Source organism: Daktulosphaira vitifoliae, unplaced genomic scaffold (genome assembly GCF_025091365.1).
Source record: "Daktulosphaira vitifoliae isolate Bord-2020 unplaced genomic scaffold, ASM2509136v1 Scaffold_1, whole genome shotgun sequence".
Taxonomy (NCBI): domain Eukaryota; kingdom Metazoa; phylum Arthropoda; class Insecta; order Hemiptera; family Phylloxeridae; genus Daktulosphaira; species Daktulosphaira vitifoliae.
In genome coordinates this window covers 41084364-41156452 of record NW_026099572.1, presented here as the reverse complement: position 1 = coordinate 41156452, position 72089 = coordinate 41084364, and the positions used below count along the sequence as shown (strand labels likewise).

Here is a 72089-nt window from a genome sequence, read left to right as displayed (position 1 = left end):
CTTTTTGCATTTTTGAAACATCTGCAACATTCTCATTGGTAGCGTTACATTAAAACAAGACACAGAATTAAAACTCGGTCAACTCTTTTTTAAAAATATATATTTTTTTAAAGTTCAATCTATTACACATTCAAACAGCTCTGTTATTTATATATGTACCATATTACCTATATTTTTATTAGTTTAATTAAGAAAAATAACTGAAAATAAATGTTAAATAATTTTTTCACAGTTTTTTATTGAAATTTCTATTAATATTTGATTTTTATAATATAATTTGTTACTAATTCGATTCTATAAGTGCGTAATTGATTTTACGTTCTCAAATAATAATAATAATAATAATAAAGTTTTCTTAGAATATTAATTACAACACTGGTCTAATAATTTACATAATATTTACAACTGAAATGATAAAATAACTAAATCAATCAGAAAGTTGTAGAATATTGTATTGTCCATTTTAATTCGCTACAAAAAATGTCACGTTCCTATTTATACACACGCAACTATACTCCTCCGGTAATTTATTAATAGAACAGTAAAATGCAGTAGTTTTATTTTACACTTAACACGATTTCCTTTTCGGGTTATTAATATTTTTCGCACACTACGCGAGTAAATATTTTGAGTCATTTAGACATTTTGATCGTAAAATAATAATTTTTAAAACTTTTGATCTCTCATTATATTATTATTATAATTATTCTATTATAACTGGATTTCAAAACGAAAGATTCCATTTGATCGCTAATATGGCCTCGCCAAAACTATTTTTTTGAGCTATCTCTGTTTTACTTCTAATAATATTAAGTAATTATTAATACATAATTTATCATAAGTACAAACTTATTTATAAAAAATAAAATAAAACATTAATACGAATGTATGAATTTTCACTTTCAAGTTTTTTGTTCTATTTCGAATAAAATTTAAAAGCAGGGGCTTGTATGTAACATGGTTTGTCCTGTCAAATGTATTATATATTCTATTACAAAAAAAAAATTGTATATTTATAAATAATATAAAAATACATTATTTGTTTCCAACAAATGCTGGGAACAAATATTAACACCAGAACCATTACTGTTTAAAAAGTACAATCACTAAATTTTAAGTTTTAATTAATTCTTTCTGTTTCTCCTAGGACAAAATCATTGATTCACACTGATAATTTCATTTTGAATCTTCTTAGACATAATTATTGTCGTTCGTAACTAATTTTATATAAACGTAAATAACAACAAAAAGAAAAATTGATCGCATTAAAAGTAAATACAGTTTCGTTATTGAAACTGGTATGTAAATGTAGTATGAAGATATCTTATAGAGATTAAGTTGTATGCCGCCACTGTAAAATGACACATCAATTCGAATAAGATACTAGTTTTCAATTTTCAATAAAGTCAAATATGATAAGTATTACAAAACAAGTGTCAAAATGATTATACTTAGATACTAAAAATATGTCACTCTAAGGTGACATAAAAAGAAGAAACATCGCCAGGAATTATAATAATTTCAGACGATAGTGTCATCTAGACACCTAAAACTTATCTCTGTTGATCGTTTCGAAACATTAACATTTTATATTAATTAAAATCGAAATGATGAAGCCTCGCTTGAAAACACCAATGGAATTTTTTAAATGATATGACGTTGGGAATATTTATAAAATCGTCTTATTGAATTTGACGTAAATCGTTACATGTTATTTAGTGAACTGATTATATATTTTTAAACCGGAGGTTTAACATTAAACAAAACGCTTAAACTAAACTAGATTTCTCCACATAGCCACATCGATACCCCAGAGGTCTTATCCCTTGATCGGCATACCTTTTATTTCTCACAATTCCGTTAATCTGAGAAATCGAATGTTCATCGAAAAGATAGTAATAATACACACATCGGAGCTTCAAAATAACATCTTGAATACTATGATTGCAACGACAATACCTCATGTTTCATACACCCCCACGGGAGAAAAAACTCAAATTATGTGCACTACAGAAATAATACCCATACATTAAGAGGTACATTCAAAATGTATTGAGTATCTATTTGTTGTTGTTTTTTTTTTTATGGCAATCGGCGTCGCTTTGGGTACGAATTCGTGAAACAACTGGCGGCCGATCGAATTGCATGTAATTCCCTGAACACAAATAAATAATTTTATAAAAAGAAGAATTAATTCATAGCAACTAAAAGTAATAGGTGACGAACGACGGCGGTGTCAAAGGCACGCGCTTGGGGTTCGTGGCAGCGCACGGACCAAACCTGTTTTGTTTCAGAGATCGCTCATCGTCGTGTGTGGATAACAAAAAAAAAAAAAACAAGTAGAGGTAATATGCGTATAATTCTCGATGTATTAATCTCTTCCAATTTATTCAATTGGAATTTTACGCTTAACGGATACCATGTGAAGATTAAGAAGATATGGATGTTTCTTTTTTCTCCTTTACGGATACACTTAATACTATTAATTCCTGTTTTGCTGAATTCTCGCACTACGCCAAAGGACAATAATGTGATTGTGAGATAAAAAAAAAATCTCAAAACTGGATTGGGCGGCACACGTTCACACGCTGGCTGATGGTCATCGCCTAACGGCCGACTGTTTAATATATGGCTTCACTTATTCATATCATGATACACTGGCACGTATGTATTACACGGTCTGTGTATGGCGGAGGAGTGTATTATAAAGTAGTCGCGTCGTACGTGATGTGCGAGCTCCTTAAAATTCAGTGGCGACGACCATAAAACCACTTGAAGTGTCTACCCCCCCGCAGCAAGAGCATAGGTACACTAATCGTCGGTTAATTCTGACGCACGTGTCACGGACGGTTAAAAAAATTACACACCGTTTCTTGTCTGCTACCTTAAATACGCGCATTTCCACCGCCCACAAACTTTTAACGCCACTCAATTAGCCACGCCAGAATATTACTGAACAGTAAAAGCTGCTTTTGTTTATTAAAAGAAACAATCACAGTTCAGGTAAATCACTCAGACGTGCATTTTGTTCATAATTAAATTCCTTTTTAAGTTTCGAATAAAAATATTGTAAATTCATTCACAACAGTTTCAAGTTCATTTATATAAAAGAGACAAACATCGGTATACTGGAGTATAAAATGAATAAAACGAACGACCTTTTGTTGTCAAAAACGTTCAACAGAAGGCGCGAGTCGTATTTCATAAATCATCCCATCTAACAAAGTTTCTAATTTCTTGTGTAATTTTTTTCTAATCCGTGTACGGTTATAATATTATTATGCAAATATCACCAAGTCAGTTTTAGGTAAACTCAGAATTGAAAGCTTTGTCGGAACCCTAATTTATTTTTGAGTTTGAAGAAACAATAACTAACGATACAAATTTACATACAATTTTGTAAAGCGCAGAGCTCTTATCAGTTGCTTAGTTTGCATAACTACTTCATCGGAACAACCCATTTTTGTTCAGCGAGCTTATAAAATCTATTAATTATTTAATAAATGTCGAGAAAATTGAAATTATTTTATACATATATTTACATAAAATATGTATTCAAATTTAATTAAACATATTAATTTTTAGTCATTAAAATTCGTACAAAATATAACAATTTGAGTTCTATGTGTAGATAAATGTACGCATAATATGCACATAAAAATGTATTTCTTATATTTGACTTCAAGGATATAATTACACCTGTCGTGTTAATATGTCGCAACCCTAATTTTCATAAGCATGATATCCTATATTTTGTGCACATGTTTTTTGATAGAATTACTAATTTAATAATAATAGTAGCTATACATTTTAGACTCTTTCAATAATTATTGACCATATTAAAAAACAAACTATCCAGTAAACAAATTTACCACAGTAATGTGTTTGAATAAATTAATTAAAATGTATTGTTATTAAGTATAAATTTTTATTGCAATTGAAATTAGGACGAATTATATATATTAAGACTCTCCAATGTTCGCCCAAATTATTAAATTTTTCTCAAATATTTGAATTGATAAGCAAAAAGTAATTAACTCTTGGGACGGTAAACATAGTGATGCAGTCTGTAACTATTTTTCAAAAGCAATATATCAATTTTAGCAATTTTTCAGTAAAACAAAAACATGTTTGAAATTTTAATAGCATCTTATACAATGCAATACTTTTGAAGAACAAAAAAAATATATTCTCGATGATATTGAGTCATAGCATTTTTGACAGAAAACATCTTTTTCTACAAAAATGATTAAAAATCTCAAAAATAATTAAAATCTTTATGTTTAAATATTCTGGGGGTGAATTAAAAGTAATCATCACTGAAGAATCATGCTTCTATCTGGATGTAGTATAAAAAAATCTTGAAAATAAAGTTATCAGAGATCTTATCAAGTGGTTAATAAAATTGGTTAAATTGCCCAATAAATAATTTTTGTTAGTGCAACCAATAATAATTTAATTACTCTACCAGTCACATATATTTTTATTACATTGTAGCTCAAAGTGAGAGTTACACTATTTTTAATTAATTTGAATTCTACATCTTGTCAGAACTATTTTTCATTTTATTCATTAAAAGTCTCCTGCTATAAAATTACTTACTATCTTCAAATCTCAAGACTGCTTTAAAATCATTATACATTTTATCGTGTGTAGCTAAACTATTTTAGCTTGTAATCTAATCTATACTAGAATAATGATTATATTAAGACCTTCGGGAGTTCCATTTTAAAATTTGCATATATTTCAAGTCATTATGCTAGATGATTACACATGGATCAACTGAGTTATTCATTTTAAATTACATTTAAAGATACTTAAACATATTTTATGGTTAAAAAAAACCTCAATGCTTATATAAATATGTTTTAACTACATTGTATCTCCGCCGAGCAACTTGGTTGATTTGTTTATTTAGCATAATTTACTATTACATAGTAAAATAATGATCAATATATTATGCATACATATTTTTTAATTGAATTATCTACTGCTTAATTTGCTTTTACTATTAATAAAATTTATCAAATTCAAAATTTTTTGACATAACTCAATTTTTTTTGTACTCTTATAGCAAATAATTTTATATTAAATTAAATTAGCTTAGACTGATTAAATAAATAATAAAATATACTTTACTAAGAATTACTACAGTAATTTAGCCGCAAAATCATTATTTAAGGGGTAATCATTCAGACCAGACACAACATAAATGTCTCGATAAAATGTTACTATCTTATAAAATCGTATACGTTCAGTCAAAATTAAATTATGTAAACCAACGGATGACTACAAATGGATGATTAAAAAACCTGATTAAAATAATTTTTAAAAACGTTCTTAAAAAATTTATTGTTTTCCTTAACCTTTTGGTAAGTTTCAGTATAACTACTTATAATAATGATTATAATAAATAATAAGTAAAATTTGGTAAATTTTTCAAGATGATTCCAATTAGTTATAAACTATATGAATTATTATGTAAATTTCGTTAGAAAGCCTTATTAAATAATTTTTGAGTGAACATACATTCAAAACGTTTCACTTACCAAAATTTAAAAAAAGTTTTTTTTCTCATTATTTCTTCCTAATAAAATTGATAAAAAAAATTAACTCAATAAATTGTTTCTCTGAGATTCACAAATGAGAAGGGGTTGTTGTTACCTCTATTTTTGTCGTCAATTTATTATCCCATTACACAAAGGTTAGTAAACTATTGTACCATATCAATTATTGTATAAATATCAGGAAGCATAAAATATCAAATGCGGTTCTAGTTTCGCTACTTTCTTCAATTACTACGTGTATTAATTTCAATCATTAATTGCGACTGCGTGTCTTGTACATGTTTTAATAGCTTAAAACTGAATTAGGTTATTAGCACTTGCTAAATTAAATATACGCTCGATTTAACTAATAATATAATATCAACTTTTTACTTCTATATATGATACTTCTACTATTAATACTCCTAAAAAAATATCGCATAATTATTGTCATGGGCAGAGATGATCGTAATTATAATTTTTAATAGATTTTGAAGTAAATTATGCCTACTGTCTACTAAATATACTAAAAATTAAAAAAACTAATGAGACTTATTAAAATTTGAAGGATGTCGCACCCCCTAAATTACCATATTTATAAAAATAAACTGTAACTATAGATTCTCAAATAAAATTATCAAAATGGTTATTGTTTTAAAGCAATTCAAATTTTTTTAGTAAACTATGCTGTCTAATGACTCATAAATACAATTCCAAGTAACCATCAAGTTAAGAATTAATGCAATCCTATGCCTATTTAATTATAAAATAGTTATTTTAGTATTAAATTTTTACGATCCTTTTGTATATTAGACGTAGTAAAATTATCTCTTTGCCCGGTTTCTCTTTTAGGCGTTGTTTTATTTTACTAAACACAAGTGGTTGTCTTTGAGGACAGTTTAGCAAAATAAAAATCGCTAAGACGGCGTTTTAAGAAACCCAACGAGGGCGATCGAAAAAGACAATGACCTGCCGCCACATAGTGTAGTACTTATACTCACACACACACATCATTGGCGTTTCCCACCTGGCATCGGAGAATAAGAAAAACTTAGATACTGTCTTTATTTTTTACCTATACGTTTCACTATACCACCCGAAAAAACCGAACGATGTTGTCATTTCGAACTGGTTTTTTTACTACTCTTTACCATGTACCCGACAACGACAACCACGTTGTTATAAGTGTATTTGTTTTGTTGTTAAGGTCGTTAACTCTACTTTTATACCCTTTCCTCTTAGCCCTACATGTAGTGTTATCGATGGTCGAATTCTGGCACACGCCAATTAACGAAGACTTCAAGACACAAATGTAGAAGATGCCGCTGCCGCCCAATAATTTTTTTTTATAAGAGCACGTGTTGTCGTACATCTCGCAAATCCTATCTGCAAACCAGTCTTCTATAATATATTTAAATAATAGCTCGTAGATTTTAATTTTTACAACTAGACGTCTAAAATAATTAATACAATTTTGTCATTAAAAAGTAATATCATTGCTAAATTATGTGTAATAAATAATTATTTTTGAAGTTTCATTAAAATTGCTACAAGATTTTCTAGTACCCACAATCAATGACGTATGCGTTATGTGTGTTTGTTATAACTATAAATTAATTATACAATGCAAGCAGTAAATGAAAAATCACTTTCATTTATTTGATTTCTTATTATATTTTATCTTAAAGTTTTAAGTTAGAACTATTTATTTAAACTTATATTTTAATTTAGATGAAATTTAATGATTAAATCATGATTTTCATTTTCTATTGTATTTATCTTATGAAAAAATAAATGAGATATTTTAAAAAATATATATAAAATATAAAAATACATATTTTATCTTGTATTTGAATGTGAATGGATTTTTATTGACGTCAAGATAACATATGAAAGTAGATCAAATACACAATTCACTCAACTCCCCTCAATGGTAAAAAAACATGTTGATTTATGTAAATACCATCGGGTGTTTCAAAATAAAACAGGGTACTACTTTATATTTTAAATTCACCCTTTAACAACACACATTCATTACCTATTGTTCGTTTATCTATTAATTTAATATATTTTATTGTACATTACACAATTAATTCGTTTTATTATTAATAAAAGTACCCGTGTTCATATTACAAATTAAAATTTATAATTATGTAGAAAATTTAATTTTAATTACATAACACTCGTCAAGCAGAATTACAATAATTTACATCTTCAATCAATTTTCACGAAGATTTTTATTTTCCTAATAAAAAAAAACTGATATTCACTTTTTAGGACTGTTAGTTGTGATTAAATTTTAGGTCACAGTAGCATGCTCGAGAATTTCTCGTGAAGTGGGTATTATATAATACGATTTTTACCACCCTCACAAAACTGCATTATTACACGTTACCATTTTTTTCATGTGAAAGATTCGTTGGCTTTCCATTATACTCCTAGATATTCAATATTAATTTAAATATCTAAATATTTAATAAATTTAAATATGACGAAGACTCTGGAATCTAAATTGAACCCAATTTTCATTTTATTAAGTAATGTTTTTGTCACATGAGTTTAATATAAAAAATCAGGGTTGATAAAAACTAATTTTTTTAAAAAAAGTGTTTAAAACACAAGAATCTTGTTAAAAATTTAAGATTTAAAACGGAGTTTTATTTATTAGTTGCACTGATAACATTATTATGATTTCAAGCACGGGCAGAACTTTTTTTATAATTGAATAAATGAAGTCATAACTGGTTGAGTTTGTACTATGTAGGCACTATGCATGTGACCGATACAACAGGTAGTCATTCAATTTCATCTACACCAATTAAGTGTGCAAGATACAGACAATTAAACATTGTTTATCTCTTGTGAATGGATAAAACATTTTTAAACGATGGCTGGTTAATTACCTTACCCGCTTAGAAATCTAAACTAATTCTTTCCTCTGGGTGCACTCTAAAATATTAATAAAAATCCAACAACTTAAATTGCCAGCGAATTGTCAAATGAGCTATTGCTGTACACTTACAGTGGAGCACTTAATAAATATTTATAGACCATTTTTAAAAATTATTAAAATTACTGACACATAATTTTTTGCCATAAAATATTAATCTAATTTCTATTTGATTTTATTCTTCAATGGGTATTAGCTGGTATTTACAAAAAATAAAGAATAATCTCTCTCCTTTAAAAAAAATAAAATCACGAATTACTGTAATTTGTTGATATATAATTGTACATCGTCTAGAAAAAGGGATACACCAATTTTCAAACAAGGTTCGGGGCATTTAATTTCTGTGTTTGTAGTTACAAAGACACTGGATAATAAAAATGTGTATTTCATTAGGAATACGTAGAAACCGAGAATTGTGCAGGCGACGGTTCTATATAAGTATAGGTGGTAAAAACAATATAATAACGAAAATAGTATAGACTAGACGTGTGCCCGAGTTTGGCAAGTGCAAAAACACCACTCGTCTGTAACCTTAGAATCAGTTGTCTGGGCTTTAATAAAAAATTTAAGTAAATACTATTTGGTACTTTTTGGGAGTTTTTTACCAGACGACAATAAAAGTATCCGTATAATTAAATAGCATGTATTATTAGTGGCAGTTGTTACAACATATTCTTCTAAAAAATATTTCTTGTACTCATTGTAACATTGTATCCTTAAAAATGTTAGCTCATTTCTCTTTTTGATATTATGCAATACACGATCAATTTTATAAGGAGCATATTTTAGAAAAGGCATTAAAAGCAATCGATCCCTTGGATCAGTGCTATAAATATTTATGTAGCCAATATTTATTAAGTATGTCTCTAAAATTATTTTTTTTTTGGTCATTACTTTGTTTTTTATGAACTTTTAACAAAAAAAATTTTTCTAGCATACCAAAATATTAAAAAAACAAAACTAGAACAATGGTGACGTGGTACAATTGAGACAAGTAAAATGATATCTGACAGTATTTACCATCACTACCATAAAACACACTTCGGTGTAATTATGTTAAATTTGACAACTAGTATATTTGTAATTTTAAATTTAATTCAAATATTAAATGACTGTTAAATTATTTGCTTAATTAAAAACAATATAATTTTTTGTAAAAAATTGCGAATTTTTTGCTTTGATGACTCTTAGTAGAAAAATTATCGAGAATTTTTTTTTATTTAATACTGTAGTACGCTTCAAAAGATTCAATTTAGGATACATTAAAAGTTTTTAGACAATCTGGAACATTTTTAAAAACTGAGTTCAAAAAAAATTGTACATGCGTAGGTGGTCTTTTTCAAACACTTTTTGTACTTAAGTTTTTAATCGGATTTTCACAAAAAGCATACCCATAGAAAGCTTATTGTCTTTAGTATACACTAATAATATTTAATTTAGATAAGTATTTAAAAAAAAATATATATATCAACTTTAAAATTTCTTTGAAAATGCCATTTTTACGGCGTAATTAGCATAATTTTGAAATTAATTTTTTAATTAAAAAAATGGGAGTTTTTCAAATTTCTGACGCTTATATATTGTATTAATCATTATAATAGGTCCAGCGAGAGTTAACAATTTTCATGTACAGACATGAGTAACAACACACACCATCACAAAAACAATACCTTCTCAGCTTCACATCGAAGCTAAAAAATTATTTTTAAATATTCCCCTGACATTTTTATAATTTTAATATAGTTCTAATGTTAAATACTTAATTATTCCTTTGTTAATTATAGAGATAAAAATAAACAATTTGTAAAAGCATTAGTTCTTCTCATTTTAGTGGCGTATTAAGTGTTTCAGTGCCTCAGGGTAGTTTATATTTGATGTTCTCCTTGAAATTTTTTTTGAAAAAATATAATTTATTCAGCTTACTACCCCGAAAATAATTTCTGACTACTTTACTACCAACAATCCTTAGATCCTTCCATTTCCCAAATTTAATATGCTACAGAAGTTAGTGGCTCACTTTCACATGTTAGATAGTCAAAGATAGTTTTTAGCTAGGCCAATGATGGACGGGACGGGTATTATGACCAGCTTGCACCAGAGACCAAACACCACTAATAAAAAAAATACAAGATAAATCTCGTTGGTACCTAGGGAATCGAAACTGAGACTCCGTGTGCCGAAACATACGTTTCTACCCATTGGGCCAGGCCGACCCTCTAATCCTTAAATACTTCACTTATTAAAATACGGGCGCATACTGTTACATTCGGCAAACTACAAATTGCAAACGATTGTTATCGTAACTAAAAAGTCATTTTACAATCTTTATCCTACAGCCCTAGGCATATATACGTTCGAAAACTGATGATACTAGTTGCATTCCTTAAAAAGAAACAGGAATACTAAACCACAAATATTTTATTGATTTTTTTCTAATAAAACTATTATTAATAATATCTTTTGATATTATAAATCAGTATATTATTTTTTTATAAACTGTTATGTGCCGACAGCCCAGTTGACCAGGTCAGTCATTATATACATTTTGTATAGTAAAATTAAAAATTAAATATTTTTTTCAAGTTGTATGTAAAATTGTTTAAAAATTTTAAAAAGAATTTCAGTAACTTGATGTTCCATTTTGGTAACAACACGAATTTTTTAAACTTAGAAAAAATGTATTAAAGCACTCAGCGCGCGTTCGCTATCAACTTTCTATTTGACGACTGCAACGATAACAAAATTGATTTCATTTGTATAATAACATAAATACTTATCATCCTCGATTAGGAGGTTCGTTTGAAATATATTAGGTATCATAAAAAATTCAAAATATCTTATCATGTAAAATCATTTGTAATTACGAAGAATAAAAATGAGAAAAGATTTTCGTTAAAATAAAAAACTTTTTAAAAATTAAAAATTAAAATTATAAAAACTTTATACATGTGTGTGTGTATTTTTTTTATTATTTATGAAAAAACTAGTATTATCATATGATTTCCCAAATTTAACGTTCTAAAACTCCTTATAGACATTTATTTTCGTGAAAAATTTTTTAAAATTAAATCCTTAATAATTTGTAAGACTATTTTGTACAATATTGGGAACCACTGTTACTCAATAGAGGGATGTAAATAGTATATACCTTTTTTTGTTGCGATAAGATTTGGGTTACAATTTAAAGATTATAGGGATGTAATTTGTATATAAAGTTTGGTTCTACCTGATCCTTGGAATGCAACTAGTATACACCGTAAAAAACTTATAATATTCATGAGCGTAAGAACATAAGTTTCAAATAACATTTTAAACATTTTTGCCGAGTTTTATAGGTTTTATCGGCTAAAACGTTCTTAAAAAATGTAAAAGAAATTTAAAATGTTACATCCTGGGAAAGCTGTCCCAGGTATCCCTTATGTAAACACGCCACTAATCAGTTTGGACATTTTAATACTATTTTAATTAGAATCAATACCCAATATTTTGTTAATCATTATTTCGGGGGATATTATTATTGATTTAACATTTTATTAATATTATGCTCTTACTAATTATGCACAAGTAATATTAAATTTCTGCGAAACTACTTAATTTGTTTTATTGTACGATAGTTTTTTAACACATTAATCGTTAAAAACAAAAAATTTCACAACTGTTATTTTTCCTTGATTTTTTTGCTTGACGAGTCACAACAGCAATACGTAAAGAGCCATTTTAACAGTTTACCACACAAATCTTAAAATCATGCTATTGACAGTTTTTTTTTACTTTGATTTGAGAATAAACAAGATTAGAAACCACACCAATGAACATCGGTTGGAGTTTAAAGTCGTTCTTTGTAAGAATTCTCATATCGTGTCATCTCTAGATCTAAACAGTTGAGTTTCTATTCTTTTTATGAGGACAAATATATATTTGTAACAGCCGTCGAAGGACCAGGAGCATCTTACTGTCAATCGAGTATTTTTTCAACACACCATAAAAAACAATGAAAAGGGTTTCACAGGTATCGATTTTTAAACCAAGATTATGTATAGATTATAATGTGATTATGGACATTGGTATTTGATTGGTTGGCATGTTTGTGACGCGCTTACTGCAAGTCTGGGAACATTCGTCAATGCATTCACATTGATACACATCTATTTGTTGTTGAGAAAAATTTAAAACTGTTTAAAAAAATACGAAGATATCGTTTTTATTATGTTTTAACCGTATTTTACCACAAAAATTTGGTTAGAAAAATTAATTAAAATTTTATTAATAATAAACAATAATTCATTTTACTTCGTATAGTGTTGAGAGTAATAATTACTCTTCTATTATTTTGAGTAGTCCGGATTTAATAATATTTTATTTTAATTGAAAACAAAAAAAAGATCCATTTATTCTCAATATTTAGGTATAAAGTTTAATTTCAATACCACAAAGTACTTATCAAAATATTAAGTAGATAAATTAAATTTCTGTAAGTTTATATCAACATAATACCTACAAATTCAGAAAATTTAAATTTTATGTATTCAATCATTTGATATACATTTTTACATTGAAATTCAGAATTATCTGGAGATTTCATAAAGTTTTCTTATCTGCATGAGTTTTATCAAGATTATTAAATTTCTTTTAAACATAAATATTCTAAAATAAACATAGTTTTGGTCTAACGATCGTCTTGGCAAGCACAAATAAAAAAGAAAGAATTCTATTTTAAAATTATAAAAGGAATTACATTACACATACATTGAGTAGTTTTACACTGTCACGAACATACACTACATACCGTAAGTTGTTTTTTCGTTACTGTGAGTAACGAAAAAATAATTTAAATTAAAAAAAGGTTCTCTAGTATCACATAATAAATTATTTAGTAAATTATTGGTTTCTAAAAACATATAGGTACCCTTATATGTGTCGAACTACCTACACGGCGTATAATAGTTTTGAAAAAACCCTGTAGAAGTTAATAAAACAATGGAAATATCAATTTTAATCGTTTCTTATGAGTATACACTAATAAAATTAATTTAAAAGTAATAACCAATAGTATTAATAAACGGTGTTTCATTAATTTACAAATTAATTTTTCTTAATTTACTTCACAATGTAAATAAATCGATTTCATTTTTTCTCGGTTGAATGTTATTTAAATACTGGAATTTGTTATAAAACCACATGAAGTGTTCTTTTCCATTTTGGTGATCTATACATTATCGACTTGGAAGGCACATTTTATAAGCGTGCCTAGTAGCCAAATGAACGCGTTTTTTGTAGTGGCAGATGGTTTTGGCCGATAACAAATGTTTTTCTCCGACCTCAACACTGTAACAATAATAATATCTAGTCCCAGATGTATTGTAAGTATTGACGGAAAAATAAAAAGACTCAAATTATGAAAGGCCCATTGTCCGCCATACCGCTGCGGATCTAACATAAAAGGCACCAAAAACCCTTTCGTTCGGTAGCGTACTTATTTTCCTGTGAAAAATATAAGTATGTATGTGTGCCGTTTATATTATTCTTCTGGCGAGAATAATAACCCTACCGAGTCGTGTTACCGGGTCCCCGTAGTTTATCCCAGACGCCCCCGTGCGTAGCTCTCACATTTTTCGAAAAAGTATATTCACATCCTCAACACCTAACCCTTTCGCATTGTACGTGCGCCAGTTATGTTTCTACGCGAATATACGTTTGCAAGACCAAAAAAGGGATCCAAAGATTAATCTTTGCGTTTTGCTATGCGTATAATATTAGACATGTGTGTTTTCCGAAAATGGCGATTGTGTTTACCTGCCAATTAAGAAACGTCCAAAGAGAATAAATCTGTTTTCAATGATTACGCACTGAGATGTGCTAACCATACATACACGTACCAGAAATGTTCGGTCGAACCGCTTCTTTCATGAAATTGTACGCCAATACTAAAAAGCATCCGAGTAGTCTGTCGCACAAAAGATGAACCGCACGTTGTGTCCGTGTTAGTTGAAGTGTGTGCGGAAATCAAGAGGTGATTTTCGAACGGCAATTAGGCGGAAACCGAAATGTGCGACAGACCGAGAAATAACAATGAACTCTAGTGAAATATTGCAATAATTACCCCAGCGGGCGATGTTTGTCGTAAAATGTCACCGCTCAGAAATAAGACTATTGAAAATAAATGCCTCGGGATTTTATTATTGTCCACGTCTTTTACGCGCAATGATTTTCCACGTGTTGTGCAATTTTCAAAACGGTATTTGCACCGCATTATTTGCCGCCGTGCGGTACACTCGGCTGTCAACTGGTTTACAGCAGTCGGCGGTATGCGCACACATCGCAGGGGCGCCGCAGCGGACACGTGCGCCCGTCGCGCATTCAACGATAACAATTATTAAAAAAAATTACAATATTTTTAATGGGTTTCTGTATGGGAAAAGTGTCGCGATCGTATGCAAGTGCAACGTGCAAGGTCGGCTGGACGCCAACGACTTTACATATTTATCGTTGTGCGTTTTACTGCGACACAAACTCGGGTTTGCCGGCATCGCAGTTATGTGTGCACGGCAACGGGGTAACTGACGGCGCACGGCGAGTGTCCACAGTGGTCAGGCACGTTCTGCACATTAGCTGGTGTACGGGGCAGTTGCACTATTAAGGACTAAATTAAAAGTGCCGGTTGCACGGTGAACGCGAGACACACTTCGAAATGCAAAACGTGCTCTGGACTACATTTGAGCTCGTAAACCGAGAAGCAGTCGTATTGGTAATGTTATTATTCAAATAAAATGTGCCCCACACCAGTCTGTCGGTATTCCTGTAACGTGTTGGCTCAAAGTACTCACACGAGTTGAACAAATAACAGCGTAGTACGTAATTTAATGGCGTGCGCACAAAAGACGGACCTACACGTACAAAATACTTGTAGTTCGATATTAGCACTTCGTATTCGAAATTTAATTGATTCAATAGTATTAAAATGGTCATAATTCAAAATGGCGATTGCAAATACTAATAAACGGACTGAAATCTCAGTAGATGGATATATCATAGAACAGGTCAACCATTTCGGCTACTTAGGGCAAACGATCACGGATGGTGCAAGATGCAAAACGGAAATTAGGAGAACAATTGGCGAAGATTGCGTTTTACGAACAAAAAAACATATCCTACTGTCAAACAAGATAAACATAACACTCAGAAAAAGGATACTGAAGACATAGACACACAACAAAAATTGAAGAAGAATCGATAAAAGCATTTAAGACGTGGTGCTATCGACGTATGTAAAAGATTAACTGGGTAGACAGAATATCAAATGATCAAGTACTACAACAAGTAAATGAGCAAAGGACAATGAAAGATAATATAAAAACGAGAAAATTACAATGGCTAGGACATGCTCTAAGACATGATAGTCCTATACAAGTAGTACTTGAAGGAATAATACCAGGGGAAAACGAAGAGGAAGCCCTAGAGCAAATTTTATATCAAAGGCATGTGGAGAACTGGACCTAAAATATGTTGATATTAAAAGGAAAATAGAAGACAGGAAGGAATGGAGAAGAATTGTAGAAAAGCAACACCAGTCGTTGAAGACCTAAAGAAGAGAAGAATTTAAAATAATTTTTTTCTGAAATTTTATATTATTTAGTCTTCTCGTAAAAAAAAATCGGGTTTGTTTAGGAATATCCAAAATTACGTCATAATAGTATTACATAAATTATTTTCAAGCACAAGCCCCGAAAGTCAAAAACAAAAGCTATTTAGTTCGAGCTTTATTTTCCTCCTTAAAGTGTTTTCGGAATATCGATATCGTCAAAATTAAGAAAAATATTCTTATTATATAGTTGCTCATCACAAATGCACCTAATAGTTCTTACTTTATAAAGATACATTTTTAATTTAATGATTAAAGAAAAATTGAAAAGATAATTAAATTCACCAAAAGAATACAATTTTAAGTTTGAAGACATAAATTAAAAAAAAAGCAATCCGATGAAAAAATTCAACAACTTTATTTAAGAAAAATGTATAAAAAAAAAATATATTCTTAAAAATTTGATTTATTTTTAATTAAAAATATATTTAAATTATTAGTTTAAAACTAAAATGTATTTAACGTTAAACACAGTACGCGTTTAGCGTTAATGGTAATAATGGTAACATCCATCTTGAAATCATAAATGCGATTTTTTATTAATTTTTGTGGTTTTTTTGGCCACAAGTGATTAACTTCTTATTATATAAGGTTTTTTCTAAAAAAATACTTCCATAGAAATTATATCAGTGTTAAAAAAACGCATTTATTTGAAAAAATTGCTAACATTTTAATAATAAATATTATGGAAGAAAACCTAAACTAAACCGAATTACAGTATGTTAAAAACTATGAATAAAGTAAAGAATACACACTGATGGTGACTTTAATCACTCAATTACTTTCAATAATCATTATTAGATTTTCTTTTTAGTGGTTAACAAAATAATCAAACACTAGTGGCGTTCATGATTTTTGCACTGAATATCTACTCATAAGAAAAAAAAATTCAATTAAAGTAAAAGTATATCATTAATTATTTTTACTTTCAACCATTTTAATAATTTAATGTACACGGGTAATAACACCTATCTTCCGTCCGGAACATACCCTTAGAAGCAGTAGCGTAATTAGGGATTTATCTTTAGTGGATATACATAAGAAATATTTTCATTAGTCCCTGTATATAAAAAAATTGTATCTTCACTGTGTAACTATTTTTGTCGTATGGGAGATATGACTTCCATATTGTCCGTAATTACCCAAGTGCATGCTGGACATGACGATGATAGTGTTTGATTTAAATGTTTGTTTCACTTTTTTACCAATCATATGTCATATAAATATATAAAAAATTATAATTTTCTATAATAGCTCACCGGAATAAAAATAAATACTGTTTTTTTTGGAAGTGGGACGTCTACCCTATTAGTTGTTAATATATTACTAAAAAATAATATCACTTATATTTAAGATAATTATGCTATTATTTAATATAAATGCCTAAAGGTCCATAAAAATGAATATTGGGAGTAATGCTCCCCGTGGAAAGCCCTTTATCAGTTCTTGATTGTCGGTATACAACCAATAATTTAAATAATAATTACTAGAACTCATGAAAAATTAAAACAAAACAAGAGAGAAATGGATAAATAAAATTCAAGCGAATATATATAAGTGCTGCTCTCTATCTAAAAATTAAATAGCCGCTTTACCGAATTTATATTTTATCAATAGATGCTGCTTCCAATGAGTCTAACATTAATTGAAAAAAAGTAAATCACATTACTTAAATAATTTATACTCAATGATAATTAATAAATTTATTTTATTTTAAAAGTGTATTTAGTTTTTGGTTGGTCATCTTACCAACAATATTTCTTATAAAAACATTATATATCAAATAACAATAAACTCTCAACATTAAAGTAACGCCAAATCGAATACGATCTTACGAAAATAATTTTCATGTTTTTGAGACAAATTCTTTTATACAATTTTGAAATTAATTTAACGTCTTTAACTATTTTAAGTGGATATAATCGATTTGATTTTAATTGGATAATTTGATGGCGACTATTGAATTGTTACTAAGACAAGTAAGTTCTAGTTTTAAAGTGAACAGGATTAAAAGACTTGAATAATTTTTGTTTGCAGGCCCCTTTATATAAAATTTACGAATAAAATTTCAGCCAACACAATAGATTATTAAACAACTATTCACATTATTTCATTGACATTTAAAATGACCATAATTTTTATTTTTTTCCCATCATTTAATTTAAATTTTCGTTTTAAAGTGTTTACTAATGTTGCATACGAAACAAAAAACTTTAACCGAGTAACCTCTTATAACGATTCTATCTATATACAATTTTTGAATGTCAATTTCTGTGAACTCAAAAATAAAATATTATTGCGCATATGAAACTTTGTTTGTGTGACTGTTGGAACAAATTTGTTTAACAAAGATATTAACTTAAAGTTTACGATTATTATTTAAAAATACGAAATTAATTTTTTTATTATTAGGTTTTGTGTAAATAACGTTTTTGAATTCCAAATCATATAATTGCTATCACTAAATTGGAGTTTTGGGAGAAAATAAACTATATCACATTTTTATAATCATAAATTTGAAATTTAGTAAATTAAAATTTTTCATTGATATGATCATTAAGGTGATTATTAAAACCTAATATTTAGAGTGATATACAAATGAATATTGTTTAGTTGTTGTTTGCGGATTGCACTATAGGACGAATGGTGTCTATAATATTAAATTTTAAATAAATTAGAGGCAACAAAATATATGTGGTACTGACTTATCGTAATAATGAAGCTTCCCATTTTGTACTTCCTTATCACGTATTATCACAATATATTGATAAGTTTAATGTAGACTGATTAAATGATAAAAAACTTAAATTTCAAATGTTATGTTATAATTCGGATAAAATTAGTTCAGATTTTAGGATTTGATGAATATACTTTATTCAGAGTATTTAATTAATATTATGATATAAGGCATATTTTTATTTTACCTCAATTACACTCTAGATTGTATATTGTAATATCATATTTTTTTTTAATAGTTTAACTACAATAAATAAAAATAATGTTAATAAATTTAAAACGAATTATAAATAAATTTCCTTCAAATTACATTTCATATTGTTTTGCATATGGTTCTGGTGTATTTCAGCAAGCAACTTGTTATGATAAACCCATGGTTGACATGATCTTTGTTGTTACTGATTCATACAAATTTCACAAAGAAAACATAAAAATCAATGCTGATCATTATTCGTCTCTTATTCATTTTGGGCCTTCAGCAATTTCATATATCCAAAAGTCATTTGGTTCAAATGTATATTTTAACACTTTAGTTTCTGTTGAAAATCTCAAATTTAAGTATGGTGTTATAGATTATGAGGATTTCCGTCGAGATTTGCTTTTTTGGGAATCATTATATATTGCTGGAAGACTTCATAAACCTGTTTTAATTTTGCACGATGAAGGTTTAAGTAAACTTGTTGTACATAATTTAGAAAGTGCAATGCATGCAGCACTATTGCAGTTACCAGAAAAATTTGAAGAAATTGATTTATGGTTAACAATAGCTGGTTTATCATATAAAGGAGATTTTCGTATGATAATTGGTGAAGACAAAAATAAAATTCAAAACATTGTTAAACCCCAAATGGACAATTTCAGATTACTTTATTCACCAATCATTAAATCGATGAGTCATGTTGTAACATTGAACACTATAGGACATCAAGACAAAAGTGTTGAAAGTAAAATATTTCATTTAAACAAACTACCAATTAATTTAAAAAATAAATTAATAAAAAATCTTGAAAAAATAGAAAAAAAAAATCAAATTTTGCATGAAATCGCTATGAGAAATGATACAAACATACTTGTTAGTAATAGTATTAATCAAATTGTGTTTTACACTAGTCTTACACAAAGTTTAAAAGGAATTTTGACAGCTGGTTTATTAAAATCAATTATTTATAGCTTAAGTAAATTAAAAAAAATGTTTAAGTCAATGGTAATTTAATTTATTTTTATTAATATTAAACGTATTATTACTAGATATCTAGTAAAGACTGGTGTATTACTGTGTAAAAACCTTAAAAAAATTATTGTTTATCTCAAATCTACTTATAATCTATTTTAAAAATTTTAAATAACTTTTGTATTTACAAAAAATTGGGTTTGCTAATAAAATATTAGAATCCATGTTAATCAATAGAATCAAAGCATTAAATATTAGCATGTGATACAATTATATTTATATATTTTATATATATATATAAATTAATTTATAAATAATAACAAATGCTGAACAACATAATCATAAAATTTTTATTTTTTCTATTATTTATCATTATTATGGTTATTGTAACTTATATAATTTACTTTTCCTGAAATATTGCAATATAAACCAGGCGCATAATACAGTAATTTTTTTGGGAAACCAAATCTGCTTAACCATCTGATAACTTTTGATTTTATATTTGTTAACCTACATAAAAAAAGTTCTTTAGCCAATTATTACATCAAAGAATTTTTTTTTTTACTGATTCGAATACAACCCTGATTTTAACTCGTATTAGTTATTTGATAAACAAATAAATAAGGTATATAAGAGTTAATCAGTAAAAACTTATTAATTAGTGTATTATATAAATTCATAACTATATTTTTGTTTCAAAGAATTGGTAGGAAATTATTATAACTGCAAATATTTTATTTATTTGTTAATTTAATTTAGAATTAATTGATTTCTTAAAAATTAATTTGAGAAACAATAAGTCATCATTATTGTCTATGAAACAAGATATAATTATAAATATAATTCAGAAATTATGTACAAAAAAATTATTCTATTAAAAACTGTTCTTCAATCAAATGTAAGTAATTACATTGTTACCTAAATTTTACATTTGTATCAATGTATTTTTTAGTCTTGTCACTAGTGAATGTATTTTGTCTCCTAGTTAATTGTATTTTGGTTTTTATCTTTATCACCGGGGTGATAAGCATTTATTAATAAAAAAATTACTTTAATTGGCTATTAAATTTGAAAAAACAAAATCTTTATTGTTTAATGAAAATTTGTTAAAAAATTGATTGGTTTGTTTTAGCTTCATTCAATGTTTTCTACATAGCTAGTTTTTATTTATGGTGTAGAAGTCTATGAAAAGTATAATGTTCCACCTAAAGTATTTGAATAAAACAATTTAATTAAATAATGTTCTAATAACAATGTTAATGTAATGTTATTATCAGAGCTCGTAAGTTCATGCACTATAAAACTAAAAAAAAAAAGCATCTAAATATGAACTAAAAACAGCGTAGAATGACCAAATTTTGGTGGAGGGGCTAAATTTAATTTTCTTTCTCCAAAAATGGTTTTTATATAACAATGAATATAATTTTGCTAAATTTTTGGAAGGCTAATTTGTAAATTTTAGAAGAGACTTAAACCTCCCATACCTCACCTGACGCTTATACTAAAAATTTAAAAGAAGCATATTTTGAAAGAGCAAAAAATATTTAAAATATACCATTTTTTACTGTAAACTATAACTTTATAAAAAATCATAAACAAGTAAAAATTAAAAGTATAAATTAACACAATTTGAAACATTTTAGTAATATTTAAAAATGAATTATTTTTCTGATTTTCAATCATAATAATAAGATTATTAAAATGTAAATAATTATGTTTTGAAAAATTTGAGTAGATTTAGTACCTACTTAACTATGATTTTTTTAAAACATTAACCATAAAAATTACATTGTACTATACGTGTTTGTTTATGTTTTCTAACTTAAAAGATCGACGATGGTTGACTAATAAGTTTTTATGCGAAGCTGAGAAGATATTAATTTTTAAGATTGAAAATGATCTTTCTACGTCTGACTAAGTAAGTGGTTCATATTTATAATACAATAAATCGTTCCCATTCATTTCTCCAGGTAGATTTAGATTTTTAAGATCATCTTCTTTGCCGTTTAAAACATAAAAATGTTACAAATAATATTATACCCAAGATTATTATTATCTAAAACATTTTTCAATTTGTTTTGAATTTCAATATTGTTGCAGCATTCTAATTTCATAATTTTTTCGACAATTTCAAGTCCTTCATTCAATGGAATAGTTTGTTCTTGAAGTCGTGTGATCGCTAGCGGCAGGCAATCAAAGTTTGATTTAATGTAAATTGGATTGGCCTCCTATAATGATTGAAGTTTAAATTTATGTTTGGATTTATTTATTTGTAATATTTGAATAATTTTCATAAAATGATTCAAATATGCGTTTTAAAATTTCAAAAAGTATACAGTAGTACAACGCAGCTGTTAACCTAGTTCCCCACCGCGTAATTATCGGTACTGGAGGTAATGGTAAATTAGAGCATTTAGTTTTAAAAATGTTTACTCGATATGGGCATTTACAAAATATTTTTTTTACATTAGCCACCAAATTGTCGACATTTTTGAATTTAAAACAAATTTCTTTGGCTACATGATGTAAGCCATGTGCTAAATAAGTAAGATGAATCATTTATGAGTAAAAAGATTGAATATGAGCAGACTTTTCATGTCTGGCGCAGCATCGATTACAAACAATAAGACATCGCCGTACTGTATTCCGTTGGATCATAATAACAATAACAGTTTTACAAATAGTACTATGTTTCGCTTTATCAAGTTCTTCAATATTTAACAAAGATATTTGACGGAAGAATCATACAAAATTGTTCCAATTACTGTACTTATTGTGTATCTTCTCTTAACATTTGTTGTCTCGTCTATAGATCTATATTTTGTTACCGATCACTTTTTTCCTGTTATCATTCATTCTTTCATTGTAGCATTAGTCAACATATCCCAAATGCAAAGTAGATTAAACAGGGGTATCTTTTTCAGTATACTTCTCGAGGAAACTTCTGAATTGTGTATTGGATAGTTTGTTTAGAGGAATATTAGCGGCTAGCATCGCTCTTCATAAATCGATGTTGTGTTCATTTTTTTTTGACATGGTGGGTGCAAGCAGCTGAATTTTTTTATTATCTTCACATTTTTGAAAACGTTGTACTGCGCGCTTATGTTTGAAGCGATGTGTTGAGTTACACTGAAATGTTTTTCACTTGATACTTTTATTTCACAAGCTTTACAAATTAACACTTTATTGTTGGTAGAAAATATTTCTTTGACTAATTCTGAAACTAAATTTTGCAAACGAGCTGGTCTCATTAGTTTTTCTTATGGAATTATTTAATGTGAACAGTCCAAATACTTGTATTTAAAATTGAAATTCAAAACACTAACTAAAAACATAAAACTAATGGACACGATTCATCACAAAATAATCAACAAATAACAATATAACGACGCTGGAAATACGATTATAGTTAACTGGCTGATCAGAAAAATTGTACCCCTTTATATGTACCTAAATATATTGTGATGAAAATAAATTTATTAGATACCCATACAAATATTTGATTCGGCGTGGGTGGTGGTGATTGTGTGATAATATTAATTCCAATGAACTGCTTAAAACTTATAAAACCCCATCAATATCATAGATGGGCAAGTTAATGGAAATAATTAACTCAAGATGAGTTAAGTATGACCAGTGTCGATAAAGTAACAGATAAAAGTTAACAAATTATAAATTTAACTAGCTAAGTTAAACATTTTTTTAAACTTAATTAGTATAAAAAAAGTATTTCATTTTAAATTAATTTTTTGGCTAAATTCTCTTAAAATCATTTTTTATTAGTCGGTGATGTAAGGGAAAGCTAAGAATTGATTTTCAACTTTTAAATTTGAATCTTCTTCTTTTTCCTCGCTTTAACCCAAACTATTTGGGGTCGGTCACCCATATCCTAAACTTCCACTTGACACGATCTCCAACATCATATACACACATATCAGCTGTCCTCATATCACATTCATTCCATCTTCCATCTCTTTTTTGGTCTTCCTCTACCTCTTCTTCCTTCAACATTAATTTTTATAACTATTATCACAGATTCCGATTCCTCTATTCTCATTACATATATAAACCATCTAAGTTTATTTTTTCTCATCTTATCCACGATTAACGCTATTCCTATACTCCCTCTTATATGTTCATTCCTTATCCTATCTTCTCTAGTCACTCCATTCATCCATCTAAGCATTCTCATCTCTGCTACACTAATTCTCTGCTCTACTTTCTTGTCAACTGCCCAACACTTTGAACTATTCATCATAGCTGGTCTCACTACAGTCTTATAGAACTTAACTTTCAGTCTAATAGGAATTCTTTTATCGCATAACACACCAAACGCTTTTCTCCGCTTTAACCACTCGAACTTAATCCTGTGTCTTACATCCTCGTCAATACCACCGCTCTTTTGCACAAATGATCCTAAATACTTAAAACTTTCCACCTCTCCTATCACGTCCTCACCTATTGTCACTGAAATCCTCATTTCATAAGCTTTATGCCTCTATAATGTCCACAATCCTGTATTTCTCCTTTACCTTTAAATATTGGCACCACAATACTATTCCTCCATTCATTTGAGATTTTCCCTTTTAATAAGATTTTATTTAAAAGATCCTTCAACCACCTTATGCCAACACCGCCTAATATTTTCCATACTGCTTTATTCTTTATTATTGATGCCACAGCCTCCATACCTCTTTCTCACAAATTAAATCTACCAGCCCCTCATTCCACGAGATATCCGCTAATGTCTCTTTTGGATACTCCTCATTCAGTAATTTTTCAAAATAGTCTATCCACCTTCTTTTAACATCATCATCACACGATAGCACCCTATTATCAATACTTTTTATACACCTTACGTAGTGATAATCTTTAGACCTTTTTTCTCTTACTTTTGCTAGTCTATAGACTTCTTTTCGCCTTCCTTTGTCTTAGCCTATCGTACAACTCATCATACTTTTTAAACTTAGGAAAAAAATTTTAATGATAATAAAAAATTTTTTTATTCGTTTTGTACATTTTTGTGTTAGTTACATTGTTTTATCTTTAAAACTAGTTAAAAATCATATACATTATTGAAAAAAATCCAGAAAATTATAATTATTGTTATATAAATATAATATTTTTTTTTTTAATTAAACCCTGTAAACAGTGTATAAAGACTTACATCTTTTTATGAAATATCGAGTTTAGCTTAACTGTTATTTTAACTAATTAACTGAAAAAAGCTAAATTATTTCAACAGAAAATTAAATTAGTTAAGTTAAAAAGTTTATTAGAAAACTAATTATTTAGTTATGTCGAAAAGTTAAAAAAAAATTAACTTTTTAACGAGTTAATGCCCACTATTGATCAACATCAAAAACAAATACAAATAAACTCTAAAAATATTAAAAATATATTAACATGTTCGAAAAAAAAAATGAATTTATTTACTTTCTTTGAAATAAGATTTCCCTGAATGAATAGGAAATAATATGCACTACCAAACTTCATATATTTATTAATAGTGTTATGAAATGAATTTGTAGCTCACTTAGCATGATTCCTAAGCAAAAAAACATGTAAATGCATGAACTTATAAGCTCTTATGAACATAATTAGTAATGCTGTCAGCAATACTAATTCATGTTAATGGTAAAATAATATTAATAAAATATTAAAATGTAAAATCAACAGCAAAACTTCTTCATTAAAAATAATTTTGCAACAAATTTTATTTAAAAAATATTCATTACACAATAAAATAATGATTGTCTTAATAATTGAAATAATTGAATAAAGGTAATTAGCAAGTCAAAGAAAAAACAAAAAAATTATAATTCTTATATATATATTAATAATAATATATGTATACATATAATATTTACATTAATATCTTAATGTTTTAATCTAATTTTAGTATATGTAACAAGTCATGAACTAAATTTCTGTTACAATACATTACAAAAATAATATAATATACACATAAATATATATTAATTACAATAACTTCAAAATACTACTTGCTTTCTATTTATATAATTGTTTTTAAATTTCCATCAATTTATACTTTTAGAGATCAATAAGCATTACTTTAAACCTCTACAAACAAAATATCAAAGTTTTGAAACGTTTTCAAAAAGAAAAACAAAAAACAAAGTATTAAAAGTATTAACCCGTGAATTTACAACAAGTGAGCTTAGCGTACATAAACTCTTAATAAAATATAATGATATAAAATTAATATTCTTTTCTAACCCTGAACTTGAGACCATTTCTTATAATACTACCATGAAATACAAGACAAGCAAAAAAAACCCTAATAATAAGTTTAAATTTTTAACTACAGTTAATACAAAAATGAGCCGTATTTAACAACAGATCATAAAACAGCATGAAAAATACATATGTATATGATAATAATTATATAACATAAAAACGTATCATAAATTAATAACAAGTTGAAGGCTAATTTATTATTTTTTTTGGCTGAAATGTATCTCTATGGTATTGGAGGAATGTTCGCTTAAAACTCAAACTAATAATTTATGCCAAATTACTGTATTGACTTAATTAATAATAATTATACGTACTTCTGTTACATATTTAATAATTAAATAAGACATAAACCATAAGTAAATGATAAATTAATAACGTGAGAGTTAAAAATTTATTATTAATAATAATTTAAGAATATCTTTCAGTTTACAACAAATTATCACATTAATTTAATTATAATGTGTATGTATTAGAATAAAAGACAAAACAAGTGAATTAAAAATTAGAACATTAAAAAAAATAAATTTTTTTAACATAGTTCATCAATATAGTAATAATTAATTTATCTGAGGTATATGATTAAAATTATACATTTCAAAAAAAAATCATAATAATTAAAATAAAATAAAATAAAATAATAATAATAATAATAATAAATTTATTTAAATAGGCCTATGTACATAATTCAACAATTAATAACAACTCATTATTTTATATCGTAATTTTCTAAATCGAGGAAGACACTTGTTTTACAATCAATCACCTAATTGCTTATAAATAGTAAAAAATATAAACTTTAAAATATTGGGCAATACACAAAATAATGCTATAAAAATAATTTCATAATCTCAGACAGGGTTTCTCGCACAAACTGTGAACTCTTTCTAATATAATGTCAGTCAATTAAAAAATAATAATAATATTCTACTGGTAACATAACATTATTCAGATACCTACATCGATGCTCTGTGTATTTCGTTGTGCGACAGTCTTAAGGATATGCCATAAAAATAGCGAGTGACTGCTAAACAGTTCTAATAATGCTTCTTTATCATAAAAATAGAATGCATCAGAAAAATACCCTGTATTGACCACACCCTCATAAATCAAAAATGGGAATTTAACAGTCCTTTGTTAGCATAAAAATATTCAACTTGGTAACATAAAAATTAAAAAAATTTTCTAGTAAACTTGTATATAACAATACAATTTTATATCCCATATAGTGGGATAATGTTCAGCATCTAAGAAGCTTGTTCAAGTTTAATAGCAGTTTTAGATAAACCAGAAGACACTTGTGGTGATACAGATGTAGACATATTTAATTGCAGCTGCATTGATGAACTATTAGAAGCTGTTGATAAGTCTTGAGGTCCATCTTGCCATTGACTTTGAGAACATGACATACTGAGGTCAGTTGGTTTATATTCATCATCAGAAACTTCAGTTCCAATATCTTGCTTAGCAGGAGTTGGTGTAGGAAGTGTCTGTGGTGAAGATGATGCCATTTGTTGTCGGAGCAATGATATGTTTTTAATACATTTTAATTCACTTGGATTACGAAGAAATCTATAAAAAAAAAAAAATTATATAGAATATAGCAATAATTTGTTGTTGTATAAGGTACGAGTACACAGGACCATCCATACAAATTTCAAGACCCGCAAATAATAATAACTCTTTTAGCATGGCCAACAAAAAAAAAAATTGATGTTTCCACACAAATGCAATTACACTTCCATAAGTCGGTTACCTTTCCCAATTCAAAATGTTAACAAACATAAAGTATCTTACCCTATGTATAATTTATTTAGTACATTATATTGAAGCAAATTTACTTTTATTATTACAATTTATACTGTACAAGTATTTTGTACTTAATTTTATTTAATTAACAATATAATATTGTCAAATTAAAACTCAAACTGTTTGTAGAAATATAAATATTTAAAGAAAACTTAAGAATATTTAAGTGTGTGAACCGAGGAGTCATGAAATCTGAGGCATGGGCCCAGTTTGCTTTGGCCCTTAGGACGGCCCTGAAAGTACATCAGTTATAAAATATGAACAACAACACTTACTGGTAACAATGTCTTTCACCTTGAACTTTTCTCAAAATATTTACTCTGTAATAATAACGTAGGGCTCTTGACATTTTATCATAGTTCATAGACAAATGATTTTTTTGTATTCCCCATAGTTTTGCTAAACCTGGAGGATCTACAATTTTAAATACTCCCATTTCTTGATTTTTCCAAGCTATAAAACTTGTAAAACGTTGTTGAGAATCATTTAACAATTGTTGCAAAAAATCCCACAAGAGACGACCATCTAATAAATAAATGAACAAAATTCAATAAAACTAATAGAATAAAATAATGATAAAACAAAATAGTTATAAAAAATCACACGTGATTTTTAAATTATTTTAAAAACTATTTACTTGTATTTGGTTCAATTGAGTTGGAATCACCAGAAGGAAAAAATATGTTTCCATTAGATTGCTTAGGTGTTGATGGAGAGTATGGTGGTGGTGATGTTGAAGAAGATGGCGTTGTTGGAGTAGGTGGTGGTAAATTAAGTTGACCATTACCATTTGAAGAATCTTCTGGGTCTGAATCAGACTGATTGCTACCACCAGAGCTGGTACCATTATTTGAATATCCTTAATTAATTATACAATCCCAAATTAATATAAAATTGGCTAACTAAAAACTATTTTATAGACTAAATTAATAAGAAAAATATATAGAAAATAGACCTTTCCTTCACAATACACATACTTCAAAGATATCTAGATATATTTATAATATTTTGAAAGTATTTATACTATATAAAGACCATTTAAAAAAACCGCTTTTAGAATTTTTATTGTTTTATAAATGGCACTTTAAGTGCAACAATGAAAATAAACATAAAAATACTTACCGACTGTTGGATTAGTTGGAAATATTGATACGCTGGGTGTAAGGTGATGACCAACAGAAGTTGGTGTTTGTTGATGGTCCATGTGTCGAGGACTGTCCGATTGACTGTCAATAGATGGTGCTGGGCTGAGGACAGCCGGTGATGATGGCTGTGGTGGTAAACACCAAGTAGGGCTAAAAGGAAAGTGTGAAGCTACTGGACTGCTCGGAAGATGACCAGCACTGCTAGCACTGAGGATGTCTCCACCACGCCTTAATAGTTGCAAAACATTATACAACAAATCACCGGCACCTGGGCATCGTTCACCTAAATCTTGTTTAGTCAGCAAACAAAGAGCCTTGCCATTCATTTGAAACAGTTCAGTGTCAAAACGAGGTAGATCAAACTCAAGTTCAGCCCATTGAATGAAAGCAGCTACATCTTCTTTGCTCCATATTCTAGGATCAGTTACTAGAGAAATATTGAAAATAAAATTTAATTACCATGCCGAGTGCATACACAGGTTTTCACCGAAATAAATATGGAATACTCACTCAGGTTAGCTGGCAAGTGGTGTTTGAAATCTAAAGGTGATGGGAAAGGAGTGGGCGGTAAGAGGGTAGGTGACGGTGGGAAGTTGAAAGCGCCTCCATGATGTGGATGATGGTACCGCCAAAAGAGATCTGCAGCAGCCACGGCGTTGCTGTTAAATACAAATGCTGCAGCAGCAGCATTGTTGTTTAATCCAGCAGTTCCGCCGTTAGTAGCACTGCCAGCACCTCCACCACCAGGCCTCGTCAATGAAGACACTTGACCCGGAGTAAAGGGCATTAGTTTCATGACACTTTTAATTTTTAACTGCAAAAAAGTGAACAAATTAATATCAATTGCTAATAGAATGTATATTTAAATCGAGCATTTTTTTGTTTCAATTGGCACAAAATAAAATCATATTTCAATAAAACCATTATTGTTTGGGAAACCGTAAATAGGTACAAAATATAAAAAGAAAACGTATACGAGACAAATAATTGATCTCAAACGCGATTAACAATTTACGTACCCCAAAAACGAGTATAAATTTTTATTTTATTTCGTGTTTACATTTGTTTGATACGATAAGCTAAAACAACAAGAGCAACAGCAGCTCAAGCACTACAACGATTCGTATTAAATTTCGCACCGCCAGCACGTGGAATCGACGTTCCCAGAATAGGAGGCGATAATCATTTTTATTATAATACTAATAAGTAGTGCGTTGGGCGTTGACAATAGAGCGGTAAATGCGTCATTATTAGGCTGCGTTAATGTATAGGGTCATAGAAGACTTTAGAATGTACGAACATTAATGAGCATCATCAAGCAACCGATTAACACTGAACGACTGAAAACAAAATAGGAAACTCGAGAATCATGTGTAATTGAATATATAGATTTTTTTTTTTCTAAATTACATTAATATAAAATTATGCGGATTGATACATTATTCAAGAATTATAAAATATACGTACATTAAAATTCGATGTAATAAAATACAGCGATTTATTCTTCTATTAACAAAATGTGTTTTAACAAACAAATCGATTTTTTAATAGACGATAATTGCACAACTAATATTTTAGAAAAACACAATTTAATTTATAATTTTATGTCAAGTTAAAAGTTTACTATGTCGAACAAGAAACATTGTATTGTACTAGTGATTTCCAAAAATGACATACAAGCTTGAAAGTCACTCTTTCAACAACGAAACCGTAGACTAAAGAGTGTACACATCACATTATTCCTCACGAAACCATGTGTGGTTACAAATACACGTGCACCTCGTGCAATCATTAGAAACGGACAGTTGGTACATGGGTCACTACAGCGGAAGTAGATTAATGAGTAATTTCGCAAAATCCAACGGCACAAAGTTAGAAAAATGATAACGCCAGTGTTGGGCCTTTGTAGTTTTCTACATAAGATCACGTTCGGCTCAAAGGTCGCTTATTCTTTATTATTCCCAAATCGGTAAACCGTTATCGCAGCTATGCGTTTACATACGCAGATAACAACAGCAATCCAAATTGAAAATAATACTTTTACCGCACACATGATATTATTGTTGTTCTAGATCCGGGCGTATCCGGTAGGAAGGCCAAATGAATGGATAGTCCAGCGTACAGTCACAACAACAGTTTATAAGGCGGTCATGACGGTACCGATACAAAAAAAAATTATTACTATTAGGTTATCATTGTAGTACGTGTGAGCGGCGGCAGTGGCACATGATGTATACGGATAAGAAACGGGCGCAACCGGAAATACAATTATAACAATAATAATTTAATTAATCAGACACGTAGTGGTGGGTTGGCTCGTAGTAAAATAAAGTATGATGAAAGTATACATATCTCATTAAACACCAAAACCGACGTTGTTATCAGTGTTCATGATATTCGACGAATTTGTATTGTGCCAAAGGGGTCAATCGCACATTAAGGTTATAGACGAGTTTACGGAAATATCACATTGCCTGCTAAGATATCATATATAAATAATAACAAATATAGATGCTCTTGAATTTTGGCGCATATCAATGGTTTAGTGACCCCCCGATAGCACATATAACGGAGAAAAAAATCTTTATGGGACAATGACAATATTATGATAAATGAGACACCATCGACGTGCTTATCTTTAGCTATGTCCCAAGGACTAAAAAAAACAATGACCCGACGTCGCTTGACGGGCGCACTACTATGTTAATTTGAAAACTGAAACCGAAAGAAATTGGACATAAATATAAGCTTAAATCTTCAGTCCGGTCGAAATTCAACGACCACGAAAACTTGCCGTGACGTCATACCGCAGGCTGCAAATAGTAAACGTGAACTTGTACACCAGTAGACTATTTCCTAGGAAGTTTTTTTGTACTTGGAGTTTTCTTATTACACGTGGGAAAGAAACGCGATAACAATATATACAGACACGCGTAATACAAACATGATGGTGGCAGCTATACGCGGTAGCCGCCGTTGTCGCAACATTATACAGGTATAGTTATTGTACACATTATATACAGGAACAAACGAGTATGGCGACGACTTGGTCGTATCTATAATCGCCACAAGGTGATCTACACACAAAAAACGGAAACTATACACGAGGAACGCGTTTGGACACAATAATATGTTATTTATGTTGAAATTATTAACACTTCCCTCTGATAGTATTTTTTCCTGCCATTTTGACGGATCATCATTATGACAGATTTATAAAACAAAAAAACCATATAATAAAAAAATATTAATATCACACAATGATATGTCAGTAACGACCCGCCGTATGGGTGAAGTGAATAAGATCAAAAATCTTTTTGATTATGACAACGATAACTTAATCAAATTTTTTAATTGTTCTATAGCGGAGGACAGAACAGAGTTCGGTTGACCCAATTATAAAAAAAAAAAAAAGTTTCATATCATTAAACCATTACAGTTAAATATCTACGGACTAATCGAAAATGGTTAGACTATTAGAGTTCACTAATATCCTAATGAAGGCGGATGATTAGTAAACGTTGAAAATCTGGTGGCAGCCACAACACAAGCCTTGATGCACAACAAAATAACGGCTGGTAGAAAGTCTCACTCGAGGCCTCTCTTCGTGTTATGCTGGCTATTAATATCAGCACTCATAATTACCCACGGTAAATTACCGAAATTGAACGTCGTCATGTACAAGTATGTGACGAAAACAACACATCGTTTAATGCGTTTGAATAGGAAAAACAAAAAATACAGAAATTTTAACACCGACCAGCTATAATTATCGTGACACCAAATCGAGTTTTCGCCTTTAAAAACGCCAATGACAAGTTTCTTACACGTTGCTTAAGATCGCCATTGTTTAACATTATCATCCGTTACAGTACTTCCGGTATTTGCACGTTGTATTTGACCCGTCGAGGTCGCGCGGTCTATGCGAACATCCGGCCTACCCGGTTCTTGACAATAAGGTTTTTAGAGTATTTTCTAACAGCGGTGGAAAAATTATTTAAACTTTTTGAGAACACTATATTCATCGAAGCCGCAAAAACATTTGGTGGTCGACAGTGTTCCTGTAGAAAATAACTTAAAAACAACTGTGGATGTTTCCTTCCTCTTTCGACCTCGAAAAAACGTCTAAGCAAATAATAAACACCCGCGGTAAAAAATACTATTCAAAAATATAAATGCTGCTTTTATTATTTCTTACAAAAAAATTCACCGACGACGTCGAAGAATGTTATTCAAAAGTAACTAAATTATCCAGGACATTTATAAATGAATCCATTGGCGTGTAGGTCTATTGTATTTCTAAAAATATTTTACGCTTAAAATTAGATTAGATTACTATCCCTGTCGGTATATCCTTTAGATTACTCGGAAAACATATACTGCGATTTGTTATCAGCGCACCTTACGTCACAAAATCATTCGACTGGATTTTCTAAAAATAATTGTAAGTGATGGTCAAAATTGAGAATTGTTATTAGGTGTTTTGGACGCCTTTCTAATAAAATTCCAAGAAAAATATCATAAGCGCAAAGCGATAATGACTCGTTAAGTACGTAAAACACACGTTTTGATTTGTATGAAATACCAACTTAACACACATGTACCTACATTTAACATAGAAATATTTTTACATAACAATAATGAAAAACGAACAATGACCGTTCAGCGACCGTTTTCCTTTTTAAATATTCAAATAATTGTTCTACTAGGTGCGATGGTAACCAGTCGAACAATACTTGCAATTACCAGTATTGCTAAGTAATTTAAACCATCTTATCGGTATTAGATGATATTAAATACTTAGAAGCGTTAGACTACATTTAATAGCAGTTCGTATTGTTTTACACAGTATTTACAGACAAATAACAATTATTTGTCAAATCAACTTGTTAAATAATTGAACCAGGTCGTTAAATGAGAAATTAGGAAAAATACAATGGTATTCTCAACAGAAAAAAAAATCAATCGTGTTGGATATAATCAAAAAAAAAATGTTATTTAATTGTATTTATTCGATTATTGGCGGCAACGTATTAAGCAGAAAAGTTTTTGGACACGTAACACACAGGCAGGATGGTTTCATACAATTGCAAACCAATGAATTTGTGATAGTAATATTTCGATTGTTAAATAGACGATTAGTAGTTATTTATAACATAAACGGTGAGCAGTAAAGGATACCCAAGTGTGGCGGGTTAATAAACGTTCGCCAGAGCAACTTTTCTATCAAAATGTTTACATACAGATATATATAGAAAAAGGTCATACCAAATAATAACAAAGATTATTTTTTTACGGACGGCCCTACAGTAACTAAAATAGAACGACGTCCGACTATTCGACGAGCACTTCCCGTCTACGTTAGTAGAAGTTACAACCGCTAAACTTACTGCGTAACGTTTCATGAATATATTCTAATAGAAGTACCACGTACTTCCGGTTACACAGGAAACCGGCAAGCGCATTAATATCCTTTCAGCCACGGTACACGCCTTGTCACCGACGTCGTTCTATAATTGCCCTCATTTAGGTGGCCCCTACATATTTAACGAGTCTTCAATGCGAATATTCATGATTTTCTTCGCGACCTTATACCCACCACAAGAGCATCACCACCATTGTTTTAATGAAAGCAATTCAACTAGACGACTTTTTTTACCGGCAAACGAACAAAGTTACAAACGACGTCGTCCAACAAACGTCTGCCGGAAAATAGTATTAAATCGCCCCCTTCGAAACCAACTTGGTATAAGTACAACTGTTGTTGTAACACTACGACAAGAAAAACGAGACGCGACGGCGGTTAACCTTGGAAGGCGACGACTACACACGGCGGTTCTTTGTCTCTTGGGGCCACAATATGTGTTCTAACTACATATACTATAAACTACTGCAGTCTACGTCTCCAGGACCGTACACGAAGAGGAACTTCCGCTCTACGAAAAGAACGAGCGCGCGCACCACCACCACACACCATCGGCGCAACAGGTCATGTTACACCACAGCACTACACTTCATCTCCACCACCACGAGAAACGTGTCGGGTACGCGAGACCAAAACAAGTTTTTGGTCAGTTGTCAGCAAGCGGGAACACCGTAACATACTGAAAAATTAAATAAAAAACATAGATTTCCTATGAGGGATAAATGGAATTGAACACGTAACACACCCTAACGTCTATACGAAACACATGAACATTCAGTGCATTAGCGATTTACATTCCTAGAAAAAATTCCTCTTAGATTTAATTTCCATTAGACAATTTGACCTCTTATTTAACACCGCGTTACTTGATTAGTCATTGAACGAAGCAATATAAATATTGATGACGGAAATGGTGGTCAATGGTAATTGGATAAAATTTATTATCGATCAAAAATAAACCATGAAAATGTCAAAACAATATTACCAATACATAAAGAGAAAAATTGACATGCCTATTATTATGTTGAATTTCCGGATAACCTCGAAGCTGAGGCCCATAACTGAACTCCAAGATTGATTAAAAAGCGGGGCAGACAAAAAAATATTTTAAACAAAAATATGTCATCTTTATAGAGTACACAATGTTAAGATTATTCTTCCCTCTTTTCTTACGCGTCCCCGGGGGGCGGTGGGGGTGTCGTCCCTTTTGTGCCGCCTGTAGAAGCAGGTGTTCCGTGTACGTCGTGGGGTGCGGTTGCGGCGACTTAAGAACCGGCAGATACCGGAGGGGAAAAAAGAAAGGAAAAATATAAATATAATAATGTATATATCTATACGTTTCTGTATATCTGTATAAATCCCTGTCCGTTTGCTTACCCGCCTACCGATGATCGAGAGCGGGGAGCCCAGACGGTACGAAGACCGTGGGAACGGGACCGTTTCCTTTTTCTCCCCCGCCACATTCCACCGACGGCAGCTTCCCAAAAAAAACAATATATGTTCTTTGTTGTCCGTCTACTTCACGCCTCCTACTACCGCTCATCTAACACAAATATTCTCGCGTTATAAGCTTTTACATAAACTCAAAAAAAAAAAAAAATCGACAGCACCAACGTTTATCGGAAATGGCAATACCTAACAATTAGGATACGTAATTATACCTGAGCAAATTTAAAAAATAATACGGGAAATGAACTAAATTATCACAGGAACACAGACGGCTCTTTAAAAATTAAGAAAATAAAGAATTGTATCGAAAACATTGAAGCAAACCACCGATTTTTAATTGATTAATTTTTCTTGCGATTATTATATTATTCGCCGTCTAGTTATATGAATGTTTTATGAGATATTATTTTTCTAAAAGTCTGCAAACAAACGACTTGGAAGTCCGTCCGGAATCCGGTCGTCGCTGTTATACGTTCACATGCGAGTCAAATAGTTATGTTGTGTGTAGTCAAGGTCAACAGGACAATAGGAATGAAAAAGGGCGGCGGTGGCGGAAAAGAACGCATCTCGTCGTCGTCTCGGGAGTCCCGGACATGGTTACCCTCTTCCTCGCCCATCAACGCCATCATCGTCATCATCGTTTTAAGCGTAGCAGTCGACACCGCCCGCCACTACCGCCTCCGCGAACCACCACTCCATCTACGGCTGAATCGTTATGATCGCGGAACAGGAAATACGAGCACTGCCGCCGCCGTAACCATCGTCTCATGTGACGTGCGTGACCAATAGGCAGTGCGGCCAACCCTTTTATATTGTCTTGAAATTGTAAATTATTTTCTCAAAAATTTTATCGAGTGAATTTAATATGTAAATATACTCAAAAAAATTACAAAAAAAAAAAAAAAGTTATTATAAATATCCTCCATTCAGGTCCATTTTGATATTAACTACAAAAAATATTAACGAGAGCGGGTGTCCGGGTAAACACCTGTCGCTTCTTTACTATCCCATATAGACCAAGGGTAAGGTGTCGCGTATTACGGTGGTGCAGATTCCTTTTGTCACTGTTTACAATGAACTGTATAACGGGCGAGCCGCAGGCCTACTGTTCAAATATCGTCTACTTCCAAAGGGTCTTAAAAAGCAAAAAAAATTGAGAGTGAAACTGAGTAGGTAAAAAAACGTTGATCCTAAAGACGACACACCGTTATGTATAATATATGTCCATTGTGGCGTTATGTAAGGTGACCGACTAGCTAACTCATAACGAGAGCTGCATACAATGTCCGCGTTATGCAATGATAGGATACCTACGCAACACAGACTACCTTTATCAAATAGCACGAAAAGATATCTTCGGCTATAAAATCAAAATCGAAATTGGTTGAACAAAATATAGAGAATAAATTTGTCGAGTACAAGTAGAAAAAGGTTATCTTAATACTATTGTGACAAACACTTGAAATCTTACCTCAATTGCGTGTCGCTAAAAAATTCAAGTGGCGTTTCGTCAAGAGTAGGTTGTGTTGTCCGGATGATGCATTTACGCGTACACACTTGAAACACACGGAAACGCACTCGAATATTTCTGCGCTATCGGTCGCGACGTTCGCACAAAGACCGGCGACGGACTACTTATATGCAACAATTATTAAAAAAAAAAAAAAATTAATATTTTTAAACGACAGTGCAGACGATAATAATCAAGACACTGTTAAGATTGCGTTATTGGAGACAGTTTAGCGGACTGGTCAAATAAAATTTCAAACGTACAAATTAAAAAAGCTAAAAAAAAAAAAAAATGGATATTTATTTCCTCGTCGGACGACAGAAGTGCACTACATGCTCCACCGGCAACCTGACGGCAACAAAATGAAATAGTGGCTGATAAATTGTATGGGCGTCGCGTGATACGATCGCCGTCCGAGCGCGCTCAGTGCTGCCCGAGCCTGATACTGTATGTAGTTCCATAATTATTGTACTGTCACATAAAAATAACAAAAAGAGTAGTGGCTTAGGTACAAGACCTACAGTCATTCAAACATAGTTATTTCCTCCCACAGCCAACCGATTTATTTTTTCACTTTTAATATAACAATAACAACTATGGTGCTGTTATTTAGTTTATGATAATCATTTTACTATGTAAACGATTAATGTTTTTGACGATCACAATGCAATTATTATCGTATTTTCATTTACGGTACTGTAACTCAAATTTCTGTCTTATACCTAAGAAGTACTAGAAACCTATGAATGCTTGTTGAAGCCACCTCTCTTATGTTCACTAATTCTCATACTGTGTATGCGTTATAATTTCTATTCATACACTAATTATGCCATTTCAATGAGTATATTTTATCGACAACTGTAATTAAAAACATTTATTAATATGACGAAAGCCTAAACAGGACAAGCTTTAGGTGCGAATCGGTGTGCCTTGTGTCCTCGACCCATTCTTGCGAGTCAGGTTTTTCGCGGTTCTATTGTACATGTTACAAGTATGGTGTTGGTACTAATTCAAAACTTGGACAATTAATTATTCACTATCAGTAAAATTATATGAAGCCGTAGATCCAAATAAATAATTAGGTGTACGAATTGGTAAGTGTGCGGAAGTACATTGTGCTACGACCGATGGCCTAGTTATTGTACTTGGTTATGAAAAGTTATTTATTTACTTATTCGCAACACATAACATTGTACGTTGTTTTTTAATCGAAGCGAGCAAATACAGCTCATACTGCACAATAAAAACGGGACCAGACAGATTAAATAGTTTTTTTTTAAGAAGCAGACGATGCACACGGAATTGGAACGGAGTGGCATGCACGTAACTTCTACACTTGCAACACATAATATTGTAATTTATAACACTAAACAACTACACACACTTATAATATTGTACATGTACACGTTTTTATTTGTTGGAATTGTCTAAGTTCAACAACGACACAAACGGAAACACATTTTAAAGGTCATAACGTGTGGTCACAGAATAACAATATTAGTGTCAATTCCACTCGTCCGGCCCTTTAACAAGAGATGCATATTATTACACGACATTCCAAACGTTCTAGTGAAATGTGAACCCAATTAGAAAATCGATAACAATTAATGTATTGCGTTTAGAACACTATCACTATCGTTATTGATATTTATTGCCCATATTGCTCGGAAATGGTTTCGAGAAAATAACAGAATTTAATTGTTATTGTTATTTTATGTCGTCTGGATAAAACTGATTAGACGGGTACAATCGTAACACATAATATGTACCAAACGGTTGTATAATTATAAATACAACGATTATCTGAATTAAGGGACTAGTGTTGCACACGAAATACAATAATAATGTCAATTGTTTTCGCTAGTGAAAAATCAATCATTTCTTTCCTCATCCGCATGAAAACAAGTCGGAGTCCTTGGACCACCGCAGTTTTCTGTCACGGTTTAACGATTCTCCCGGTTTCAAAACGATTTCCTAGGCACACTGCAGTTGTCTGTTCGAACGACGTATTCTAACTACTACTACTACTCTTACTACTGCTATTATTACTCTTGTCCTTTTCAACTGTTGTAATAATCAAACGATCGTCTATCTAATCTATTCGAACTCTGTCTATTCGTCAATACTAATCAATATGTATCATCTTCATTACGACCCGAGTATTACTGAACGCGTGTAACGATAATTGTGTTTTACACGTTCTCGTCCGTGTAAACGCGTTGAAATCTGACGTTAATTGTTGACAATCAGTTGTTTGACACACTCCGAATTGTTATCAATTTCGAATTTCTGAAATGATAAACACTTGACGTGTACGGGTATTGGACGTATTCGTGTGACGTCGGGTATATATTACATACACCCGACATCGCACGTCACACGTTAAATTCGCCGGATACAATCGCCGCCGCCGCCTCGAATAGGAAACCCAGCCCAGATTTGACGCTCACGCATTCTTTACACTCGACGTGGTGGTAATATTTGCACGCTGGTCAACGTCATCCGGTTTCGGAAACTTTGCGAGATCTCCTTCGGATAATCCTCTTCACTCGTTCGCCACTACTTATTTACGGCACATTCGTGTGTACTCGTAAATTTAGTCAATAAACCAGCCGCTAATGGGTTTTAACGGGAAATTAACTCGCTGTTCTGTAACTATAATGCTAATGCCCATTGTTGCAATACGAAACGTTCCATTGCCGCGTCCAAGCCCAGGGGACGTGTAATTTTTACTTTTGTTGACGGACGGCGTTTGCATTACATCAACACATTAACGTTGAAATATTACGTCGTTAAATAAATTCGATTTTGACTTGGTAAAAACTCATTAACGCTCAGCCTTGGACACGCGAATTGGACTAAACACAATAGCTATTCCGTTTGTGATATTAGAATTGTAAATAATATTCCAAGAGGAACTCGAAGTTTTGTTTCCACCGCGCGTATCACATGTTTTTCCGGCCGGCGTTGTGTTTCCACACGCTCGCACAACGGCTCAAGGTATTCGTTTTTACACAACAATATCGTAATATTATTTTTAGCGATATTATTATCATCTCTGCAATTACGCGTGTCTCAAACGCGTTGCGTGATATTTGCATAAATAACATATTACAATATTATTATGTTTACTTCCGGGCGTAAAATCGCCACAACAATTCGCACAATACAAATAGTGTACTGCCACTGGACCTGCGTTCACGTAACGCGCGCGTATTGCCTTAACGGTGCTGTGCATTACAACCAAGTAAAATGCCCGTAATATGATAAGGATAGTCGGCGTAAGACTTGTAAACGGCGGTCGAGATTGATTACGCGCCGGGGTACGTTGTTTTTCATGAATACTAAGTGCGAGGAAAACGACAGTTACGACCAACCAATGAATTCTACTTTATTGGAAACCGGTTGTCGAGAGATTTAAACCTAAAAGAGTACCCCCGTGAATACACCTGGCACCTGTACGCCGGTTTCCTCTTTGTCCCAATGGCAGCGGCGTCGATAGATATTACCGAGGGAAACGATGTTTCCTTGAAATACAAATTCAAATTGGCATGCGCACTAACGCCGTACCCGATTTAATATAATTCAACATCTGAGCAACAACGTGTCAATACACTCCAATCGTGTATTATTACGTTTGAAATTCAGATTGCCAGTGGACAGTCCGAAACAAAAAACAATTCTCAACTATTTTTTTTCCTCGGCGGCAATCTGAATAATTTATGACGATGGTGTAGTACTACTGTCGACCGGTTACATGCAACAACGATGCCGCGCTTCAAAACGCATTGGCGTCACGTCGGTTTCCGTTTCGATATCGCCAAGTAATCACGACCAGACGATAAGACCTCCTGGCGTTCCGTACGGCCACAACACGAACCGTATCATAGTATTGTGCGCCGCGAACAACGTTGTGGTACACACCGTACAGACGTCTATAAATGCACCGTAAACGAATACCACTTGTTATCTCGTTGGACTGCGCAATAGCAATTAAATAATTTGCCCGCGTACGATTACCACCTCAATGACCGTGTGAGAATTACCGTTTTGGTAGCCAATGGAAACACCATCTCAGTGTTGCGACATCGGCATATGACAATTAGCCACCCCGAGTATTTTACTTAACAGTTGCTAGAGATCCAAATCTACACTCTTCCGACAGCTCATCAAAGAACTAGAATATATTTGATAAAAGGTAGATCCCATTGAGAATAGATAACTACCGGGCAAACACCAAGTTATTTAACCAACTTTAATGTCTAACGAGAACCTTAAAATGGGCAACTTCAAACCTGCTAATCGAGACAGTGAAACGTCAAGAGGACTACGGTAGAGGATATTAGGACTTGAAGTAAATTGCGTTGTTTCGCCAACGTAAGATCAATTTCAGCAGATTTAATGAACAATAAAGATCTCTTTAATTGTGTGTTGTCTATACTTATGCATCATACTTGTGTCACGTACGATCATATTCAATTATAGTAATTTTACAGGTTTTTTTATTAAAAATTTTTAGTGCAATGAAAATCATATCCCAGATGACGATAGATCGTATTTTAAACAAAATTCTCTGTTGAAATTTGCACTTGATTATTATGTTCTTCAAACATTGTTACGAGAAGAAAATTGACGTATTTTATTTCAGAATTTTTTAGGGCGACAATAAGCTAAATTTAATACATTTCTGTAGTCGCATACTGTCAAATTAAATGAACAAATTGACTTAATCGAACCTAAATGTACTCGCGGTTATTCAAATACGCGTAAAGACTTGAGTTTTACGTTGTAAAAAGTAAATTCTGTATACATATTTTGACTTGAACGAAATTTTTATCACTGTTTTTATTCGGAAATTTAGTTGCTTTTAATTAATAGTAACAAATTTAGTATCGCAAACTCATAACAGGTGCAATACTGATAAATAATGGCTAAAGCATCAACAGCTAATAACACATTGTGAGTTTTTTTTTTATAAGCGAGTTTAATGACCTTATATTATTATTGTTATCGTATATTTTTTGATTTTTGAAATTGGAAACGCGCCGAAATGACATGAACGTCCATGAGAGATGTACGCCACATGTTGGCGACTCGAGTTCTTTTAGAGACAAAAAAGTTGCCGACCGAGGGAAACAATAATGTATACATTTGCAAAATGAATGGAAACAATAAACATGTATATAGCGACGAGTAGGTCACAGATGTATTGTAATGAAAATGTGATATGTACATCTGAAAAAGTACGGAAACCGACTTGGAAATTTCAATTACAATACAGGTGTCGGTTGTAAAGAGTAGAACACAAAAATTGAACGGAGGCACGTTTCCGTTAAAAAAAACCATAGATACACACGCGCGCTTAAACATATCAACCTAGTTTCAATAACAAATACATACAAATATACCAATTCTTGTGCACGTGTAGCCAATCATACGAATATCGTCATGATGTTTTTGAAATCTCCAACTTGGTATATTGCTAAAAGTTTATCTATTTTTGCCATCTTCGTGTTAATCTACGTACTTTCCACACAGTCGCAGTTTATCGATAAATTTTTAATTTAAAACAATAAATTTTCAAAAAAAACATTTCCTTAAATATTCTATTCTGCCGAAAGTTCGATGGCGATTGAATAATACGCTGTACAGCATTGCACGCACACAAAACGTGCATATTTTAAGTTCATCAATAGCTTTTCGACCAAATTTTAATAATTCGAATGATACTAGTTTGCATTTTATTATTCCACAGATTCCTATAAAATTTGAACAGTAACCACAGTACACCGTAGCACAATAATTATAGTTGAATGTTAAAATAATATTTTACCGGAGAAAAATTATGCAAAGAGTAAATGGTAAAGGCGAAATCATTCGTATAAATCACTGTATTTACTAAGTACACTAAAAATACAAATTACTGAAGACTTGCTCCCAACTCTGGTGACACAAAAGTCTTCTATAGACAAATTTTAACTCCCTAAATCATTTTCACGTAAAAACCACGTCGAAGAGGTAGGGAAAAGTTATCGTGATAAAAAAAAAGACGTTTGGTCAGCTTAAATATACCAGTTAAGTTCTTTTTGATAGTTTTCCCTATTTCGACTATTGAATACAAAATAAATCTGGTTCTCATTAAGAAAAAAGCTAAATTTAAACCCAATTTTAATATATGCATGGTTAAAAATTATACAAAGAGAAAAACGATGAAATAATAAATTAAAATTATATTATGTCTTTTGCACGTTATTAATATTGCCCACGTTAGTAATATTATTAACATTTGATTATTTATTTTTTTATTTTTAATTCAGCCTTCACTGGTATTTTTAGAACAGTAAAAGGAAATCGAGAATTATTGAAAAACACTTTCGACGTAGACAATTTCAAGTCGTATTGGTTTTTACAAATTACCTAAGAAACAGCAAAAGATAACTCCAATTAGGTTTTGATATAAATGTTGAGGGCTATATTGCGGCGTTTAACAAGTAGAGTTATATATTGCGGTGAATGGAGTATAAATTTTCTTTTGTTCTTTAAAAGCACCGAATCTGTTTATAACGACATTGAATAAAATGATTAATAAACTAATTAGCTAACGCCTCTTAAGTGTGTGGACGGGTATCCATTTACAATTTGCTATTGACCTGACTTGGATAGTATCGTGCGATTTTTAAGTAAATTGCCAAATGTCTCTCGAGCATGTTCGCAATTACTGCAAGACTTTCCCTAAGCTCTAATTGCTGAACTGTTTGTTTTATTTACTAGCGAAATTTCAAATAAACGCAGTAATAATTGATCACTACTACAACATATTGTAACATTAAAAATCCATTAGTTAAATAAACAGATATCATTATAGTTGAAAATAAATTTAAATATCAGCAATTTAGGTACTATTATACTAGTTTCACACGTCTTCACAAAAAATAATATGAACAATATTTTTTGTTATTGTATTCCGGGGCAAATATTTCAAAGACTAAGCCTGAAACGAATAACATAAAATACAATATTACGGACCATTGTGGAGAAGAGTGCAGAGGGATTCAGGTACAATGATTACTATATGGTCGCGGTGGAAACAGTGTCTATGGTTAGGATCCGTCATCAACCGTAGTCACCTCCACCCTCGCACAATACATTATTTTCCAAACCGTTATCGAATTTATACGCGGGACAGTCACAAAAGAACAATAATGGATCACTTTTAAGATTCTTATCGAAAGAAAAGAACCGTGTGCGGATAAAAAAAATCTTGCTGCCGTCCATTTGTGAGTCCCTTTCGCGTTGTACACGTATATACATACACGATAGTATTTATGTACACATTTATACATTGTATGCATTTTTATTTATTATATATAAAATAATACATATATATATTGATGCGTAGGTGTTTGATACGTTGTCGAAAATTCCTGTTTTTACCGTCTCTTTCTTTCTTATCATACGTACACACTATTATGTTTGTATATTATGGTTAGCAATTTCGCACTGACACATTGCCAATGTTTTTTCGCAGAATTTCAATTGGGAGCACAAACCGCCGACGATGACATTTACAAACTGTGATGTAGCGTATGAAGTGTCAAGCAGAAAATAATGTGAGCAGGTGGATTTTTGTGTCATTCACAGACACTTCTTCCTTTTGACCGTCTTTTATACAAACATTATACAAGTTCATAAAACAGAAATGGTAAATATAAGTGTTGCTCGCATCCGATACGCCCTGACAAATCCAAGTCGTTTTACACTACCAAAACATTACACGGCTTTTACTTTTTGCTGTTATTTTTTAAATAATAATTTATTATATTGGTTCATAAACTAGTGGGAAATGTTGAAAATGCTCATGAGGCCTGTACATTCAAATAGCATGTATTATAAGAATAATTCATTTCGATTAATATTACTTTGTGTAAGAAAGTTGGTAAAATTGATTTGTATGTGCCGTACAAAATTTTAATTTAAAAATTCAAATTATGATAAAAATAACCTTTTACTGCTCCACGTGCAGGTTTTTCGCTTGAATCGATTTTAGTGAAAATAATCAATTTTCACATAATACATTGGTTTTGGTTGTTTGTCTATTAGTCACTTTTGTAGATATTAAGAATATGTTTTTATTCAACAACTATTAGAATTATTATTCTGCGTTACCCGTTGATCGTCATAGGTCTTTTATAAAGACTTGGTTAACTATGTAAAATATCGATAATCTGCGATATGTATGACCTAATACTGGGCGATGGGCTAATCACACGAAAAACGAAATGTTTAAAATTGTAAATTTGTATTATCCAGGTAAATTGCGTTAATTTAAAAAAAAAGAAAAATTTTGTGACTGAAGAATTGCGTTCCCGTTTTTTTCTCTTTAATCTGCCAAAAACTAGCCCGTGTTTCCAATTAAGGTTTTTTATTATATTTTTTTACACGTTAATAAAAATATTTCCGTGTTATGAGTTTTTAGCTAACTTGTTTTTTCTCACCAACGTCGACTAATATTATTTACGATCTCAACGTTGCCCTTACAGAAATATAATAATAGAATACAAAACGCATAAAATATTATTGAAACCGTTTTTTTCTTGTCATTATTTTTTTCTACTGTGGGTGGGTATTCATACACATAAATCGTAAGGGGGTTTAGTCGCTAAACTCAAAGAAATAAAGGTAAATCACCGTTGGTACGTTTGTGCAGTAGAATCTTTCACAGCATTGAAATCAGGTGCGCACGGTAAAGGAAGTATTTGGACGTGTCCTGTAAGATTCCTAAACATTTTCCTGTGTTTTTAATAAAAAAAATGTTGGATTACTAAAAAAAAAGTGTGAATATACTACAGATTAAGTTTCCCGAAGAAGCTAATGTTTTTTTTTCTAATCGTTATTTCTCGACACACTGGTAACCATAGTTATGAATAAGGTTAATTAAAAATTGTCTGATTAAATATTAAATTGATAATGCGTTACTAAATTATCATAAAATGTTTTCTTAATTAAAAAAAAAAGGCAATCGACGTTTTTTTTTTTGCATTGGCATTTTTTACATGAATGCAGTATTTGCTAAAGAGCGCGATTTTATCTAAACAAAAGAAAACTAAACAAATTCCGCATCGAAAAAAATGATACAACTGTTAGCTAAACAATCATTAGATTTAGTGAACATAATATATTTTATGTAATTTATTTATACTTTAATAATTATTTTTATAATATTGTATTTGTCGATCATTCACTGCTTTGCACTGGACTAGTTTTAGTTCTATACTTGTTTTGTTTTTTAGTAGGGACATAACTTACGACAAATTTTGATCGATTGTTGTTAATAGTTTTTCCTGGTATATAAAAAACTACCTAGTGTAATCATTTTGTTGAATGACATGTAATTTAAATAATCTCGATATTGACCCAATTTCATAGACAGTATTAAAAAATGCGTAATTTTTAAATGTTTTTCATCATTAAAATACTCGGCAATTAATATTTTTTTTTTGTGTACACTGCACGTGGAAGTTAAAAGTTTATAAAAGAGCCTACCAGAGTCATTGTGCGCCTGTTATTATAAATAGTAATGATTTATTAGAACATTTATTTTATTTTCCCATGTACTATATTGTAGTATTTATCGCGAGTTTTCACCAAAAATATTTAAATAACAACACGTGCCACTCTAGCAATTTTTATTCCTATACAGTCTAGTTTGCTGTACAATTAAATACTATTGGATTTCATCATACATGTTGTTAATATTCAAATTTCCCTGTAGCAGTTTATAGGAAATTAAAATATTTACAGTATCTTGGTATTTCCATTTTAATTAAATCAAATGGGTGAATGCGATTGATCATGGAAATTTCCCGTAAAACAAATACAATTTTAAGAAGCTCTTGGTAAAACCGCCAATTTTTAAATGTGAATATTATTTGTAAACTCAAAAAATAACAAGGAAGGACGTTACGCTATTGAAAAACACACACACACACACAATTTTGTTATTGTCGTAGGATAACATTATTGTCACGAGGATAGATTCGCCGAAGAGAAAAATTAATTTAAAGAATCGTAGATTGGGCTGTGCAAACTACCTCTTTATTTGATTGTAGAGCCTGTTTCATTGATATATCGCATTCCTTTAGCGTGTCAGATAAATTTAATTATATTATTTTTTTTTCTCTGAATCATCAGTAACAAGTTGACTTACACTAAAAGTGTCTCAATAAATAAGATCTTTTATTTATCTTTTGATTCATTCAATGTAAACATCGGGAGCGACCGAGTCATATTTCCGGTGTTGACATTTTTTTCTTTTATTAACATATTACTTTTTTTTTCAGAAAACAGAAGTCATTAGAGTTAATTCTATCGAGAAATCGCACAAAAAGGAAAATTAAATTCCAGGAAAGCAATTAAGCGAATAACGATTGACAATAACTACAATAGACCACACATAAAACAACCGATTGACTTAATTCTTCGAAATGATTAATAAATTTAATATTTACAATTTCGTTTGTTTGTTTTCTAGATAGATTTTCATACATTTTACATTTCAAGTACCATTTAATCCTTCTATTTGCTCTTTATGCGTACAACACTTGTTTTTCAATACTTAAAATGTTATATCAACAAATATTAATAATTCGTGGTTAATTGTTTGTATTGGCTCAAACAGTACACATTATGTAATCCATTTTCCAAATTTAGCCTTTTTATTTGTAATCAACAATTCAACGCGCCTTTAGTACCACTGTAGTCTCTATATCCCTTGCATTGCGAATACGACTCGGATAGTATGTATACATATATTTTTAGATTAATCGCGTAGAGAGAAATGCGAAATCGCTTATTTTGCTTCTCGTGGAAGAGAACTCTTGCTGGTATTGTTAAATTAGATGTCATTAACACGTACTGGTGTTTTTCTCAGAAATGCTTAGTTTAAAATATGTAACTAAGATATTGTAAAACATTTCGTCTACGCTGGCAGTCTTTCGAAATCGCGATATGACAGTAAATTCGCTCTAATCAACTGACAAAAAATATAAAATCCAACTACGTTAACGACAATAAACGAACATACGGCCAATAAACACTCTAAATGGACATTGGCTGTACACGATTGTGTCAATAGAATAATTATCAACTTTTATATAATTGGTACAAAAAAATATCGATCTTAAAAAAGTATGGAAAGAACAACATCTGCCTAGATATCACTTTTTTTAACGTCGTTTTCCAGACATAATTAAATCAATTAATCAGCTTATCGGTCATAAGAATTTTTTTTTTTTTTACGATCTATAGGTTGTTGTGCATTTAAAAACTATCGAGATTAATTTATGTTATTATTGATTTTTGTAAGTTACCGACATTTAATGTTTATTGTTTTTCATATTGAGAATTTAATAATATCATTTCCTGAAATAATTTTGTTCTTCGCTGTAGTGTTTACTTTTTTGGTAAACGGTTTCATTTATTTTTACAGTTTTGCTTAGTAATAATGTAATAATTACATTGAAGTAGTTTTGCTAACTAGAATAAATGTTTCAGGCTTACAGAGTTGATAGGTTAATTTAAAATAATTGTATTTCCAGGGCAACTTAAATAACCCACAAATGGCCTCTCGAAAGATATTTGAACTTAAGGAAACTACTTGTTATTATTATTATTATTTTATCGTACAATTGGATTATCGAAAAGTCTAAAACTTCATATTGTAAATTTTTTTCAGCATTAAATTTTATCTTACATGGTTGGGTAACATGAGAAAAAACACAGTTGATGCATTTAATTAATTAAAAATAATTTATCATGTTTTGCATGAATCAAGAATAATAAATAAATAATTTATTTAAACAATCTAGTAAAATATATACACCATTTAAAACAATATGATAATTTAATTTATTTTTATCTGAGGCTTCAAACATTTATCTAAAGTTTAAAATACTCCTTGCCTATTTAAGACGGGGAAAAGTATATGAATGTTATTTAATAATAAAAATAGTTGTATGTGTTTTTGTTGGTTGTATGATTCTCTTATCTAAGTTATTACTAGCAAAAAAAAAATTTCTATGACTTGGTCGATGTGTTCAAAATAATTTTAATAACTACTTAAATGTTAAATGGTTAATTCTGTGTTTTTAAAAATCGCCTTAAAGCGTTCATTAGTATTGCAATAATTTTTTTACAATACATTTGCTTTCATTCTCTCGGAGAATTAAAATTTTTCTTCATTGCGCATTCGTAGAGATATGAGCGGTTACGGATATGCATTTTTAATTGCATTGATAACAATTAAAGTAANTTCTTCATTGCGCATTCGTAGAGATATGAGCGGTTACGGATATGCATTTTTAATTGCATTGATAATATTTTATAAAAATCACTTATCGTCTAAAGTAATATAAATAATTAAAATTTGATTGAGTAGGTCAAATCAAGGACGAGAATTTTTTTTTTGAGATATTAAAAAGTAATTGACCTTTAAATTCTGTCTCAGAAGATCATAATTTTAACAAATTTTCATTTGGATTTAAATTCCATTTAATAATCTAATATTAACAATATGACATCGACTAAGCTTTAAATAACTTATTTCTATAATATTACACGTATATACAATTAAAATTTAATTGTAGATAACACACTTTTATTACTTAAGTAATATTTTATAGAATTTGCCGCAATGTGACAAACAATTACATTTTAAACATCTCTATATTTTAATTTTCTAAGAAAAACAATGTGTTTTTCATATTAATACTAAATTTGTTTAAATAATGTTAAAAATAATTTTTGACATAGCGTGGGGGTAATTGTAACGGTATAATTATTTAAAAATATTTTTAACGTAATTGTACGTCAAAAACGTATAAAAAAAACTAAAAATGATACAATATTTACACACCGCAGTCATTTAATTGAAATTTTATCTAGAAAACCTATCCGCCTATGATTTAAAGAATATCTGTTGCGAAATCAAAACGCTATTTCTGATGTTATATGAATGTTGTTTGAAACTTGTCGTTGGCTCAGGACCGGACAAGTTTGGGTCAGGTCGAATGTAGAATTGTTGGTGGCCGGCTATTGCCTCACACGCGACGAATGAGTGTTTAAGCCGATGGACGAAAATATGAACTAGTTTTTTAACGATAATAGTAACTCTAATGGGCGCGCTTTTGAAATTCGGTCGTTCAAATAATCTGGAGACGCGATCCACCGCCAAGACGGCCATTACCGTTGTCCGGGACACCAAATGATTGGCGTTGTCCGACGGATTTCCAGATGGCCAACACGAGCGACCGCATTCGCGGAGAGGAGTTACGCGATGATGCGACTGCGGTTGTGCAAGTCGTCCGCGTAAAGCGCTGTAACGGGCGGAAGGCCCGTGCGAAATTCACCGGGTTAAGGTCGATGGGCGTTATCTACAACGGATGGTGGAGGTAATAAAAGCGACGGTCTCGGTGCTTGTAATCGCGGTTCCATAATTACCGTGCCGGAATATACGCTTTGTAACTGGTAGGCGACTTACCGCACCGTCTCTCCCGGCGGCATAGATAAATGATTATATTATCGCGATGACGCAACTATCGCGGCGGTCTTCTGTTCGCGTATAATAACATTATCGTTGTTACCCATACTAGAACACGGCAACTCCCACAAACCGGTCGTTCCGCGTTCCGCCACTCGAATTTTGCATTACAATGCGGTGTGTATTGGTAAACGTGCTCTCTGCCGAAACTCAACACTGCGCTTTACCGCCACCACGGCAGTGACATAATACCGAGCCGTTTCCTGCTCAGATGAGTTTCCTTATAAGACATTGAACGATGGATGTACGTTGGCGTTACTACATTTCGCTCCCACTGCTCGATTGTCGCTGACCCGCTTTTACCGGGTCGGTTGGTTTTTCGCACCGACGCCACAATCCCAGTGCCTGTTTTGCTGTTGTCGTAACCGACTTTTTCCGAATGGGTCTGTGGGTCAATAAGCTGCACTCGGGTGTTATTTAATAACCGCGCGATGACGGAACACACCCGCCGTGGCCCCATTAGAACAGCTGTTTTTTGATATTCCGTTATTGTGTTACAATCGTTGCGTTTACTTGGCGCCATCATTAGAACCGAACAAATCCGCGGAAAAGAAGATAACGCGTTCTGTTAGCATTACAGCTGGTTATTTATGGTTTGATTGATTCTTGGAGATTTTCATTTGTTTCTAGATACAAAGAACACGTCAGTTTTCTTGTAATTCGTTTGAGTGTTATTTCAATTACAGTAACAATGCATTTCTAATTCGGCTTTTTTTTTTTTTTAATGCCATTGCGTTCGTTTCGAGATTTTCGCCAAAACGAATGGCTGTCTATTTGTTTCGTACAACAAACAGTAATAAATACATTTAATGAAATTAATTTGAAACTGATTACTCTCCGATGTGTAAATTCTTATGTTATTAAAAAGAATCGTTTACCATAGGGATACGTTTATTCTTTGTCAGTGGACAGTCATGTGTGATATACCCGTGAGATTGACAACAGCAAGTCATTCGTGAATAAATATGGAAATCCGAGACAATACTCCCCACAGTCGACCGTATCTTTGACGATGAGAAATATTCTAGTTTTTTCTTTTGAGGCTTCGCCGAATAATCTCATTTGATTGATACGTGGTTTAAATACTTGTTTTACAAACTGCGACTTAAAGAAGATACTTCCATATTTAAGGGTTTAAACGAGTCGAATTTGACTGGAAAACAGTCGTTATTTGTATAACACACCGGCAACGTTAGACTCAGATATATTCAAATGGAACTTAACTTGTAATAATATATTATGAACGCCAAAAATCTATCGAGTGAAAATCAAACGTGAATTACTACACCCTAAGAAAAACCTCATTCAATTTTGAAAGAGAAATTTTATCAAGGGTTTATGATAATGTTTTATTAATACGAACAAAATAACTATTCTTATAAATAATTATTGTTCAAGACAAGAAAAAAAAATATCATATTGATAAATATATCATTGATTCAATAGTAATGATATATTTATCAAATTGAACAATGAATTTATTATATAGATCGAGGTTTTTCTCTGGGTGTAATCTGTAATAAATCATACGTTCGTTATTCAGCCGAGGAAAGTACACTCAAGTTTGAGTTTCAGTTGAATTTTACACGATAGATCATTAAAAGTTGAATAAATAATTTGACGTAAGCAAACGAAACAGATGGAAATATTCGTTTAGAAAATTATTTAGCCACTGGTCGACTTCTTGATGTAAGGTATAATTCACAGTTCAAATTAGCAATATTTCGGGTTCATAATACATTGTAGGTTGGGTTTTTTAAATGTTTTAATTATCAATGCCTAGAATTTAATTGGGATAGTTCACTAAAAGAGCTCTCTTTAATGGAATTTAATTGACACCGAGTTGTAGTTAAAATTGGTTCTTGAATTTTGTTAATGTTTGTATTAACAAGTTAATGAACTTTGAAGAAGTTGTTGAAATCGTTGAACTGGTCAATAAAATCAAATGTAAAAATATAGTCGATTTCCAAGTGCAATATAAAAATTCTCTTAACTCACGGTCAACTTGCTGACACTTGTAAATTATATCATAGCAGTTAGGAGTGTAAAAAAAAAAAATTATAACAACTAACATAATTTAACATAAAAATTGAAAGATTAATTCATTATATAACGTTGAAACTCGAAATTTGCTCAAATATATTAAATTAGTACTTAATAAATTAGTTACTATTAGTAGTTCTAAAATTATTTTTAGTACTTAATAACTATTACAAAATGTTTAATTGACAACAACATTTATTTTTATTGTACGAGTATGCTTATACACACAATTATCTAAAAGTCACTCTTTCCTAAAAACTTTTTAAATATATACTTCCATGTTTAAAACATAACTAATTTATATCATTTCAATTTTAGTTTGTTATATTTTGAAGTGTTTACAACAAACTAAATTTGTATTTTACTATTTAAAAATAAAATAAATTCATAGAATTAAGTAAAAAATGAGTTTGCTTTACTATAATATTGTTAAATTGAATACTCCTCCTTTTTATAATGAGTGTAAAAAAAAAAAACTAGTTATAACTATGATCAATATTTCTTTTTTTCGTTTTTGCCAAACGCCATCGTTTTGACCAAAGTATTTGTGATTTTTTGGCATTTACGGTACCCGGCGAGTGGAATAAATCGGTAGTCGACCAATTCGTTAGACAAACAAACTGAAAACATTTGTGATTTTTTTTCTGATTTGTACCGAGTATTATTCAGAGAATGATAATAAATAACCAAATAGGGTTTTTTTTCTGTATAAACTGACCACTGAAAGTACCATAAAAACCGGGAAACTGGATAACTTGTATGATGTGTTATGACTTATGAGGGTGTTACGTCATGAATAGACATAAAATGCGAACCCACAACTGTGTAGCGTTGTGACTTATAAATAATAACTCTTGGCTGGCATTAATGTTTCTCATTATATTAAAACAGTAATTTTCTTTTTTGTAATATTTTACTAGAAATAGTATCTTAAAATTACCAATTCAAACATTTATTAATAATTGTTTTGACGTGAAAACCTTCGAAAATTGTCAATTCTTAAAAAAAACTTTATCTCAAAAATACGGAGTAAATTGAATAAAAATTAAAGAACATACTCAAATTATATTTATAAATTGATAGTGATATATGTACGATTGAAATGAATTATTAACTATTTTAAATGGATGATTTTTGAAGCATTAGATCAATTTTACCAGTTGATGTCCACTTGTGAGAATTTATCTTTTTTTATCGACGTCATAATAAACTAATTTCCTTTTATACATCATCATTTCCCATGACCAGTGCAAAAACGTTCACCTGAGATTTTAAGTATATAACGTACCGTGGGTTACTTTTTTTTTGCGTAGGTAATGTATGAAATCTGACATAATTACTCGTAACAATTAAAAAGTAATTCCAAGTTTGTCTGTGAACGTGGAATGGCTATTGTCATTTAAAACAGATTGCTTAATACAAAAAATTATTCATTTTTTAAAAATAATATGATTAATGGTGGCAGCAAATAATCCCAACTCATATTAGTTGAACAAATTTAAACAATAGTATTACAGCGCATTACTAATAAAAATGTACAGACAGCACAACATGATATAGTTCAACTCGGATGAACGGTTTATCGACGTCGCAAGAGGAACGTGACTCCATTTGTTTAACACTTTTTGAACATGACCAACGTTTTAAAAATAAACAAAAAACATTTATGTACGTCCAACTTGTCATAATTTAAGTAATGCACAAACCGGAAATGTAGGGGGTTACATACAACACTGTTTTGCCGTGCGATGCCTAATAAAAGTATTACTGTAACTTTTTGACAAATATCCAAACTAGGAATTGTTTCACGAACGCAAATAATAAAACGTGTTTGTATCTGAATAAATTATTGATATGAAAAAAATATAATCTTCGAGTGATCATTATGCGTTCGTTGATGATAAAGTCGTTTTTACTCGTCACGAATCTGACCTTTATGGCTTCACGTCTGATGTACATTTTTTTTTTTGTGTTATGATGTTTGTGTAATATTTAGATCATGTCCGTTTGCGGATAGGTCGCGCGTTTTGCGCGTCTCAAACGCCTACACGTGGGACTGTACATTCAAATTTGATCGTGGCAACAGCACAAACGAAATTCCCATAAGCTTATGTTCTGTATTGCAAATAACACTCGTCATATCTAAATAACATCCGAGTCTTAATCCGTATAGTATCGTCTTGAACTATAGCAGATGGACTAAATGATTAGTATCGCCAATAGGAATAACAACGCAATGTGGTGTCATTTGAGGCTAAGCGATGTTGGTATTAGATTACATAGATAACTTGTAAATGTGTCGTTTAATGGTCATTGGAAATGCGGAATCAATAATTTAACATCGCATAAGAATCAATGGTGGGCGTAATTAGTAACGTTACGTTTAAATTGGCTATAGAAGTGTAAAAGTTGAAATTTGTGATGCTACATATTTTTTATGTGAAATAGATGTAATTTTGAGATGCTTTTTCGCTTGAACATCTAGAAGAATGCACAAAGTGATACGGTTAGTGCGCCAAGTGATGTTAAATTGTTACTTTAATTAGAATGTATAAATATAGTTTTATGTATTACGAGAATTAAAATGTTTCGTTAATGCAATGCAGTTACAGAATATTTGAGGGGAAGGAGGATAAAAGCAATTGCCCCCTGTGACCCACCCAAATATTTACAAAGTATGGCTCTAATTATCTTTTTTTTGGTCATTACTTTGATTTGTCGCAAAGTCCTTTTCTAGCACGTAAAAAAAAATAATTAAGTTGCCTCCTTAAAATGAGTTTGAAATACGCTCCTGTGTAGTAAAGTTAAATGTGATTTCTTAAAAGTGGTTTCTATAATTTTTAGGAATTCGCATTTAGTGCACACGTGTCTCGTATTTAAAATAGTTTTTTCTTATTGACTACTAGAATGCATAGTACCTGTTAATAAAAAAATAATGGTGTTGAACCCAATGTATGTAAACGAAAAAGTGGGAAAAGCCATTTACATTATTTCTCTGTGTCAGAGAAGACGTTTACTTTTTTTATGAATTTTTTTGTGTGTGAACAGGGTGGTGCTACTAATACTTATTAATTACCTAATTCTATAAAATATTTTATGAAGGATGTAATTTCGTTATTTTATTATTAGGTTAATTGATTATTTTGTGCCTTTAGGTGGAATTTTAAAACATTTTTGGGGTCTCATTATATGTAATTCCCCTCTCTTATTTTATGTATATATAAATAAATATATATATATGTAATTTTTTTGAAATTTGAAAGTTGCTAATTTTGAAATTGGAGTAACTAAGCCCCCCCTCAATTTCCTGTTATTTTGTAAACATTTTTTTTGAAATGCTCAATTAAAATTAAAATTATTATTAAACAGTAATACAAAGGAACACTTATGTTTTTTTCCATTAATTATTTCTAATTATAATAAATATTGGGTTCTTTAAAGGATTATTGGGGTTTTCGAAGAGGAAACAAGTTTTCAGTTATACCCTCAAATTGGGTAAATCAATTACGTCACACATCATTTTGCCAATGACCAAAAAAAAGAATAAATTATTGCAATGATTATGAATTTTGAAATTCCTACCACCGAAGAACAACTATATCCAAAGAAAATTATTGAATTTTATCATAATATTTTAATTTAAAAACTTCTAGCATAAAGTAATGTGGGGTAAGAGTATGATAATTTATTTCTATTATTTTTAAATTACGATTTTTAATTGTTGGTAGTATTTATACAGTTGTACAAGAATGTATGTATTCATATAATTTACAAATAGTTTATTTTTTTATATGAGTTATTTATAAAAATTTAATGAATCATTATTGTACCTTCTAGTGGAACTATCATATTTGAAATAATATAGTATAAAATTTTGCAATTAATAAATGTAAAACCCCAATTCAATTTTTTGTTGTGCGATTTTTTAACCAGGATCATATCTTAGGGATTTGGGGGTGATGATGTTTTTTATATTAAAAATACTAATAAAAACAATAGATAACGTTCTTTCAAAGATAATCTACTTTCTTTATTGAACAAGTATCAGGTTTCTCATAATTTTGTGAATAAATTGTTAGTTTTATTACGTGAAAAAATTCAATAATTCTATTTAATCCGATCCATCGAAACATAATTTTTTTAAATCCTAATTGATACTTCCATCTAGGTATTCAAGATTTGTTAATATTTATTTCAATCCAATACTTTTGTACCTGTTAATGATGGTAAAAAACAAATATTTATTATTCAATAATAACACTATTAGAGTTCATAAAATTTCAATAAATAACTAATGAGTGATGTTACTTTTAACGTTTTTAAGTACTAAAAATACCCGTATTTTAATTAGAGTCAATTTATCACTTTGAATTTTTGAAATATATAATAAAATAAAAACTTTTTTTTACAAAATTTTTATAATTTTTTCTGATCTATAATTTTTATAAAAATATTACGTTTAAATTGTTTGTACGTTTTTTCTGGCGTTTAAAAATTAATTGATTTGAGTTTTTTAAATGGTAACATATAAATTGAGCTCCTCTATATATTTTGGAAATTGTCTAATTAGGAAAATTATTCGTATATGATAACTTTTGATCTAGTATTTCAGATGTTAAAACCATTATAAAATATTGACTTGGAGTGAAGAGCGGGTATTTTTAATATTAGAATATTTCTCAGCCGCCCTCTCCTTCTCCCGTTCAAATATAAACTTATTCAAAACTTTTTCTTATCTGAAGTAAACTAATAATGTTGAATTGTGACGGTATTGTAATACCTATGATACATTAGTTTTTAATCAACATAAATAGTCCTTTAAGGTGGTTATATAGTTGTTAATTTTCGATGTTAACTTGTAACGTCATTCAACCGGACAATTGGAAACGACTTCCCTGCCAAAGTCAACAGGCTTTTATTTCAATATCAAAAGTTGTCGCGAGACTATAATTAGTAGTCTCTCACGTACTAATAAAGACTACTATCTAATAGAATCTCTTACTTAGTAGAGATTACTAAGTTTCCACTGGTTTATACACACTTGGTAGTAGGCTAGTACAAACGGATTTGTTACGATCTTTACAAGAATGACTTCCGATAAGATTGCCAAAAAAAAAAAAAAAAATGGTGCTCTAAGACTACTCGATTGTTGCCAGTGTAAACTATATTAGTTTTAACATGTATACACTCGTATACAATGAAAAGTCTGTTGAGAAATTTAAACGGAATTGATGCCAGCTGTAGAATCTCTTGTAATTTTTTACATACGAGTAATTTATTGCGGCCTAACATTTATGTGTGTACAAATGTCATTCTATGTCTATTGGTACTAGTCGATCTAGTATTCTTCAACTAATTATTGAGAAAAATCTATCACCTCGTGTTAAAGTAAAAATATTTACTACGTTCTATCGACCGTTCAATATAAATGACAAATACCAAATTTTGGCATCGATTCAAGCACATTTCAATTATGTCGGTGTCTTATCTCAGTACAGGGTATTTTCGCATTCGAATTAAAATTATTATTCTAATTAATTGTTTGTATAGCCAACTGTGTGCTAGTGTAACGATATTGTTCCATTGCAATTGCTGCGCTCTAATTTTTTTTCCGTTTATTCGGCCGTGTGTGCCCTATATTGTTGTGAACGTCTGTCATCACCTACCGGAACTCTATGGTGACGGTCTTATCTAATCAAAGTTAGTTACGACCAATATAAAAAACCAACATTCGACATTGGGGGATTACTAACAATATCCGGTCGTCTGCGTTTCCTGCGGGACCTCTCCTGTACTCCTCACGGCACAATTTGTCCTTTTTAGTAACGCGGGTGAAACTCTTGCGGCTCTTTGGACAATTCACGTCAAATTAACACCAATTTACCGCCATGTTTAAACCCGCACATACAATCGCTCTTGACGAGGTTCTCGTCGGTACGGCGAGAATACAATTCCCAAGTCACTATAGTCTACAGTCGTCTGAAAAAACATAATAGAACGACTCGTGTGCTTTTTATTCGACATGAATACCGCGTCAAAAACATTTGACTAACTTTTAAATTTTATAGATAATTTATGTTAACATGAATACATAAATTAATGAGCGACTCATTTTTGTAATTATTTCGAAAACTTTTGCAAAATTTCTATACACATGTTCGTAATGTCTATTGAGATTTCAGTTGCTGAAATCCTTTTTTTTTTTTATTTAATAGATTATTGTCTGCTCAAATTGGCGAAAAATTCGATACCGGAGATTAACGTACTTAAATTTTAGTTTTTTCATTGAGGAATAATATCAACTTATAGGTAAATGATTTAGTACGGGATCATGTCAAAATCGAATAAATCAATTGGATATATTATAGAATTCTACATTTTAAAATTAATCACGAGAGTATGTCTGCTCAGGGTTCGAGTTAAATACGTCCATTAATTCGGATTACAGCATTTATAATAAAACAAAGGGATTGTCTGCTGACGGAATTTAGTCGATCGAATAGTATTTCCGACTATTTATTAGCTTACCATTACACATAATTTATAACTGTTATAGCTCTTAAAGTCCACAGGCAGTGTAATTAAGACGGGATTCGTCATTTAATACACTTCAGTATAATTATTATTTTCAATCAACAGTTCATCTACAAAAAATATGTAATGCACCATAGTGACAAGAACGGGTAAATTTAATTTCTGATGTCATTTTCATAGTCTTGTTTTTAGTATATGGACTTTTTGTCTTTGAAACACTTGCGAAAACAAGACATGTGCCGTCAATACAATGTTTTTTAATTGGACGCAGTCACAATTTGTTTCAAAAGACGTAAACAATTTTATCATGTACGCATTTTTTATGTAAATTTTAATTTAATGGGAGGACTCAGCTAAAAACACTTACATCGTGAGGTGCGCTTTTGCGATATTGGCTAAAAATGTTTGCATAAAAAATTATTAGTTTTCGATAAAGTAATTTAAAATTCATAGTGTGTGTACACAAGTTGAGATTCGCAAAAGATAGATTTTCGACATGATCATGGCCGCCCTAAACCAGCACCCGAACGTGCGTTAGTGGCCAATTGAACGGATTACATTTGTTACGGAATTTTTTAGGATCCAAAGACCTTTTATATAGAGGAACCTTTACCGATAGGTTGATGATCGTCATTTTATTCGTAACTTGCGTGGGCGTGTGGTGCCATTTATGTTTAGTTTTGGGCAGAGAACTAGCGGCGCCAGCAGAGTATGACGACGCGTTAAAGTCGGAAATCGAATAACGACCGCCGAGCGATGACTGAGATGGAGACATGAAATCTAAAGAAAATAAAATATTCTCGGTCCGTATGCACAAGGGAATGTGGTGGTTTACTTAGGGACTGTGTAACGAATTCTCTTGACGTTTTTTCGGGACAAAAATAATTAGTCGTTCACCGATACAAAACCAGTAAAAATAACTTAACATTAAAAACAGTTATCACGGGAATAGATAACTGTTGGCCGTATTCACGACGAGAGGTGTAATTTTTAATTTGAGACATTGATATTACATTTTTATCCTTTCTATACAACCAATATCTATGTCAATATATTTATATAACAAAGTAAAATGTTTCCTTGATTACTTTTAGCTTCGATGCGAACTGAGACGGCATTAATTTTACAATGATGTGTTTCTTTTGTGTCTGTTATCACTTTTTTTCTGCTCTCGCCGAACCGATTTTTTCCAACAATTCGTTAAAAGATCACAAATCGTATCTAGCCGAAGAAATTACCCTCAAAAAATTACCCTCGTTCCCCGTAAATGGGGTAAATCTCCAAAAAAATTACAAATTTAAAACTAACTAATTTTTGACATTTAAAATTTTTTTTTTTTATTTTTTCTTATAGATCATGAGGTATTTACCTAAAATTTGGTAAATTTTTTTTTTAACCGGACCCTTTACTTGCCCATAGGGGGGGAGTTAAAATGACAACATTTTTACAAAAAAACAACTTAATTTTTGAAAATGTTCCGGAAATACTGACACTTTTATATATATCTTAAATTAAAGCTAATGTAATATACTTTATTATAGAAAAAAAAATTTAGGACTTAGATGTAGATACTTGTGCCACGTACACACTGTGCTTCTTGTTTTTTTTTTTCAATAAGATTTTTAGCAAAAAAATAGTCAGCATTTACAAATGTTCTATGAAAATATATGCGATGTGAAATGTTTTTATGATCGACTCCAGTGGTATTTCATCATAAGTGAATAACATGGTCGTCTCTGATGTAATAACAAAAAGAGTACCAATCGATACCAGCGGTACAGGTTATATGAAATATGTTGCGAAGCCAATACTTTACTTGTCAATAACTCGACAGGGACGCCTACATTTTTGGTCATTATCAATTTTAGACGGGTAGATATTTTATGAATACCGAACAGGTATTAGCGAAAAAGTATTAGGTTCATTAAAACGAATTCGTAGAAAAGTAAAGGTTTCTTATTCTCCGGACAAGTGTGTAATTTTCTGCGCAACCGTATGGAATTATTATTAAAATACCATCGGTATTAGGACTTAGATGTAGATACTTGTCCCTTATAATTGCACCGCGTTTATGGAAAGAATAGCATGACGTCCCTCCTGACGTACGGCCACATTCCGACGGGCCTCGAAAACCGGAACCTTCAATTAAAAACCGCTTATCGCTGTCCCGTCACTATTGACGAGTTTCCCCTTCGACAATAACAACAGTAATTATTATTTCAACAATTGACTGGGCGCATAGTTGTGCACTCCACACGGCTGTTAGCGATACTACTTTGCCGTTGTTTAAAAACCAATTTTTTTATCGATACAACGCTTTGTGTTTCATTTGGAACCGTCGGGTTCGTAAAAACCGTCTGTAATTAACGCTAAAATTGCGCGATGCGCAACAAATAACAATAAACACATAAACAGCATTGTTTACATTTAATCGACTGCATACAGCAAACACATGCGTTTTACAGTGTATGTATTTAATTAGCAGCATTAATTCCAACAGACTCGAAGACATTAATGTGTATTATGATGTAAACAAATATCATGGTCACGACGACGATTTTTTATATAAATACGTTGTATGTTTAACAAAAAGTTTCTTCTAGTCCTGCGAAGTAGTTGTCGTCCTCACAGTGACACATTTTTATGTAAAATCACTTTTCGCACGACAAGGAACGTTTGATTTGATTTCTCTGTAAAATATTGAAAACGCAATCGTTAAGACAATTCAAGCGCTAGACTTGCACGAGTAATTAATGAACATTTGTGGATTTTTGTGGAGTCTATTTGTTAGGGACTATTATATAACAATTATAAAGCGATTAAACGCTTTGTTACGCTGTAATTCGACGTTTAGTCGTTCGCGTTGTGTTTATATTATTACGTGTGCGATCATGTACCGTATCGGTTTGTTGTAATTGCCATCGGTTATGTGGACAGTACTTGTTGGACGTGAGGATGTAACGCCGATCGGATGAAGTAACTCTTGTCTCTGTAGTTGGTATAGTGCGAAATGTACTTTCTCTCTCCTCGGCTTTTATCATGTATGTTTGTTCCAGTGACCTCGGCGTTTGGAATAAAAAACATTGCTCTAATCGCTGCCTCGATTGCGAAAAACGGTGCAGTTGTGTTGTTCCTCTCACGTTTTGTTCATTATGCGACCACGTCCTGTGGGTACAGGCAGCTCCTAAGCCGAGGAACTTAAAGCGGTTATTGCAACAGACCGGCAATGGTCAGGATCCTATCTGTGTGTGTGTGTGTGTGTGAGAGGGAGAGAGGAGTATAACAACATACCCAAANAGCTCCTAAGCCGAGGAACTTAAAGCGGTTATTGCAACAGACCGGCAATGGTCAGGATCCTATCTGTGTGTGTGTGTGTGTGAGAGGGAGAGAGGAGTATAACAACATACCCAAAGCGTTACAATCGTATCACAATCGTCTGGTTCATTCTCATCATTTGATAACGTAGGCATACTCCGTTGCTCTTATTTAGGTCAGCTGATATTTAAATATCGTGTATTATTCACAGTTGCATTAGGTTTCTTCAATGAATTTCAACGCAACTCGTGTTTTGAGGGTTTTTAAAACTATAAATATCTCATTTGTTTGGCTGCGTTCTAGTGACTTATAAAATGTCGCAACTTTACCAATAAAACTAGTTTAATTAGTCGAACGATTATTTACAACACTAATATTTCATTTTAAACAGTTTAAGCGTCTAATCTCTGATTTACGATAAAAATCCCAATACACTAGTATTATTCATTACAGTTTTGAGTTTTAACCGTTAATTAATATGGTTCGTATGTGTTAACTTTAATGTGGTATATTTTTTTAGTGTAGCGGATTGCTGTATGATATAAAACAAATTTATGAGAACTATTTTTTATTGATAATAATCAACTTTAAATAAATAAAAATGTACGGTAACAAATGAGTTATGTATTTTGTTACACTTCTATCCAATGAATAGGAAATTAAATACTTTTATCAGGTCAAATTCAAATCATTCTTTATAAATATAAACATGATTTATATCCCTTTTTTGGATAATAAAAAAATGATTTTAAAACTGAAATTTATACTTTTTTACACTGTCCGGTCTTATCACCTCTATACAAGAGTAGCAAATATTGGCACAATCCTGTTGTTAATACAATTATATCTTCAGTTCCTGAAATGTTTGTTAACGTCCCTTTCAAAAGGTCTATATGCTAATATTGTAATAGTACTCAGATCACCAAAGTATATTTAATGTTTATATTTCAATAGACCCGGTAGCAGTGATATGAAATGGTAAATTAATCATTTTAATAATTAACTAAACATCTAAAAGGGTCTATTAATAACCCTATTTGGTTCAATACACAAATTGTTTGTTTGTAATTGCGTTTACAGAAAGACGTGTACGGCCCAGTAGTGTATACCTTCGTTGAATTGAGAAACGATAACAACACAAAGGTTAAATATCTAGTAGAACTAATCAAGTTCGTTAACAATCTAAGTAAGAGTCTATTAATCTATTCTATAATTTAAAATGTTTATGTGTCAAAAGTGAATTTTTTGAAATTGACGACTTCTATAAAAATGAAATTAGTTTGCTGTAAAAAATGTTATGATGATTTTATCTGCTACCCTAAAACAGATCATCAATAGATAATCCAGGCAAATTTTGTAATTGGTTTCAGTAGCTTGTAATAAAACATTTTTTCTTCACTTAATATTAGTTTAAATTATACTGTTGATCCGTTTATCATGACTCATTCAATTACTTACAAAATAAAAATCATTTCAGAAATATTTATTACGGATTTTTTCAGTAAAATATATTATTTTTAATTATTAAGTACTATTTCGGTTCATCTTAAGATATCTAAAACTTATAAGGATATCAACATTACTTTTTTTAACGACAACATACATATTTGACCGGTTTATAAAATAGAAAATGATCTAACTAAGAATATGACTAGTCAAAAACAACTTTTAGATCAATACTTCGGAAGTTATTAGCATTTTAAAATAATGACTGGATGTTAAGTGCGGGTGTAATTATTTTTATTGTTGAGACCCTTCTCGACATGTATACAAACGTGAACAATTTCCGGAGTACTGGTTCAAAAGTTATCGACCAAGCCATTTTCTTAATTAGATAATTTTCATTTTTAGTCTTCAAATAAAAAATAACTTTTTTCAAAAATATGCATAAAAGTTACACACCTTAGTGTAATTTTTTTAAACGAGTGCGTATAATAAGTATCTACCTAGTTGACTACTTCCAATTATCCGATTTTTAATTTTTACTTAATATTCTCAAGGTAATAGAAAAATATTTTTTTTGTATTACTCTCATTTTACGAATTGTTTCGTATGAAGATTTTAATAGATATCAATAAATTTATTTGCTTTATTAAATGATGGTTTTAATTTAAATGTTAGTGATAAATGATTAATAATAATATCAGTACTGTGCTATTAATTATATATCTTACATCACTCAGTGGTGTAAACAGAATTTTTTCAAATGAGGGGGACTATTTTTTGCTTATTAGTAATAAGCAAAAAATAAGTTATTACATACTCTTACTAGCGCAAAAGTCATATTCTTACTATAAATGACCAATGGGGGGTTATATTCCTTTTAGCTACCCCTTTGTTATTATACTAAAATCACTTATAATAATATTAAAAATTATGTAAAATAGATTGAATTACAATATATTATCATAATAAAAAAAATCTCTTCGAGTTAAGATAATTAATTAATCATTTATTCATTTAATTGAAGTTGAAAAGTGTAAACTGAAAAAAAAAAAAACAAATGTTTACAAAGTAAACGAAAATCAAAGAAATTAATTATTTAGTTCAAATAATGCAAATTAATTATTTTTTTTTTCAAAGAAAAAGTACAAATTTATTGTAATGAATAAAAATGACATTCACCAAGTATATTAACAATTTCCATGAAAATAAAAAATCCTATCTCATTTACCATGGTGTGGCAAATGGGATAAGATATCTAAGAATAAGCATTTGCATTGTTATAAAATACTGTTCAACTGTAGTTTTTAACAAAGTACATATAACCACGTAAATTACTTTGGGCGTTCAAAGAACTAGACGTTTTATTTTGTTTCGGAAACAAGCTCAATACCATTTCCTAAGACTAGAAAGGTTAATCCGTTTTTCAAAACCGGTTTTTGTATTTGCTATAGTGTAAGGGGGTTGAGTTCAGTTGGAGAAAAAACAAATTAACACGCAGGTGTTCATCTTTACAATTAGACGGTACATAGACTATCTGTAAAAACTAAGATTTAGTTTTCTCTTAGGACCGACATCACAGTACAGAAGCGGTAAACAAAGTGGTATCTAATCCTTTTCCTCGGTTTCATCTTTCATGGAATTATACCGGAGCCCGGAGGTATTAAATTTATTCATTAAGAACAACTGGGATTATTTTACGATATTATAACAGATTATATTAGTAACTATCCTATTTCATTTGCTTAAAAGCTCGATAAACTTTAAACATAGTACTTAACACGAGTTAAAGAGTTTATTGGAAACAAAGGATCGTGTACATTGACTTTGGGCGGATTCCAATAGAGAGCTTTAGTGAACCTTAGTACACGACGACGTGTAAGTAAGCAATACATGTCGGAACGCACTAATTGCATAATCGCCCTAGTTTAAGCATTACACTGTTGCAGTTGCTACTGACACGATGTAACTAGTTTTATATAATAACTCTAATAATAAGTTATTGTGTAGAGTTCTGGCTCTGAAAACTTGTCTCGTTTCAGGATTTTCACGAGTGCCAAAACGTAAATTGACCATTCCTTTCTTATCGAATAATAATTTAATAAAAAACTATCATTTGTTTTAAGATAATTGTAACTATTCGGTTATAGTTAAATCGTTCTAATACACGTGATTAAAATTGTTAGGGTAAAAACTGTGTGCGTTTTAGTAAAACGTATAACTAGATATTTATTGATAAGGTAATTTTTTTTATTGTTATAAATAAAAAAAAAATTATAATTATTCCAACTAATTATATTTTAGTATATAATAATTATTAATTATTAATAATATAATACAGTTGATATGAGTTTTCTTGGAGCTGAATTAATTTCAAACTATCCGCATTCAAGTATGTAGAAATAATTTTAACAAGAAATGTTAATAAATTAAAATGTACATTTTTTGTTTCTACATGAAATCATTTCAGTGCTTATCATTTCGTAACAAACCAGTAAATAGTTTTGCCATTAGCATTTTGTTTATGGAATCTTTAATGTTTTCTTATTTGTTAAATTTTCTATAAATTATAGCCAGAGGAATTATTTTCTTAATTTTTACAATATTATTATCTTATTAAAAACAATTTTCGTTGGTTCCACGCATCATCAATTATATATATATATATATATTTGAAAACGTCGGTGTGTCCACAGTTTGAAAGTTTAATTTCTATTCCACTTACATCGAAGTATAGAACCCTTCAAAAAAAACTATTAGTTTATTTCAAGATATTTAACAAAAAACACGTTTAGGTTAAATTCGTATTAAAAAAAATGATATCGCGTATCGTTGGTAGTTTAATAAAGCTTATAGTTGAACTTTATATAGTACACATGAGTAGTATTTTAATAACAAATGCGTGGCCAAGGTTTAGAGTACCAAAAATAATATTTAAAATGTAGATCACACACACACACACACACACATGGTGTACAATTAGTGGTGTTGCGGAAGTATAGGAATGCCCTGGCGAATGTCCATGTGCACATACGAAGTTTGATTATGTGCGAGTACAGTGTAGAAGCTGGAGGGGGCAGATTAAGTGAGGGGAAACGCGTATCTTGGACTACAGCCACACGACGATGGCAATGCATACTCTAACCCTCTACGCGGAACAGTAAATTCCATTACCGGTTTTCTATTTCCGGTGCGCTTACAATATTGAAAACTTGTAAACAATACGATTTATTTTGTTAACATCACGAAATATAACGTGAGGTTTATTGTATTGAATTACACTCGAGCACTGCGACTTGGGGCGTTCCTACCGAATAATTCACAAGTTACTTTTCCCCCGTTTTTACGTCTCCGAAACGAGCGCAACCTTTCGTCATTTTTATCATTATTGTTATTGTGTTCATGCGGTGGGCGGCAAAAGGAATTCTTTTTGTCAAACGGTTTATGGAAGCCAACCCGTAAAAACGATTCTGGGAATACGAAATATCCATGACCGCGGCAACGTTGATGATTTTTGGCCCCCTTTTACTTTTTTTTGGAAATCGCCACCGAATCCGTGTACACGCATTTCGATGCGTAGACCGAGGGAGCTGACGAGAACCGGTTGTCCTACTCAGGTAATCCTTCATCCGGACGGGGGTGCCGAGCTGGACAAAGGAAAGAAGGCAGGTGCGCGTAATAATGTAATAATACAAGAGAAAAAATGCAATATTCTCGGCGATTTCTCATGTAACGCTCACATTAACCCCGAGAAGTCATTGTGTCGAGCGAGCTGTGTTGGGTCCTGGCGGGTGTCTATACGGTACGGATCGTCTGCGCGTGTAGATAGGATACGATAAAAAGAGTGGAGAATTACGAAGAAAAATAATAGGAACGCCGGAATAGTTAATAGGCCGAGGTGGACGGGGTCCTACGGTGAACGCCCACTCGCTGAGAGCCCTAATTGCCAGGTCCCACGTTGCCTTAGCGCCTTACACGCCGTCGTTGTATTATTCTGTTGCCGTTTATGAACTCGCGGAATTCCGAGGTCAACCTGTTCCCTCGCTGCCTTCTTCTGCCGAAGGGTTTGCGCGAGGGACTACTACTCCTGCAGCGAAATATTATGTTATTAAATTTTTTATTATATGTATTTACGGGTTTTGTCGATTCTCGGTAGCTGTCGGTAACAACCGATACAATAATCCTTCTGGGTACCTATACATTATTCGACTACCTGACATCATAGAAATCCGTAATATTCAAATTTTTTATGTACAGACGGTTTTTATTTTTTAAGAAATTTATATAAAATCAATAATCTGTTACATCAAATCTTCATTGTCATTAATTTTATAACAAAAGTAACTTGATTAACCGTAGTTAAAAACGTCCTTGACAATTCGTCACTATACTAATCGATATTAATAGTTAACGATATAATTTTTGTTCAAATAATTAAAATACTGAAGCATTGCTAACAAAGAATAACAAATTTTTTGTCACCCTATTGTTATATTCAGGATTTTGTAAACAATATTCTAATTATAAGCAAATTGAAATTCTACCTACGTATCGTTCTCATTAATAGTAAATTAATTGAATTTTTTTTTTTATCAGCTTTAAGTTTTCTATGAAAAACTCCAAATATTTCTACATAACAAAACGAATAATAATAAAATAAACTCCTAACGTAATCACAACGATTTCTTTGAGCTGTTTTAATTTCAACATATAACGCATAACTTATATATGACTTAATAAGCATTCAAAAAGTGTAAAGAGTTCAAATTGCATGTCATTTACTTGAAAATGAATAATGTATGTAGAACAAGTAAAATTGAAATTTTAATTTTGATGTATTTAATATTTATATATATATATATATATGTTGATTGTAAGAAAATAATCGGTGTTGAAAACTTTTGAATTAGTATTTTAGAAGTTGTCGTTACTTTAATATAATGATTGCAGGTGAAGCTCGGGGGTGTTTTTATTTTTACCTCTAATGGAATAAAAAAAACTGATATCTTTTTAAAATACTCGTATAGAAGTTATCGACCGGTCATTTTCTTAACTAGATAATAATCTTATTTTTTAACTAGTTAAACAAATGTTTTCATTTAAAAAATAAAAAATGACACAATTTTAAGTGAAATGGTGGGGATAGAATGAATTTTTTTGTAAGATCATATAGAATATCGTTATTCTGAGAAGAAAAAATGATTTTAAGTTTTATACGTTTAAAGATATTGCACACTGTATTTTACCTATTACAGTAAAAACCGTTATTACAATAGTCTGTTTTTATGCTACTAGATGGATATGTTTTGAAACAATTTCATAAATTGTGCGTATCTTAAAATTTTTTTTTAATTCAAGTTATTTACTTTGTTTTAATATTACTATATAGTTTGTTCAATATGCTCCGTCTTTACTTACATGGTTTTAAAGTTGCAGTAAAATGTAATGGAAAATTGATTTGAAGATTTTACTTAGTTTGACTTAAAAATATTCTCAACCGACAAGCATTTTAAATTGGAATAAATTGTTTTCCTATTAGTCCAAGTTTTTGTTGTTATAATAAAACAAATCATCCTACGTTATGAATGTTTTAGTACTTTTTGCCTTTTCCAATAACGACAATGTATAACTGTAAACATGGTGGGTCGATTTTACGGTTATTTTTCTTCTTGTATTTTTTTTTCTAAAAAACAAAACGCATTAGGAAATATATCAGAAATAATATTTTAAATGTATGAATTAATGTGGTATGTCTGCTGTATAATATAGTCTTTCATGTTCTAAGTTTGTGTTTAAGGCAGAGGTCTCTTATGTTGTGCATTCATGTGGATGTTGATTGTAAAAATGACGATGCTTCATGTATTTACTTTACATGTGCGTTACATTTTTGTATTAAAGATGAAAACAAAAGGGAATACTGTGTAGAAGTACAATTTTATTGAACATGCTTATGGTCGGTTGAAGAAAAAAAAAATGATTTTACATTTGATACTTCTCTATGTTTACACATTAAGATCGTCAATGGGTTGTGAAACAAACATTACGTATTGTTATCTCGAGTAAATATTCATTAGTAATACAAGCAACGATACTGTATTTAACTATGCCTTAAACAACACACTAATATTGGTCCTTATCGTGTCTGCTAGTCTCAAGTTCAAAATATTCTTCTACTAACAGAACTTGTTAGTTTAAAAGTAATTTTTTAAGGTTTCTTTCGAAGCTGAACAAAAATTATGTCTAATACATATCGCCTATGTATTTTTAAAAATATGAAAATTAATGTTAAATGAATTTCGATACGATTGTAATTCGTGAGCCCATGAAAGTTAAGTATGCTTAAAAAGTCTTTGATGTAGTGAAAATAAATTGAATTTGGCTATCATAAAAAATGAAATAAATACAAAAAGAAACGAATTTCCTTTGTTTACTTATCAAATATACAATGCATATTGAGTACAATTTTTTACTATATTGAACATTTGGTAACATTCAAAACCTCTTTTTTTAAGTCATAAATATAATATTATCACTTTATGTTTATTTGGTATTCATGAAAATGTACATTTCAAAGTAGCAATCTATTGTAAAATTAATTTTTTTTTTTTTTGTCAAAATATAACAAAGTCTGGATATTTTCAACTTTTAATTTATTTTCTAATCAAAATTAATCACTAAATAACATGGCGTTATCATAAAATTATCTATTAAACAGATATTTGAAGATATGCTCAACTTTTATTTATTAAAATATAGACTGAACTTTGATCTTATTCTATTCTGATGGGTTCGATTTTCTGCAGTTACGATCATGTTCCTTACAATAAATAGTTTTTTTTTAATTCGAGTTATTTATGATAGAATAATATTAGAATTTTGTTCTTAACAACGATAATTTTGCATCATAAAAAATAAATTGGATTTTAACCCGTCATATTTTTAATACATCAATAAAAATAATAAAAAAACTAATCATTATAAGATACGTGATTGTAGTTGTAGAAAATTGAACCATCAGAATAGATTAAAATCAAAGTTCAGACAATCTTTTAATAAATAAGGAACATGCTCCTTCACCTCCCATTGAAAACTCCTAGCTACTTTACTATTCACACACTATTTTCGATCATTGAGGAATATTACACTTGAATGTCCTATGAAATTACATATTTCATTAATAATCCCAGTAGTAGTTTAACAATTTGCCACTAATTGATATTTCAATAGCTATATAGAAAACTTACATAATTAAAAAATATTTATAATTGATAAATTCGATTGAGGTAGCTCTTCTAAAATACAATCATTCATGCAATGCAAATAAAATTCGGTTTCCTTAGGAGACTATGCCAAAATCCATGTTTATTTTATTTAAATTAATTACTTTTTTGTAATTTTTTGAGCTAATATTTAAACATTTAAAATGTTCGTTTCATATTAAAATAGCAGGTTTTTAAATTTCTATTATATATTTAAAAAATACAAATGTTTTATAAAAATTTACGAGTTTATTCGAACA

At 30.6% G+C, this 72089-nt stretch overlaps 2 protein-coding genes and 1 long non-coding RNA gene across 6 annotated transcripts; 2 read left to right on the top strand and 1 right to left on the bottom strand.

Annotated features, from left to right (window-relative positions):
* Positions 1–17867: 17867 nt before the first annotated feature.
* LOC126896288 (phosphatidate cytidylyltransferase, mitochondrial) lies at positions 17868–20213 on the top strand. Its single transcript, XM_050668938.1, has 2 exons — positions 17868–18114; positions 19221–20213. Exons 1-2 carry the CDS (start codon positions 18085–18087, stop codon positions 20082–20084), a joined length of 894 nt encoding a protein of 297 aa, XP_050524895.1. The 5' UTR covers positions 17868–18084; the 3' UTR covers positions 20085–20213.
* Positions 20214–25858: 5645 nt separating this feature from the next.
* On the bottom strand, positions 25859–38009 carry LOC126896287 (ets DNA-binding protein pokkuri). 2 transcript variants are annotated; one of them, XM_050668935.1, is made up of 6 exons: positions 37600–38009; positions 29765–30068; positions 29232–29681; positions 28747–28968; positions 28385–28634; positions 25859–27872 (listed from the first exon to the last, which is right to left on the bottom strand). In XM_050668935.1, the coding sequence occupies exons 2-6, from the start codon at positions 30048–30050 to the stop codon at positions 27548–27550; spliced, it is 1533 nt and encodes a 510-aa protein (XP_050524892.1). In that variant the 5' UTR covers positions 30051–30068; positions 37600–38009; the 3' UTR covers positions 25859–27547. The 2 variants fall into 2 exon arrangements, with proteins under 2 accessions (XP_050524892.1, XP_050524893.1); XM_050668936.1 differs by lacking the exon at positions 37600–38009 and adding an exon at positions 30722–31266.
* A 3250-nt stretch (positions 38010–41259) lies between these two features.
* LOC126896290 (uncharacterized) lies at positions 41260–48233 on the top strand. Of its 3 annotated transcripts, none has more exons than XR_007701820.1 (3): positions 41260–42015; positions 45167–45340; positions 47979–48233. It is a non-coding gene; the product is annotated as an uncharacterized LOC126896290 (long non-coding RNA). The 3 variants fall into 3 exon arrangements; XR_007701818.1 differs by having other exon boundaries at positions 41260–44915; XR_007701819.1 differs by having other exon boundaries at positions 41264–44694.
* The last annotated feature ends 23856 nt before the right edge of the window (positions 48234–72089 follow it).

Bases quoted from the DNA above. Each gene is read 5' to 3' on its own strand.
- LOC126896287 (XM_050668935.1), bottom strand. From the start codon at position 30,050: ATGAAACTAATGCCCTTTACTCCGGGTCAAGTGTCTTCATTGACGAGG. The intron at 28,635-28,746 runs GTAAATAGTTTT...TTTATTTATTAG, and splicing joins CTCAATTGAACCAAATACAA to ATGGTCGTCTCTTGTGGGAT. The intron at 27,873-28,384 runs GTAAGTGTTGTT...TTTTTTTTATAG, and splicing joins GGTGAAAGACATTGTTACCA to ATTTCTTCGTAATCCAAGTG.
- LOC126896288 (XM_050668938.1), top strand. From the start codon at position 18,085: ATGGCGACTATTGAATTGTTACTAAGACAA. The intron at 18,115-19,220 runs GTAAGTTCTAGT...GGTGTATTTCAG, and splicing joins TTGAATTGTTACTAAGACAA to CAAGCAACTTGTTATGATAA.